The sequence below is a fragment of the Pinus tabuliformis genome, chromosome 5_2 (genome assembly GCF_031772625.1).
Source record: "Pinus tabuliformis cultivar Carrire ecotype Pingquan chromosome 5_2, CPIR1, whole genome shotgun sequence".
Taxonomy (NCBI): Eukaryota; Viridiplantae; Streptophyta; class Pinopsida; order Pinales; family Pinaceae; genus Pinus; species Pinus tabuliformis.
In genome coordinates this window covers 820,605,265-820,677,353 of record NC_142306.1, presented here as the reverse complement: position 1 = coordinate 820,677,353, position 72,089 = coordinate 820,605,265, and positions in this window count along the sequence as shown.

The following is a 72,089-nucleotide window of genomic DNA, read 5'->3' as shown; positions in this document are numbered from 1 at the left end:
TGTGTCCCAAAATTATCTTAATATTTCTAATACACAACATTAACTTAACATTAATTTTTTTTGGAATTTGGAAACTCTATTTTTTGAAGTAAAACTCTATTTTTTTATATTAATTATCCATTGAAAATCACTTAGTATTTTACATTATAATACAAAATATTAAATCAATTCATTATTTAGTAAAATTTAATTTTTAAAAATTTTAAATCAATTAAAATATAATTCCAAATTTAGTGTTTTTTCTCCATAAATCAATTAATATATAATTTCAAATTTAGCTTTTAAGTTGTGTTATAATTTCAAATTTAGCTCTTAAGTTGTGTTCCAAAATTATCCTAATTGTTCTAATACACAACATTTTTAATTACTTAGATACTTTTTATGTTTTAATATTTACTTTTACAATAAACAATGTCAATTAGTTTACAATTAAATTAAATTATAATATATTCAACCTATGTTAAAATATATAACCATAATTTATGTTTCTTTTTTAGTTTATTATATTTAACTATTTTCAATGACTATAAGTTGCTCTCTTCAAGAATATGGAAAAAAATTAGAAGAACAATGGAGATAGTTGCAAAGCAACTAGTCCCTACTTCTTTGAATAATGAGGTGGCCACAAAAGTTGAGTAGAAAGGGTTTTATACCATATGTGATCAATGTGTGATTTTTCATGTGAATAAAAGTTTGATAATTAACCAACCATTACTACCTTATATGTTTGAGATACTTTTCTTTGGTGTTGCTAAGTGTTTATCTCAAATATGTATGCAATGATTATGACTGTGATAATACCTACCTTGTCCAATTGCATCAAAGCTAGTCTTATTTGCTTTGGCATGCAAGTTGACTAGAAACGGTTATAGATCATAAACAAATAATGTGTAGATTTTCATGTTCATAATAGTGTGAAGCAACCATTTTCCATCTTATATGTCATTAGTGGAATTCAATTATCCAAGTTCTATGAAAATCACTTACAAATTCTCTAAAGTTGTTGAATTTGAGCTTTCATAAAGATACATAATACTATAAGATAGCCAAAATAATTCGACTAGAAACCCTACTTTATTATTTCTAAATAATTGAACTCAATAATTTTTATGCATTACTTTCTAAAGTGAGATCGCTCCATTTTGTTTACATGTTATGGAAATGCTAAACTAGCTCCAGTTTTGTTTACATGTTAGGGAAATGCCACATGGAAATAGGAGTTTGGTAACTTAACACATGTATTTGCTCAATTCTCTTTGTGCGATGAAGTTGGAGACACTAAAGGAGGGAGAAGCACCAAAAGTGTGAAGGTGGTAGAAGCACTAATGATTCACATATTGGGATTCCTCAATACTATTTTGATTGTGAGGCAGAGCACACTATTTTCATGATCACTAAAGAGATTCAAATTTATTAGTATCAAAACTATATTCATGACCATTGAAGAGCATGAGATTTGCATCAACCCATAAATTTTCTACTAAGACTCAAGGTTTCATTCATAGGGTTTATCATTCTTGTAATGAGTTCAAATAATATTCCTTCTAATTTTTGAAATTGTGAGCCTATGGAGTTTTCATTTCAGTTATCACCTAAGTTGTATGAGAAATATATTTTCTAGGGAAAATTCAATTGGTAGTTATATATAGCTATGAGCCTAATGAGTTGTACATGTTTCGAGAATGTAAATCTAAAGGGGAATCTCTAGGTTTACAATAGGATACAGTGATGGACTATAAGATGCACACTAACGTCATTGACAAGGTACATTCTAACACTAACCTTAACGAACTTGGGGATGAAATTAAGTCATTTATTGTGAAGTTAGATTGTAAGGTAAAGGAACCAAGACCTCAATTTGATTTTGTCTTTTTATAGAATTAGAACTAGTTTAAGTTTTTTTTTTTTTTTACATTTTTATATGTGGACAGGTTTGGAGAGTTTTAAGTTCAGTTTTCTTAAAATAAATACAAAAAGGGGAATTTAATTTTATTTGTATTAAGTTTCATTATAGATAATTTTTATAATGTTATTCACACACTACAATACAATATATTTGACGTACTTAAATATTCACTATTTTAAGGTGAATGCTTCCATTGATAAGAAAGCTCATAAAACTGCTTCAACAAGAGTCAATGAAGTGTCTATGGGAAAATGAGAAAGGGCCGGGGTGAGGCAGGGAGGGGGGCAATATAGAGGGAAGAAGAGAGAGCGAGAGATAGGAAAATGTGAATGGAAATAGAGATATAGAGAGGGTTGGGTATAAATCAGTCATAATGGTATACACAATAATTCCATTCTATCAAATTATACATTACTAAGGTTTTCAAATCCACCAAAGTAGGGTATTTAAATGGCACAAAACTAGGGTATCCACATTCCACTTCAATATACATCAACAAACATTGCTAACTTGCAATATAAGGTCGATATGATGAGTTTACTTACAATGTCTAATTATGTAGTCAAATTTAAACTCAGTATGTTGGAGTTTCCACATTCTACATTGCTACGATTTTCAAATTCTACAAAGCTAGGGTTTTCATATTGCATTAAACTATGGATTTCAAATTACATAATAAGATTTCCTAAGAATGCACATGTGCTTCTGATCCATGCCAAGCTAGTGGCCTCGTTGGCGTCGTGGTTGGTAGCCTAGGCCTTTCCAATCCTAAATGTGTATGAACACATATGCATTATAAGGAACAAGCCCACATGTTTGCATTCTGATACAGGCGTTGTCCTTGATGGCAACTCACTAAGATGAAAGATCACAGTACAACAGGTTAACAACAAAGAATTACAGATCAAACTACACAGAATGAAGAAAGAGAGTTATATGCACGTTCACCTTGACCAAGCTGCATATACACACAGGTTCACTAACCACAAGTAGCGTATACGTAGACACACACTTTCACAGAAGGAAAAGTGCTTATACCTTGGAAAACTTAGTTTTTGGTCCGAGATATTTGGTCCATGGTATTCATCCAAGGTATCTGGTCCGAGGTATTGACCCTAGGTATTTGGTCCAAGGTATTGGTCCTAAGTGGTTTTGGTCCATACTATTGAGAAAGGCCTAAAACTAAAAAAGGAGGAGAATATCATTAGGCTAGGTGTGCAAGTATCGAATATCTGATGAAGTGTGAGATCTAGTATGCAGGTTATTGGCTTATGGTGTTGTACTTGATCTGAACCAAGGATGAACCTTAGCGGTTGATGAAGGATAAGATTTAATGATGGATCATGATCTTAAGGCTTGAAATGAATTATCATTATGTGGTTTGATCATGTATAGTCTAGATCTGAATACTGATGCATGTGTTATTCTGTAAATATTATGATCTCGGTATAACTGAAGTCTGGAATAGCTGCAGAATTATGAACTAATATTTGTAGATGTATATGCTGGTTGGCTTTGAGAAAAGCATGTATACACACAGGTTCAACACATGGAAGTAGCGTATACCTTATAAAATGTATTTGATGATTGAATTGCAGTTATGATGTTGTCGATGGATCCAGTTCGAAAATTTATGAAACGTGGTCCTTGGAGGAAGAAAGAAGGTCATATCCTTTTGTAGGTCACTGCCTATGTACTAGTAAACATATCGGCTAGTACAAGAGTTAGGGGGTTGTAGCTCCCTTCCAGTAGAAGCTGGAGAAGAGAGAAGGTTGTAACCTTCTGTAGGTATAAGCCTATGTACTGGTATTAGTATGCACCAGTACAAGATTGTAAACAGATTTTCTTATTATTAAAAGAAGACAATGATGACAACAACAGTATTATTTCCAACAATTGGTATCAGAGCAGGTCCTTCAAAAGAAGCGTGATCACTTGAAGGGAGATCCATCATCATGAGTAATCAAGAAAGCATGGGATCCATCAGACCGCCAATCTTTGATGGGAGCAAATTCTTTTATTGGAAGATAAGAACCACAACCTATCTACAATCACTTGGAATGGATGTCTGGGAATTTGTGGAAGGAGGATATACATTTCCATTAGCAATTCGTACAGATACGGCAGTTAAAAAGCAATATGAAACCAATGTCAGGGCTGTCAATACATTATTTGGAAGTTTGCCACAATCAGAGTTTGTCAAAGTTATGCAGCTCAAATCATCCAAAGAAATATGGGACAAAATCCTTCTAAGCTACGAAGGAGACTCTCCGGTAAAATGTGCTAAATTGCAAACTCTCAGAATTCAATATGAAACTCTTAAGATGCACAATGATGAAAGTATAGCTAGTTACTTCTTACGTATAGATGAGGTTGTTAATTGTATGAAGAATCTGGGTGAATCAAAAGTATTTTCCATAGAAGAAAAATGGGATCTACAGACTATCACTATGACACAGCTTCATGGAATCTTAATCGCCTTTGAGATGAGAAAAGGAGGGCCATCAGATGTGAGAGAAGCCACATTTAAAGCTTTAGCAGAAGGAAAGGAAGAACTCAATGAATCAGGACATATTTCAGAAGAAGAAGATGAAGTAAACTTTGTTAAGAAGCTTCAATAGGGTTCTGGAAGATTTAGAGGTAAACTACCCTTCAAATGTTTTGCCTGTGGTAGAGTCGGTCATTATGCTACCAAATGTCCTCATAAAGATAAATATGATAAAGGGAAGGAATATGCAAAATGGAATAGAAAACAAAGTGTAGGTAAAAAGAGCTACTATACTCATGAAGATAGCGATGGTCTATCAAATAGTGATGAAGATGAAAATAATAATGACTATAGACTTCTAATGGCTTATGACGATGATAATTTTTGGGATGCTTTAGAAGAAGATGACATTCATGAAGAAATCTCTAAACTCAAAATATGTTTAGAAGAAAAGAATATGATTATAGATACCTTGACATGCCAACTTACTGAAAGAGAAAAACACAATGAAAAACTAGAATGTGAAATTGTGGGTCTAAGAAAGGATCTTGAGAAAACAAAATCTCTCAATATTAGATTTGCTAAAGGATCAAAAACCTTAAATGAAATTATCAAAGTGCAATGTTCACCTCTGATAAAGACAAGTCTTGGATATACTGAAGAAGCATCTCAATCACAGAAGTCGTCAACCTCCACTACAAGCTATCTTGATGCAGCAAAGAAGAATGAAAAATATGACAATTGTCAGCAAAGGCATAAAGCAGATCACCAGGTAAATCAGGCTCAATTTGCTTCAAGGATGAACAGAAGCCACAACCAACCTTAGGTAAATCATACTCAATTTGCTTCAAAGATGAATATCAATAGAAACTACAATCACCAAGTCAATATATTAAATAATCGCAAGAACTTCTTTAATGGCCAATGTTTCTCATGCCATAATTTTGGACACCAAGTTGCTCAATGTGTTGCTTACAAAACCATCATGACTAGAGAAGCACGAAATAAAAGGAATGTGACAGGGATCAAGAAAAGTTCCTATAATAACTTTTCTCTTCTTGAAAATGAAATAGAATGTTCAATCTGTAACAACTTTGGCCATGAAGAATTTGAATGTAGGAGAAAATTTTGGCAAACATCTCAAAAAGAGCAAACTCCATTAAATCCCAAGATATGGAGAAGGAAAGAACCTCAAACAGAAAGATGTGGTATAGCCTTGTATGCAGAAGGATAAGAAAATCAGTGGTACATCGACAATGGATGCTCAAAACACATGATAGGTGACAAAGAAAAACTTCACTCATATAATTCCTTAGAAAAGGAAAAGAATGTCTCATTTGGAAACGACACTCCTACTGTTATAAGGTAAAGGCTCTGTTTTCTTGAAAGAAAAGGTTAAATATGGGAATGTTATGTATGTAGATGGTTTAAAGCATAACCTGTTGAGTGTCATTCAAATGTGTGATTAAGGAAATGAAGTGGTGTTTCGATCAAACGGATGTGTTGTTCATGAGCTTGATACAGGAGAAACCGTGATCAAAGGTACAAGAACTCCAAACAACTTATACATACTCAAGGGAGGACAACAACAGTGTTATCTAAGCAAAAATGATGAACACTGGCTATGGCATAGAAGATTGGGACATCTAAGCTTTTCTCAAATAAGAAAATCATGCAGATTCTAGGTTGTTCGTGATCTTCCAGATATCAGCATTCCTGAAAATACAATATGCAAACAATGTGAATTCAGTAAGCAAAATAGATCTCACTTCATTGAAAAAGAAGGTTCAGCTAGTAAAGCCTCTTGAACTTGTTCATACTGATTTATGTGGATCATCAAGGAAAAAGTCAACTCGTGGAGAAAAAATACTTTATTTTGTTCATTCATGATTTTTCTAGAATGTGATGGATAGGTCTTCTAAAGCATAAAGATGAATCATTTGAAAAGATCAAAGCGTTCAAAGCTTTGGTTGAAAATGAATCAAATCACAAAATAAAATTCCTCAGATCTGATCGAGGAGGGGAATTTACCTCGGATGAATTCTTTGACTTTTGTGAACAACATGGAATAAAAAGGCAGTTCTCCACCGCAAGGACTCCTCAGCAAAATGGAGTGGTAGAAAGAATGAATAGAACTGTTCAACAAAAGGCTCGAGCTATGCTAGATGAATCTGGAACTCCTACAACCTTTTGGGTGAAGTTGCACTCGCCACCGTAACTATTCTCAACCAAGCAAACGTTCGGGTAAACAACACTCAAACTCCACATGAACTTTGGTATGGTAAGACTCCTACGGTAAAATACTTTAAAGTCTTTGGAAGCAAATGTTATATTAAAAGGACTGATGAAAAACTTGGTAAGTTTGAGCCCAGAGCAGATGAAGGTATTCTTCTTGGTTACTCTTCCTGAAGTAAAGGATATAAATGTTATAATAAAAGACTTGGGAAAATTGTTGAAAGTATTGATGTTGTAGTTGATGAACCATGCAAAAAATGCAGAACAGATAAAAACTGAAGATTATGAAAATGAAGAAGATGGGGATTAATTTCCCACATCAAATCACAATGATTCTAAAGAAGAAACCAATGAAATACCAGAAGAAGAGATAATAGTAGAAGAAAAGACTTCGTCCAGGTATGTTCAGAAAAATAATCCAGAAACTCAAATTTTAGGGGAAAAAGTGGCAAGTGTACAAACAAGAAGAACTATTACAGAAACCTCAAGCTATCTAGCATTACTATCATCCACTGAACCTCAAAATGTAAATGAAGCATGCAAAGATGAATGTTGGGTCAAGGCCATGAATGAAGAACTTGAGAAAATTGAAAAGAATAATACTTGGGAATTAGTTCCTAGTCCTCATGAAAAGAATATCATAGGAACTAAATGGATATTCAAAAACAAGCTGAATGAAAATGGAGAAGTTATTAAAAATAAGGCCAGACTTGTTTGTAAAGGACATGCTCAACAAGAAGGTATAGATTTTGAAGAAACTTTTGCACCTGTTGCTAGACTTGAAGCCATAAGAATGTTTCTTTCTCTTTCTAGTTTTCAAAAGTTCAAAGTATACCAAATGGATGTAAAATATTCCTTCCTTAATGGAGACTTTGAAGAAGAACTCTATATTGAACAACAGAAGGATTCATTCTTGGAAATGATGCAAAACTTGTATGCAGACTCAGAAGGGATCTCTATGGTCTAAAACAGGCTCCAAGGGCCTGGTATGACCGTCTTGACAAATATCTCCACCAACAGGGTTTTTTCAAAGGGGTTAGAAGATAGAAATCTATATACAAAGATTGACACTGATAAATTGCTAATAATTGTTGGTTATGTTGATGATATCATTTTTGGTAGCAATGAAGAATCAATGAGTTAGAATTTTCTTCAGTAATGCAGCAAGAATTTGAAATGTCCTTGCCTGGTGAGCTTACCTATTTTCTTGGTCTACAAGTTCAACAAAATAAAGATGGTATTTTTCTTTCAAAAACCAAATATCTCAAACAGATCTTGAAAATGTATGGCATGGAAGATTCTAAACCAGTATGTACCCCAATGGTAGCAGGATGCAATCTCAGCTCAAATGATGAATCAGCAGCAGTACATCAACCAACTTATAGATCCATGATTGGCAGTCTGCTTTATCTAACAGGTACCCGACCTGACATCATGCATGCAGTAGGAATAGTTGGAAGATTCCAAGCAAATCCAAAGGAATCACACCTTCAGGCAATCAAAAGGATTTTCAAATATCTTCAAGGAACACAGAACTTTGGTTTATGGTATCCTAGAGATACAGATCTTACTCTTCATGCATATACAGATGCAGATTGGGCAAGAAGTGTTGATGACAAAAAAAGCACTAGTGGTGGTGCATTCTATATGGGTTCTAGGTTAGTGTCTTGGTTCATAAAGAAATAAAGTTCAATTGCATTATCTATAGCTGAAGCAGAATATGTGGTTGTTGCATCTTGTTGCACACAACTACTTTGGATGATGCAAACCTTGCAAGACATTCAGATCACATGTACTCCACCCATCTCCATTCTATGTGATAATACAAGTGCCATCAGTATTTCAAAGAATCCAGTCATGCACTCCAAGACCAAGCACATATCCATCAAATATCATTTTCTATGTGAACAAGTGCTTGAACAAAAGGTCACATTGGAGCATGTTCCCTCCAAATAACAGGTTGCTGATATATTCATTAAACCACTGCCCAGAGAGACATTTGAATATCTCAGACAAAAGCTGGGAGTAGTTGATGCATCATCTTGCTGTTAAATCCTATTTTTTAGAAAAAAAGTTGTTATACGTGAGTTTCATGAAGTGTAGTCGTGTACATATGTGGGTTTCTGTGGACACAGTCGCATATATGTTGGTCTGAGGAAAAGCAGTAGGCCAGACTCATGAACAAGGGCTCTAATATGGTTCAGTCAATTATGTACTCTATTTGATGACGGTTACAATCTGCTGATAACATGTGGAAATATGTTGGTCCTCATAAAGTTGTTGATAACTTGATGTATATTTGATTGATGATGATGCCTTGATATTTCTTACTGATATATGCAATAATCAGATTTGACAGTGAACATCTGGAACAGGTTTAGGGGGAGCATATGCTTCTAATAATGCATTGTTGGCATTATCTTAGAAGACCTTGGTACAAATCCTCATAATTGTTTTGATTTAGGTGACTTTTTTGATGATGGAAATATACAGGTTGTTGATCCTGATGTTGCTGATGGTGCAGATCATATATGGTGTATGATAGTTGCTGATAACTATCATGGTCTTATTTAGATCGGTTGTCCTTATTATAAATGTCATGCATATCACTTAATGTAAAGGTCATGAAAATACCTAATTTGTAACCCCACTATGCATGGGATGGATGATGTAATATTTCTTGTTTTTGTCATGTATAAACAATTGGTATATCCCCACTTGGTTGGGAGATGGATGTATGTATGAGTCATTTGGGATAGGAAGATCATTGGTGATGTATAGAGTCATGTTATTCTTTTAGAAAATCTTTTTGCAGACTTTTCTTGTGCTCAGGGGAAGCATGGACTTAATCATGGGAGCTCAATCAGTGTGTTTCAGCATATCAAAGAATTCAACATGTACTCAAGGGGAGCATGACCAGCACAATGTATGTCAAAGGGGGAGCATGACCCTTTTCCCTTGATGTCAAAGGGGGAGAGTGACTTGGTGTTGTTGTTGCCATCAAGTCCAAAGGGGGAGATTGTTGGCATTATGATACAGGTGTTGTTCTTGATGGCAACTCACTCAGATGAAAGATCACAATACAACAGGTTAACAATAAAGAATTATAGATCAAACTACACAGAATGAATAAAGAGAGCTATACGCACGTTCACCTTGACCAATCTGTGTATACACACAAGTTCACTGACCATAAATAGCATATACGTACACACGCACTTTCACATAAGGAAAAATGCATATACCTTGGAAAACTAAGTTTTTGGTCCGAGATATTTGGTCCAAGGTATCTGGTCCGAGGGTATTGACCCTACGTATTTGGTCCAAGGTATTGATCCTAAGTGGTTTTGGTCCATGGTATTGAGAAAGGCCTAATACTAAAAAAGGAGGAGAAGATCATTAGGCCAGGTGTGCAAGTATCAAATATATGATGAAGTGTGAGATCTAGTATGTAGGTTATTAGCTTATGGTGTTGTGCTTGATTTGAACCAAGGATGAACCTTAGCGGTTGATGAAGGATAAGATCTAATGATGGATCAGGATCTTAAGGCTTGAAATGAATTATCATTATATGGTTTTATCATGTATAGTCTAGATCTGAATACTGACGCATGTGTTATTCTGTAAATATTATGATCTGGGTATAACTGAAGTCTGTAATAGCTACAGAATTATGAATTAATATTTGCAGATGTATACGCTGGTTGGCTTTGAGAAAAGCGCGTATACACGTAGGTTCGACACATGGAAGTAGTGTATACCTTATAAAATGTATTTGATGATTGAATTGCAGTTATGATGTTGTTGATGGATCCAGTCTGAAAATTTATGAAACTTGGTCCTTGGAGGAAGAAAGAAGGTCATAGCCTTCTGTAGGTCGCCGCCTACGTACTAGTAAACATATTGGCTAGTACAAGAGTTATGGGGTTGTAGGTCCCTTCCAGTGGAAGTTGGAGAACGAGAGAAGGTTGTAACCTTCTGCAGGTAAAAGCCTGCGTACTGGCATAAGTCTGCACCAGTACAAGATAGTAAACAAATTTTCTTATTATTAAAAGAAGACAAAGATGACAACAATAATGTTATTTCCAACACCACATTCCTATGGGAAAGTGTTCCTGATGGCCCCATTACCACTTTTGGGGCCATCATTTTCATGCAAGGTCCATTAGTTGATTCACTTGTTTTGTCAATTATGCATAATCCTTCTGAAAGTCTCATTCTAGAATTTCTTGCAACATTCCTTCATGTACTTCATGCTAGGTGTTTGCTCATTTTTTTTTTTTTTATCGATAATACTACTCTAGGAAATTATATTATGTACATAGAGAAATTACATGCAGTGAAACAAGTTTTCCAGGCCAGCGATGGCACTATGACATTACAGCCAACAGAGGCGTGCATTGAGCGCTGGATACCCCAAAACCTCAACAAAAAGCCCTTGTTTTAACATAGACAGTGCCCACGCAGGGGCTGAGACACTGAAACACTACCCACGCAGGGGCTGAGATCCAAAAACACTACCCACGCAGGGGCGACCCTGTAAGTTACCAGACTTCCATAATAAACTTGATGATGAAATTTAAAACAGAGCAGGATCAAAATTGAAAACAGAGCAGGACCATACATAATCAGCGTCCAGAACGAGACCAAGCTAACATGCGACCAAGACATAAGACCAAGTGACCAAGACAGAAGACCAAACATGATCAGACAACCAAGACCGGGTGCATCAAAAAAGGACCTGAAGGGCAGGCAGATGATAGAGTTATTCGTCTGGCTCCAAGTCGGCCAGGTCCATCTCCACGATTGGGTAGCCTTCAAAGGTGTCATCCTGGTCCTTGTTCGCGCCCGCTTTGGACGATGACGCCTCCTGCGTCTGAGTCTGGATAGGCGCCTTCCCTCTTGCATCTTCTGCTTGAGCCACGCCTTGGTCCAGCGGATTCGCGGGAGGCAATTCCTGATTGCTTGCCCCCTCGAGGTCCAGCTCTGCCTCTCTGACAAAGAGGATGGAAACATGGGCATTGAAGTTGCCCAACTTGAATACCGCAGTGCCGATTGCTGGGATTTCAGGCTGCCTTGGCGGTCTCTCATTCGGGTCGGAGGTATCCACGAATTGAGATACTTGCAGGTGGGGGATTCCAGCCCGACGTAAACTACAACAGCAACAGCACTGGTGATACCCTTCTGCCACTGCTTGAGGGCGAGAAGGTGCCCCACGACCAGGCCCACTTCGACATGGCTGTCTTTCTCTAGTTCTTGCCATATGAACAGAGAAGCTGCCCAGAATGTCCGCTCTACAAAACAAATGCCAAATCTCCAGAAGCGTCCAAGTGCAGAGAATGTTCTCACTCGTCTGCAGAACCAGAACTCGCCAAGAATGTCGCTGCAACATTCTTGCTCCATCCTTAACCTCCGCGGCCTTCCCTCGGAACCAGAGCGCCATGAATGCGCTTCTCCCTCGCCGTCAGCCAGCATTAATGCGCATTAAGGTGTTTTGGAGCGGAGGCTTATGGTATTAAAGCCTTCGTCCTCTTCACGTGGCATCGTCCTCTTGGCATGTGGCTCCATGCCATTTACCACCTCTTCACCCGCATCCGGGGGCTAGGTGTTTGCTCATTAGTCAACATAGTTTATTTCCTTTCCCACACATAAATTATGTGATTCCACAACTGCTTGCCACATGATTTTTCATTTATAAGATATCGCTAGAGTGCTAAGTTAAATTTCATCATGACTATTCCCTAATTCCAAAAGCTTGCATCACATTTTGCTCGATTTCTTACACTTGTTTGAGAAACTTCCACATATTCAATTTATGTATCTATTTATTACCCTGTTATGTTCATGTCATCATTCTAGATTGGTTGTGATTATGAGTATCACAATAGGCTATCATCATTCATTTCTTAGAGCCCTCATTTATTTATACTTATTTTTCTATCTTCTGATAGGTTTCTTATCATTTGAGGGGTAAGCTTCTTCCAATTTTGATTTCGTCACATGTACTCAGGGAATTGTTATATTATTCTCATTTATAATTTCTCCTAATCTAGATTGGATTATTATATTATTTGTCTTCTATCTCAATGTGTTAAGAGTGGAAAAATTAGAGGAATCAACTTGCAAGTTCATTTTTATTAATAGATCCCAGTTTGAAAAATTGGGGTCTCTAACATTGCCGATCCATTTTGAGGCATTAAATTTTTTTTTTTTTTGGGTCAAAAAGCTCTTACTTGAGTGAGACCCTCTGGTGCTCAAAGTTCATATGCAAAATATATGCCTCCTTCAAGTTGATCTATTATACTAACCACCATGGTACAAATGGATGTCACATCATCCCTAATTACTCATGCATATGGGGCTAGCCATGTGCTGACTATCAAAAAGTCTCTAGAAGGTCCAAAATTTTAACTCTAGTTGAGGTTTGAGGGATTCAAACCTTACATCTAGTTAGCTATTAGGTTACGTTAAATACTAAGCCACTAGGAGAAGTAGGGGTTCCATTAGATGCTATTGTATTTTTTTCCATACTTGAGCTAAGCAATTGAGAGTGGGAAGTTAGAGAGAAAAATAAAAGGGGTTAATATTTTGTACCAACTTTATAATTCATACGTCTTAGGTAACTCAATAGAGAACATCTCTTTCTTTGTTTGTATATGTTTTTCCATAGAGATAATAAAGAGCAAAACAACCTCACCTTCTACCTAAGTTTTCTCTTGTAAGGGTTTCCTAGGGAAATTTTTGTGCCTATTTTGGTTGTTGTGTGTATTTATTTTCATTCTATATTGCTCATGTTTTAGCTAATTTATTTGTAAGAATACACACAATAAATAAAGAATTTGAGATTTAAAAGGAATTAAATTCAAAGTAAAGATTTTAATATTTGATAAGATCTATTGTGATGTCATGCTCCAATGGAATAGACACAAGAATTTACTAATCATCTCCATATCTTTCCTAAATGTTTGATGTCTTCTTTACATCCACACATCACATTGATCAATTTAGCATATTATGTGATTGTATGTTACTTCATATCCCATGGTCTTTTCTTAATGTCCATAGTTAGAATTTTATCGCCATTCTTCCCATCTTTAAGATGCAATGTCCTCAAAGAAAGACAATCCAATAACCATTAATTAGGAGTTATGCTCAACAATAATCTTGAATCCATTTTACATTTGAGCCCATCATTCATGGAATTGAATTTGCAAATTATGCCATGATCTCTAAGTTCTTACTTTCTTTGACCTTATCAAAAGATCTTAGCATAAGGACAAGTGTAAAAGACAAATATTACATAAATTAATTACTATTTATTGGTCATATCTATATTCCCTTGCCCTTGTAGCACTAAATAAGGTTTCAAATTCCTTTATCCTCCCTTTCTTAATTATATAACTTCATCATATCTAAAATGTAATAAGAGACCTTTATATTCACATAAAGTTACTCATATTCATGAAGTCATATGATTTTACAATTATGATTTTTTTTTATTTTTTATTTTTCTTTAAGTTATACACATTTATTAATAACCAAATTATCCTCATCATAAATCACTCCACACATTAAAATTAACATCTATACAAATTTATCAATCACAATAAAATTAAATATAAAAGTATTTACTAAAAATTTCATATGAAAACATTAACCCCTTACACATCTTCTTTTTTTAAACTTGTTATAAACTAGCAATGGCACTAGATGTTGCAAAGAAAGGCCGCATTAGTGTAGGAAAGAGTAGCATTAAATTGTTACTCTTCCATGATGACATTGAAAGTGTCACCAGATGTTGCCAAAGAGTGTAAGTAGAATTTTGGATCTTAGTTAAAGAGGGAGGTCTAAAAAATTGCATCATTGACATGAAAGGAGTATCAAACTCTCTCTTTTTGGTTATTTAGGGTAGTTTCCAAATAATGCATTGCAGATATAACAAATATCTCTATCCTTAGTAATTATTGACTAGATCCTTAGTAATTATTGACTGGAAGATGCTAATTTTGTCTTTTGGTTAAACATCCATATGTATTTGCACTGGTAACACTTGTGTTTGAAGTATTTCCCTACTTGAATGGTTAGAATTTATCCACACCCTATTCGAATATGCCAACTTTATTTGGGATTCAAGATTTCTTGGAATTGATATAGCTCTCTTGGGTTTCATTCAGATCCATTTACATTGTTCCCCTAATTAAAACTCTAGCAAACATTTGTATATGAAGGGTTGGATCCCATAAGTTGTTTAAAATTGGGGTAGCCCAAAGGTGGTTTAGCCCAGAGAGCCTCATTCCAGTAAGATATTTAAACTTTGAGCTCAGGTGGCTAGAATGTTAGTTGATAACAACACGGGTTGAACAAAAAATTCTCTAATATGTGAGACTCGAGAAGGGTTGGATCCCATAAGTTGTTTAAAATTGGGGTAGCCCAAAGGTAGCCCGGAGAGCCTTATTCCAGTAAGATATTTAAACTTTGAGCTCGGGTGGCTAGAATTTTAATTTACAACAACACGGGTTGACGGAGAAATTCTCTAATACCCGGGACTCTTAGCGCGTAGGTTTGGTGGGGCCCATAAGGGAGTGAGTGCATTGTGGGGCTAGCTGCCTAAAGTTTAATTGAATGAAGAGCATGAATAGCACATGGGTTATTTTATTAAAATATTATGCATTCAAGTATTTTAATTAATTTAGTATAGAAAAAAATATTAATATATAAATTCAAAGTTGTTTATGTCCATATTTATAAAATAATATTATATTATATTTTTATATAAAATAGATAGTAAAATTGTAAAATGAACTTAAAAAATATATGCATAAAATTATAGATGTCGATATTTGTGAAATAGTAAAATTTGAAATTTACTTATATAAAAGGGAAAATAAGAACAGAACGTAAATATATAAATTCAAAATTGTATATATAAATAGCTTTTCTATTTTATATTTTGTTAAATAGTAAATATTGAAACCTAACTCTAATTCATTTTTATTAAACATAAACGTCTTCAAAAGTAATATGCAAAATAAAATCAATTAAAAATATTAAATATAAATGGCTATATATTTTAATAGTAATTAAGAAATATAATTGTGAAATCTATTTTTATTAAACAAAAAATATTGAAAATATTGAAAATATGAAATAGAATATAAAATTAATTAAAAATTTGTGTATCTATTAAATTATACATGTCCATGACTGTGAAATAGTAAATTTTGAAGCTTGATTTTAAACTTTATATTTTCACTAAACATAAATTTTAGAACGTAAAATGGGAAAGAACAACATAGCATAATAATATAAAGGTATAAATTACACATGCAAACCATTATAAATATACATGGTTTTGAAAGAGTAGAAAAACATTAAAAATTTTAATGTAAATTGGAAAATAACAACACGTCATAAATATATAAATTCCAAGTTGTAATTATAACGCAAATTAACTTTTGAAATATAATATTAATTGTCTTTATTAGAGATACACATTTTAAAATATGAAGTGTATCTTAAAATTAATGGATGTACATTAAATTATCCATGTTCATTGTGAAACAACAAATTTTGAAATGTAATTGTAAAATTTATTTTTATTAAGCATAGATTTTTTAAAATGTCAATTAAAAAATAACAACAAAATATCAATTTATTTTAAAATATGAAGTGCATCTTAAAATTAATTAGAAAAAAAATGGATATGCATCAAATTATCCATGTTCATTGTGAGGCAACAAATTTTGAAATGTAATTGTAAAATTTATTTTTATTAAACATAGAAATTTTAAAATGTCAAGTGCAAATAACAACAAAGCATCAATTAATAAATTAGAAGTAGTATATTTAGTTGAAATAGAGATATCCATCTTTGAAAAATAATAAATATTGAAATATAATTCTAAAATTTATCTTTGTTGAACATTAAATTTTTAAAACCTAAGGTAGATTAAATTTTGATTTGAAAAACTGATTGTGCATTTAATTAGAGATATCTGTTTAAAAAGGAAATTTTAAAATAAAATTCTAAAATTCTTTAGTTGCAAAAATAACAACACCATATAAATATATAAACATAAAATTGTACATACAACTCAAATTATAATGTCCATAATGGTGAAACAATGAACTTTGAAAACTCAAATTATAATGTCCATAATGGTGAAACAATGAACTTTGAAATGTGTTTGTGAAATAGTAAGTTTTGAAATGTAATTCTAAAACTTATTTTTGTTAAATTTTTAAAATATAAAATGTGAAGTAGAAAAAAAATTGAAGATAACAAATCTAATTTAAAAAATTGATTAAATATGCAATTAAACAGTAAGTTTTGAAATGCAATTCTAAGATTCATCATTTTAAAATGTAGTGTGAAAAATAACAAAATATACATATATAAACTCAAAGTTGGACACATAACTCAAATTATGGACATCAATATTGTGAGTGAGTGAATTTTGAAATATATTTGTTAAATAATAATTTTTGAAATGCAATTCTAAAATTTGTCTTGTCAACACAAAAAAATTCAAAATATGAATTAGAGTAAAAAATAATAAATTGAAATAAATAATGAATATAATTAAAAAATAAATTGTACATTCAATTATAGATGTCAAGAAAACCTTGAAATATAATTATTTATTAAATATATTTTTTTTAATTTAATATGGAAATTTTTTTTATTAATATACAAATTGAAAATTATTTATCCCATATTTATGAAATTATAAATATTGAAAATATGTGTTTCTATAAAATTCCCGTAATAAATTCTTAAATTCTTAAGACTACCTTCTAGAATAAACAATTAATCCCATATCAATGTTTCAACTCATTAAATTGTAATTGTTTGTGGAAAGACACAACATTAAATTTCCATCAATTCCATTACAACAACACGAACATCAAGAACCATCCGGAACCAATCAGCCATGCTGTAAAAATTGGAAACCCCATTCTGTAAAATACAATACAAGAAGCCTCTTCTATTATACGAAAGAGGCTGTACGAAAGCTTCTGCGCTGCAACGTGGCAAACCACGTGGTGGGGAAGAGCCGGGGAACCGACGACAGGGAACAGTTCGAGGTCGCTGTACGAAAGCTTCTGCGCTGCAACGTGGCAAATCACCAGGTCGCTGTACGAAAGCTTCTGCGCTGCAACGTGGCAAACCACGTGGAGGGGAAGAGCCGGGGAACCGACGACAGGGAACAGTTCGAGGTCGCTGTACGAAAGCTTCTGCGCTGCAACGTGGCAAACCACGCTGTGGGGAAGAGCCGGGGAACCGACGACAGGGAACAGTTCGAGGTCGTTGTACGAAAGCTTCTGCGCTGCAACGTGGCAAATCACCAGGTCGCTGTACGAAAGCTTTTGCGCTGCAACGTGGCAAACCACGTGGTGGGGAAGAGCCGGGGAACCGACGACAGGGAACAGTTCGAGGTCTGGCGGGGCGAAGATGGTTACGTTCTTGCAGTGCGCGATGTCGAACCCCGCCGAAAGGGTTAACCAGCCATATAGTGGGTATTTAATGCCCTCAGAGCAGCACGCGACTTAACGCAATAACACGAGAGTGGGCAAATTCGGCATTAAATAATATTTACCCGCTCCCGTGTTATGGGCTAAGTGGCGTGCTGCTCTGAGGGCATTAAATACCCAATATATGGCTAGTTAGCTCCAGCCAAACCCCGCGGCGTCTGTTTTATACTAATACCGGTCCAATCAATTTAATAGTCTAAATGGCTCAAGTTATTTTACCAACACCCAAATCAAATTATTTTAATAGTTTAACATCCAAATCAGTGACATATGAAAGTATATGTGCCAAAATAAATTCATAGATGTTTGAATTCATTTCAATCTTTATTTTATTTTTTATTTTTTTCCGAAGGTGGCAAAACCTATCAAACTCAGGTGTCAAACCAACAGTGAGGACATCCATCTCTGGCTGCTATCCGCGAATGTTGGTGTGACTCATCACTGTTATCAAGGAAAACCACGCCACCTGTAATAACCCGCTGGTGGTCCGTAAGGGAGCAGGCTCCGTAAGGGAGCAGGCTTTCACTCCTGCCAGATGCCTCTGGGTCTTGGGCCGTTAACCTGTTTCCTTACGTCGGAGGAAGACGAGCTCTTAGCCAAGCAGAAGCAGTTTTACGACATACTCCAGGTCGACAATCTTTATTTTAAATGGTCAAATATATAATTTTCCATTTTAAAAAATATTAAAATATTTAAATTCATTTCAATTTTTATTTCAAATTATCGAATTATCAAATATGTAATTTTTATTTTAAAAATGATTAAAACCATTACACTAATTATATTTAAATAAATTTCATATAAAAATATTATTAATTATTAAAATCACCACTAAATTATATGTTATCAAATATGTAATTTTTTATTTTAAAAATGATTAAAACCATTACACTAATTATATTTAAATAAATTTCATATAAAAATATTATTAATTATTAAAATCACCACTAAATTATATCCTAATTGTAAAAAATATTAACAATTAAAATTAAAATAAATCTAATAAAAATTATTATTTAATTATTAAAAATTAAATAAATGACAAATAAATTTTTAGCTTATTTCAGCGTTGTACCCTACCCACGAGCCATCGTAGCCGGCTAAATCCAGGCCTTGAGTCCGCAATTAACGGGGCGAGGACAAAGGACAGATATTAAAGAATAGAGAGTTTTTGGTTTGTAAAAAAATTTGGCAATAAATAATTGCCATAATAACGCTAACGTCTGTCTATATAAACGGGACAGAGACCATGGGCCTGAGCTGCCATGTCAGCAGTTTCAGCGAATCTGCAACTGGTATAAAGGTTTTTGCCTTAGTTTAATGACTCTTTAGAAAATCTAGTAAGGTTTTTTGTAAATCTGAGTTATAGTGGATAAATTTCAAAATTTTAAGTGTCCCAGATATTTTTGATGGTGCTGAATCTATTTCCACTATAAAAATAAGATTCAAGCACTGTTTCTGCAAAGTTTTTGCCTTAGTTTAATGACTGTTTAGAGAATCTAGTAAGGATTTTTGTAAATCCGAGTTATAGTGGATAAATTTCAAAATTTTAAGTGCCCCAGATATTTTTGATGGTGCTGAATCCATTTCCACTATAAAAATAAGATTCAAGCACTGCTTCTGCAAAAAAATTTGATTTTTTTTTGCTTAAAATCTTGCCATTTATAACCATCCAAACGATTCCTCCACCTCCATAAATAACTCTTTTTTTTAACCTTAAAATAATATAGTATCCTGATTAACATGTTTCTCCATAACTCAACTTCTTGTAATGCCAGCTGCTTCACTACCCTTAACCATTAAAGTGCATATTCAGAAATAATTTCTTCTTGAATTTCGGTATGTGCATCACCCAACAAATCTTCTGAAAGTGCTGCACCCTCCAAATGGTTCGATCCACATTCACCTACGGCTTCATTAAAATGATCAGTTTCTTTGTCATACGGTAAAACATTTATTTTTGTTGATAAAATTGACCCGTAAAAAACATAGTTACCAAGTTCAGTGGTATGGCCAGGAAAATTAAAAAATAAGAGGTTTTGGCTGTAAATTTCGAAATTTTAATTTGGTATGGTCTTTTACCTATATTTATAGAAAAATAAAAAATAAATCGTTTTATTTAGTATTAGGGTTTTTGCATTGCATTAATTTTTTTATATTAAAAAAATTAGGTTAAAATATTAAAATTAATTTGTTAATTTTTTAATATAAAATTTAATATTTGAAAATATAAATTTCTATATTATTTAATTTATTTAATTTGATAAAAAGTTTTTTTTGTTACTATATATTATTACACATATATTTTTTTATATTAAAAAAAATTACATTTATAATTTTTTATATTAAAAAAAATTACATTTATAATTTAATTTGGTAAATATTTTTGTTAATAAAAAATTTAATATTTAAAAATATAAAATATAAAATTTTAAATTAAAAAATATATTACACAATGAAAAATTACAGATGTAAAAATAATTTTTTTTATATTAAAATATAGTAGAAAATAATAAGTCTATACTTGTTAAAAATAATAAATTCCTATAACAAAGAATAATAAATTCTTAATTATAAAATATATAATTTTTAATCTTTTCTATTTGAATTTCATTTAGTGATTTTTTTTTAAATTTGGTAAGTATGTTGGGAACACTCCAATGCTCTTCCTCACCAGTAACCAAATCGAAACCGTGAACCAAAGTTTGGGTGTGCTTCTCCCTTTTTCTCTGTTTTGAATTGAGTAGAATGTGCGCCCTTCAACTGGACGAACAAAATCTACACTATAAACAACTCTTTCAAACCCTATTTTATGATGTCTCCATATATGTAACTATTTATTTACTGCATTTTTTTGACAAACTGAATACTAAATTTTATATAAATAGTAATTCAGTTTTAAATACATGAAAGAAAGTATAGAACAAAATATAGAAGCTTCTAAATGTAAGAATAGTCAAACCACAGAATACTAAGGAATTCACTATTATTCATGACAGTTAAAACCATAGAAAACAGTGGGTTATAGTTTACCCTCTCATTCGGTTCCATGACCTTAAAAGAGAATTTGCCACACCAATTATTACACAGAAAAAGAGTGTAAATTACTCACTTATCTCTATGAATCGATCCAAAGTTAGGATTAAAATCCGAGCTGGTTCTTGGTTTGGAGTGGAGTGGAGCACCTTCGACGAGGGTGAAGAGGTGATCTACCGGCTTCCTTCATCTGGGGTTTTTTGCTGCCTTGTTTCGACCTATCTGCATTGTCAAGTTTCTTCCGGCGGATGTGCGAATGGCAGCCGATTAAGTTTTGAGTGATAATTCGGGTACCGTTCTTTCCATGTTTTTGGCTATGTTTATCGTATTAGTCTATTTAGCAGCATGTTTCGGCATTTATATCTTTTATATGTTTTTTTTGTGCTCCGCTCATCTCAATATGCTCCTATATAGATGCCCAAAGTTTTATGTGTGACTCTCATTTTTCATGTAAAATCTGTACAAATCTGTCTTTCTCGAGTCTGGTCACCATTTTTTATGGGAACCACAAACTACTCTGTACTCTACAGGTTATGTTGCATATATTGCCTCTATATATATATATATCGCTTTTTCTTCTCAAAATAAAAAAGACAAGTTAAAAATACCATAATAGAACCATCTTCTGTTAAATATATGAAAAAGAATCCTTCTCCAATCAGCAGAAAACAAACCTGTTCCAGAACAAAACATTTCATAACCTACATAAAGGAATCGACGATAGGATTTTCATAGCCACCCGAAACTTAAATATAGAGCGGAAGATAATTGGGTAATTTCGCTTAAACACACTGTCAAAGTAGGAGGCGGTGCAACCAGAAATCGAGTAAACCTAATATCATGCTTAAGAGCATTCGGCAAATACAACACTTCGAAATAAGAACTTGAAGTTTCAAGATTTAAATACGAAAATTGTGCATTATAGAACAGAGTCGATTTGTATAAAAACCCAAAACTCAATATACAGTATTGGCCTATGGTAATGAAGTATTAAACTCTTCAGAACTAAATCCATAAGAGGGTTACCCTCTGATATACAACAATTTCCGCTCAAAAATTACAAGAAAATGAGTCCATGGCTCTAAGCCTGAGACTATTAAACACGAGAAACCCTCAGACCATCAGAACCAACAGACCTCAGACATACCACTTTGGAAGACTATCTTTTTAGAGGTCTAATAGTGTCAAGATTGCTCTCAGAGATGGTAAAATCAATCAGAAAAATTTTGCTAGTATTTTTTTTTTTTGGGGTGAATTCATCAGTTTGACAATATTTATTGTACTCAGAATTTCTCACTGCTGTTTAATAATAAAAACCATTAGCTGTTGCACTAGTTTTCCTTTTTCTAAGGACTTTTGTCCAAAAAGAACGATATTATATCTGTGTGTGTGCTAGTATTTTCTGAGTTTCTAGTTATCTTCCGCTCTATATATATATATATATATATATATTTGTTGTGAATATTGAAGTGTGATTATTTTGTTATTGTCATAGCAATAAACTGCATAACTAATTTACATTGAGAAGAATTAATTCCAGATGTTGCAATCAAATTTCAGAAGTGGATGTTTCACACACCTATCTTCACACATATTCGATTAATTATTTTTTTCTTTCCTTTTTAATATTAAGAGGAGTTAAGTAATTATAAAGAGGAGAATACACCCATGGAATATATATACTTTAAAAAGTGTGTAGAAAGAAGGTGACTAATAACAATGCATCCCACTACTACGGTTTAAAAAAGAACAACAACATTTACAAAATACACAGTTTTCCTTTTGTTCGACGTTTCTTTCTCTTGCTTCGTGGGTATGCTAGTTATTATTTTTTTTAAATTTTAAAGTTTTTCAAATTTGAATATTTAATATTTTATTATGTTAAAAATGATTTTATGGGAAAATATTTTCAAATTTGGAAATCATTTTTCATGCACTTGTATCAATTTGGTCCTACCATGTCATCCTTCTTAGTATTGTAGTATTTTGTTAATTTCTTTCACCAATATATTTTGCTTAGATGCTTCCTTTAATGCACACTAGGTGTGAAAATAGTTCAATCGATGGATCACTTAGAGTAACATCATCTCCTAAATCCCAAGTTTCCTATTGAGAAAATAGGGCATAGAGTTCAAGCTTTTACAATTCGATCTCACTCTTGAAACCCTAACATGTTTGTAGCCATTAATAGAGTTTCTTTCTTGTAATTCAACATGTTCATATAATTTAAAAGATCCTCACATTTCCATCCCATTATTCACCTTCAAACATATCCTTAATTAACAGTTTGCAAATCCTCAAACCATTAGATGCCTTCGTCCACTCGATTATTCTCTATCATCCATGGATTTGCTTGATGTTTTCTCTACCTTTGATGATTATATGCTTTTGTCCTAGCGATTAGTTAGCTTATCATATGTGTGGATACTTGCCATGTGTAATAATCAATCCTTCACATATCCACATTGCCTTTTGTACCTCCATAATTGAACATCAACCTTCTTGAAAGGTGCACTAGTGTGGTCATTGTGATTAATTACATGATCGCAAATAAATATAATATGAAATTTGATACAAAAGGTGAACTTATTTTCTTAGAAATTTGTCGTTTTAAACTAGTTGAATATGTTGGAAATTATTTTACAACACCATACTACCATGAGGCTATGCTTATATATCAAGTATTGAATGCTAGAATCTATCATTATATAACAATGATCCCAACTTAAACATTATCAGTGCAAGTTATGTGAGGTCACTAAAGGTCTTGGCTACAAATCATAATTAATACATTCATGTTATGTAGACAATAAAGCTTAATATCTTATAGCTCCATCATCTCCATTTCCTTTCACTACCACCTAACATTATCACTTCTTCACTTAATGGTCAGGCCTTCAATCACTAGTCCTTTTATCACTAAGAAACACTTTCCATGTCTTATCAAGACCCTAAATCAAAACATACAAACTATTTACATCAATCCATGCTATTAGTAATCAACACACAAATATTCAACAGATTAGCATATAATTTTAAGAAAACATGAGAAGAGAAGACTTACCTGTAAAGCGAAGATATCCCTTACTAGATATTTTAGAGTTGTCATCCTACTCGGATCCCGCTGACCGCAACAATGTTTTGAGGATGAATCTCCACCCAACTGTAGGCTCATCTCCATAGAATATTTTCGCAAGATAACTTTGGATTGTCTCATGGCCCATTTTAGACAATCCACAGTTACCCGACATCTTGTTTCCTTCCAGCTGCAAGTACCACCCTTAATGCATATAAGAGGAGGAGGCATCGTCCAGTAGGATTTCGAGTTGATGGAAGCCCCATTATTTAACATAAATTTTGACTGCGGGAATGCTAGATGTGTTGGGCATAGGCCTAAAATATTTGGAGTGCTACTGTTGAAGGAGAACCCATGTTTTGAAAAGGATGAGAATCTAGGGTGTGTAATAACTCTGTGTAAGACACCACGTTAATTGTTGAGCAATGCTTGTGTGTGTCAGGGAGGCTGAATTGCACACGAGTTATCATTTTTTTGTTGAACGTCTAGTGCTCCAACGAAGTATAGTGTAAGGCAAAATTCTCTTGCAATCCAATATCACCCTATCACATGTTGTTGTTTCTACTCCGTTTGTAATTGACTTGTCGCAATACGAGAGCATCTCAGACTCCTCATGAGATTGACTGTACGAATCCCCCCATCTACTAACTGCAACAAGTGCTTGATAAAATGTCAGCTAGAATCCTATATGTGTGATTCAACATGATCTCCCCTACACATAATATAGGTGTGCAATGATGAACATGATCTATGTCACAATGTGAAAGGGACTTCGAAACGACAACCTCAGTTACCATGGCATCGTACATTAGAACACCTGAGATTCATGACCCAACGGATCATCGTGAGTTGTAGAAGTTGGGTCGTGATTCGATGTCGAGTTTTATTTTAGACTCCCTCTTAGATATGGACGAGATGATTGGGTAATGTGTATAGGTATCCATGGAATTTCTCATATTGGGCCCTGCTAGGCTTTGCCACGTAGAACCATGAGAGAAGCTCCAATTCGTAGGACTTTCTTCATTACAAAAACCATTGGCACTAATGAGCCCTCATCATAGCAGAGTCTAAGCTCTAGGTCACATTAATGGCCAGGCCTGCATTTGCGGGAGACAACAAGGAGAAGCTCGTAGAACAGATTAGGGAAACTATACTAGTGATGGAGAAAGCTACAATAATATTAATCAAAGTTAATTTGGTAACATAATATTTTTTGGTTGGCAATAGAATTGAAGTTTGGACTTTATATAGTGGGTCATTGTTTAATTTGGGTCTGCTTTTTTATGGTTTGATATATAAAGCTATCATGATTTTATTGTAATCATATGAAAGACCAATTAATGAACATAAAAAAATCCTTCAGGCTTATGGTTCTCAATGTTCTTTTGTGCCGAGAGAACACACCATTGACTTGTTTATGTGACTTTTTTAGAAGCTGATGGGTCTTGTTGTGCTTCGGGCTTCAAGAGCATCAATTACAGGTTATGTTATGAGATCCATGTGTGTAGAAATGTTAGTTGCATAATTAATTGTTGGATATAGTCCAGTATCGAGATTGTCCTTCGGGAGATTGAGAAGCATCAATTATGCAAAGTTCATCAAAGATGGTTAGAGATGCTTATGTCTTAAATGAGTTGAATATGATGCTCAAATATTTTGGTGATGAAAAGAGCATTGTCTGGAAGACTTCAGAGTGGAAATAAGTGTTGAGGAAGACTAGTCAGACAGATGTGACATGTGAATGTAGTTTGCCATTTTTTGCATTAATCTTTGTAATGATGTAGATGTAAGCATTAAAGGGGGCACTTGGAATAATGCTTACATTAGAATGTAGGCAGATTTTGTTTGTTAGTGGTTAGAGTCTGGTGAGAGATTTTGTCAACAATATTCTTGTGTCTTAGAAACTGTTCAATCTAATGACCACTATTTATGCTCCATAAATTTTCTTGATCAACACTATCATAATAGAATATATTTATACATCTCCTGTCACATACCCCGGTAACCTCGCATGTAAAAGTAGGGAGTTAGAATTTTTTTTATGCAATTACCACAAGTAATTAATCAATTCACAACTCCACAAATCATCATTAACCATTAGATATACTATTCATTAGTACATCAAGTAAATTTCCATCAAAGACAGTAAATTTCATAACCATTGCATAACCTTTACCCATCATCGTAATAACATAAACTGTCTCATGAATCCATGCATCCATTTCTTGATATCCTTAACCATGTTAGATATTCATGTACTAAGACATTATGGTTGTCACATCAAATCAAGAACCATCATCATTAAGGACCCATCATTATCAATGGACACATAAGGCAATCACATCAATCACACCATAGAACACGGATATACCATGGAAACCCCGTAGGGTGAAAACCAGCAAACGTTTAATCTTATTATTAAACGCTCGTGAGGGTTTTCACCCCTCACTCAATGGCTCATAAGGGATTCCATCCCTTAACCATTGTTATTAAAATCTTTACAATGAATTATCATTAAGCTGTCACATAACTAGCTAAAGCTAATACAATTTACATGTAATCTTTTATTTACATACCGCCACATGCAACATTCCTTGTGGCATAATTGTTCTAGCATTGGACAATACTGCAGCTTGACTTCATCTGCATGGACGAATAATCCTTTTTCCTGCCATAATGTTAAACATCACTTTCCTTGGCACCATCTGCCATCGTTTCCTGTCAATGCAGTCATCAACAATCTTGGCAACAAGATTAGTTACAATATTATTCCAACAATAATCAACATCTAAAGAGATCTTTTAACATCTACTCATATGCATGAGCACGCATAACATACTAGCTAACTAGCATATATATACCCAAATAATATTGTTTGACCTCCACAATGTTTATTAATGCATAACTCTCTTTAAGAGTTCTAACTCGTTAACTCATGTAAAACCGAGGAAAAGAATCAACCAGATTCCTATTTTCCAAGATAAGTCTCCGTAAAGAGCAGCAAAAGAGTGAATAACCTGGTCGTTCTTGTATATTAAACTGCATTCTACAACCATGTCTGAAATTAATACCTGAACACGGGTATTCCCATGGTCTTGCAAACAGAACCATAACAACATAAATACATGGTCTTGCAAACGGATCTATAACAACATAAATACATGGTCTTGCAACCAGATCTATAACAACATAAATACATGAACAACTACATGCATGTGTTTTCGGGCTAAGCTTCTGTTACTTTTCCGAAGCACCTCCTTACAGGAGTAGCCATAGATCAGATTAAAAGGGCAGGGAATCAGCTTCAGATTTAACCGTAGCCGGAGAAGACCTTTGCTCAAGTAAACAAGCATAAGCAAATAATTTCAAACTTTAAATATGATAACCATAATGATAATCTATCACCGCATGCTTTACCGTATGTTTTCTTCACCACGAAAATACATCAAATAGTCATTTCTAACGGCATGCATCAACAAGTTTTCTACTAAGAAAACAAATAATTAAACATCCGTTTACTGCACATAACCAAAGAATAATTCACGTGGTCAACTTATCTGTCTTTCCTTCGACATCTTCGTCGCCATAGCGCATGCTGAGATCCTTCCTAGGAATCCTCGGAAGTGTTCGCTCGGCAGGTCCCATGGAGACTCTGCCCCACCTGCATTCAAAACGAATCCAGACATTGCCTATATAGGGCTTTCCAGAACTCCCTGAACTAGAATGGTGTATATCAAGTGGACATCCCGCATATTCGCATGTTAAAAGCATATATGGTCGTCTCTATGTCGTGGTTTATCCCGCCCCTCACCAATTTGAAGATTAAGATAGAATGGATAATCACCCCTCCCGCTAGTGACTTTCCACTGGATTGCATTTTTGCTACCTGTAGGGCCACATTTCTGCCGATTCTCGGCCTAGTGGGTTCGTGCCTTGAAGGCTCCCGATTCAAGCGGTGTTTTTTCATTTTGAAGAATGGGCATCGAGTTTATCTATTTCTCGAAGAAAACTGTGTGCACTTTTAGTGTATTCACATCCTTTAAATTTGCTGTAAAGAAGATTGCAATCCTTCCCCAGTGACTGTCATTTTCCTGCGGCGACTCCCTTCACCGTCTACAAGCATTGCACCACTCGACCGACGTACGCAATCATCATAGCTGAGGGAAGACGAGAACACCTGAACGGCATGCAGGGTCGCATTCTAGTAGAGCAGGTATCGAAGGTCTCATTTGCAGATGACCTACTACTGATATACCTCTGCTACCTCGACTATGACTCGCGATCGGTTTCTCACCAACAGAAAAAGAGACATAGACATCACATACGGAATGAAAGTGGAAGGTCCTTTGTTCAGGAATAACCTCAACAACCCCCCTTCTACGTGCATCGTTTCCGTCTTTTGTTCCAAATACCAAGAATGAATCCAAGAATCCGTTCCGAATCCAAGAATCAGTTCCAATTTCCAAGCCGCCCTTAGCGCCATCCTCTGCCATTCTTTAATTGATAGCTTTATGGATAATAAGAATTAGTTTTTGAAACTAATTCGTGATCTTTTTTAAAAAGAATTACTATTCCATAACTGAATAACTTACGCCAAGCTATTACCATAGGGTTGTTACATACTCCCCCCCTTAACAGGAACACCGTCCTCGGTGTTCATCTTTCATTGGAACTTTAAACTTTACTCATGGTATTACCATCTAAACCACACAAAATGTAATCCTTTCTCTTTGAAATCAACGATTTCATTCCAAGAAAAGACGACAAACAAAATATTAATGATATAGTCATAAGAAATATCATTAGTTATAAGCATCAATAGTCGTAAGCATTCGTAATTGCAAAAATATGCAACTTCTAATCGCCACCACTTGGCCCTTATTCATTCATAATAAACAATTCTCTATGTCAACTTACCATTACTTACCATCTATTCTTGGAAATCATGAATACTTTCATGTAAGCCTTTTAATAGTGGTTGGACAATTCTTCAATCCTCCATGGTAAGTAATTCCTGTAATATATGACTAACAAATTCAATCACATTAGTCACTATTTTGTGAGTCAATGGAATACTTTTGACTATCAATCAATTGTGCAATGCTAAATGATTTCTAAATCACAGTACTTTTACAAGTACTTAAAGAGCACTAACACTAATCAACAAATGATAAATCACTGCTCACGTGCATGCTGAATGAATTCTTACGAAAGACATCCGCAAAGTACTTCTAAAAGTACCAAAAGAGCACCTAGCTCTCTAATCATCAAAACAGTCAATCACTGCATCAAGCAAAAACTATCTTAGCTCCCACTAAGATGTTCACAAAATTAATAATACCATAAAGGAATTAAAATTTCCAATTACTCCTTATTGAGCACTAAGCTCATTTCTTGTTAAATGTACATAACATATTTTACACAACTATATGTAAAATTCATTTTTAACATAACATACAGTTGATTAGTTAATTCCTTTAGCCATGAGACCACAATGGACTAAAGAATTCCCAACCCATGGGAACTGGTTTCCACAACCAAATCGAGTCATTTTCACATCCAGACAGTTTCTTTTATAGAGACCTTACCAGGTCTAACATGGGATTCCACTGGCCAACCAGCTCAAGAATTCCAGGAAGAGTAAATCTGGGCAGACAAGTACCATCAACCCCTCCGGGCAGGTAACTGCCATCAACCCAAGGCATTCAAGCCTTTCACAATCCGGGCAGACAAGTACCATCAACCCCTCTGGGCAGGTAACTGTCATCAACCCAAGGCATTCAAGCCTTTCACAATCCGGGCAGACAAGTACCATCAACCCCTCCGGGCAGGTAACTGTCATCAACCCAACTATCCGCAACTGTCTGGCATGTTAAATTTCTCTTTTATTACTCTTTCTCAAAGTAATTTACACAATGAACCATATGAACATTATCATTAGCACAACAAACATGCATGTATACCATGCATTTACACTTAACCCCCAACATGGGTCCACAACATCAAGATTGATGGGAAACATATCCATCATACACGTTGTATGCATGCAAATTTTCCAAATAACATAATTCATGCATATCATATAACATCATTCTTTCTCATTTATAATTGCATTTCACATTGCAGCAATTTATGTGATGAGTTTTCTTGTTGCCGTTAAGCTACCACTACTTAATCCCATCAGCAACGGTAGTTATAAATATGCATCAGATAACACGTATTCAATTCCCAAGAATGTGCATGCATACAATATTGTCATGTATAAGAGCATATGCAAATACTCATTAATGTATAAATGTCAATAACAGTTGAGTTAATACTCTCAGCATTCCCAATTTTGCCATAGTCTGTTGTTCCAATTCAAATCATCATTAATGGAGTATTATCTCACGTTTACTATGGCTAGCTTGGGTCATGCATTGTTAATGTAATTAAACATAATCTCTCTAACATACAAAGATCATAACTCTGTATCATAATGACTAATCTTTGTGCATACCATTGCTTATCATATAAGCCTTCTTTAATGTATGCAACACATATTCCCTTCACTAGAATACTACCATCATTTCATACAACAACTACATACCTCTTTCTTAAAGGAAGTCATTTTAACCTCATTCTTCCATCTTCCTATATGAGGGTTTCTCGAGATTCCCTTTCAAGGAATCATTAAAGATATGCATCTTTACGCATAAAAATCAAGATTCAAAAAACAAGGTTTACTTATCCTTTATGCATCAAAATCAAGCAATCAACACCACTCATCCAACAAGACAATCTCTCCAAGAGATTATTATTTTCAAGAAAGCTAACATGACCACTTTCTCTAAGTACACACAGACTCATACTACCCTTATGTGCATGCAACATGTGTTTTCTCCTACACAATTATTTTTACTTCAATGCACATAGTTCTTTTCATGAAACAAGTAAGGATTTTGGTTCTTGTATGAACACTATTCTAATGTGTCTTTAAAGGAAAGAACCTCTATTTCCATTTTCAAGAACTCTCATAAAATCCTTTATCTTCATACATGAAGTATGCACACTCTTTTAGAGTAAAACTATATTTATGTATATATATAATATACTCTTTCTCAAAAAAAGTTAGAAATGAATATCTATGTGCCTAGAAGCACATCTTTAGCTATCTTTATTATGCATGTAATGCATAATCATTTCACTAGAGCTTAGAACTAACTAGAATCATAATGCAATTAGCATATATATATATATATATATATATATATATATATATATATATATATATATATATATATATATATATATATTTTCCAAGAAGCTTTTATCAATAAGGATACATATTTTAATTCAAGAAAACTTGGCCACCTTCCATGCTATGTCCTCAGGACATTTATATACCTCATCCTCTTTTCTCAAGAAGATACTTTGGCTATATTTAGCAAGGATTTTGTAGACAAGAGACAAGCATTTCACACACAAGACTCACGTGGAGTCTTTCTAATAGGAACTACCTATTTACTTTACCAATAAAACATACAAAATAATCAATCTTTAACTGCATGCCTTAACACATTTTCTTTACCAAGAAAATCTATAAAAGAACCATTCTTTTATTGCATGCATTCAAATACTTTCTCTACTTAAGAAATCATATAAAACATTCATACGTGTTCTTCAAGAAAGTGAGCAAGATACTTATCTTATCCTTGGTTCAACATGCATAACTAACAAATTAAACCACCCTTACCGGAAGCAATTGCTCTACTTATGCAATTAGAAGCATAATCTCCTAAGTGTCACACACGCACCAGAGTTACCACTTGATGCTAGATGCAACAACTATCATAACAGTACTATGTGTCCCTTTCATAATAATGACTTCAAGGAGACATTATGAAAATCATTAACATCAACACACTGTAGTTATCATTTTCCAACTCCTTAAGCATGGTCAACGGAATACTCTCGAGCGCTATCTAGCCATCCCGAGACTTAGAGTCTTCTGCAAGATTCTGATACTCAAAACTTGCTCTATCTGGTCATCACCAGACTTAGCGATTCTTTTTCCCATCTCCGTCTGTCCCTACAGCACGGTCTTCTTCCTTCTCCTTGCTTCCATTTCCTTTGGAAGCATCTATAGTTGGGGAAGGTAGTTAGGGTTTACTGACAATTGTATTAAAACAGGTAGTCTATTTATGTATAATTATCACATGTAATTATACCATGAATGGGTCCTAGAAATGTTACCCACTGAACATGCCTCTACCCTTAACTTCACACTGGAATGCAACATGCATAAAAAATCCATCATTCCCATAGTAGAGATAAATTCAACCATCATTAAATCGAGGCTCCAATGGCTTTTATCTCCCAACAAGTAATGATTAACATAAACACATATCATGCTAATGGATTTCACTTAATTAGAGGGTAATCATCATTAAATCTATTAAGACATAAGCATATACTATTCATCATGCATTCTCATGGTGAATAAAATTAAGAACTCTTCTCATAAACAACTGGAACTATAGCACAAAGAGAGTCACATTCCATGCATGTGACATCAATCAACCTTCACTTGTTTTCGAATTGTAATAATCTTAAGTCCAATTCAATTAATGCATATAAGTTCTATGGGTTAGTCATACAACACTAACCAATCTCAACTACCAATCGTCTTCATGCATCCATGACAAGACTGAATCAAAAGTTAGTTATGACAATCAAGTCTCGCTACTTGACTCATTGTTTACTTTCAAGTCTAAGGGGGTTCTTCTTATGTCCTTTTAAAACAATTTGTTATCCTATTCAAGGATATTCCCCCTAATTTATATTCATGCATTGGCTCATTAAGTTTTTGTTCATTGTAACTTCAATCTTGTTTAATGAATGTATCATTGTTATTACCATATTTGCAAATCAAACTTGGTAGTTGATTGTCACTTCCCTCAATGAGTGTTCAATATTGTTCATGAATGTAATGAGTACTCAATATTGTTCTTAGGTGTGACAAAAGTTTCATTGTCTTTTATCCTCATCAGGAATTTAACGTTATGAACGTAGTTATGCAACAACTTTATTACTTGCTACTCAAAGCAGTTATAAACATGAATCACACCTATCATGCCAAAAGTAGTGTACTACATAAATGAATATGTGAACGATTAAACTCATACCTGAGTTAATGCCTACTGATGGCGTACCTCCATATCCTTTCCGCTTACCAATTCCCAAAGGCGCCAGTACTGCAACCTTTGGCTCTGATACCACTTGTCACATACCCCGGTAACCTCGCATGTAAAAGTAGGGAGTTAGAATTTTTTTTATGCAATTACCACAAGTAATTAATCAATTCACAACTCCACAAATCATCATTAACCATTAGATATACTATTCATTAGTACATCAAGTAAATTGCCATCAAAGACAGTAAATTTCATAACCATTGCATAACCTTTACCCATCATCGTAATAACATAAACTGTCTCATGAATCCATGCATCCATTTCTTGATATCCTTAACCATGTTAGATATTCATGTACTAAGACATTATGGTTGTCACATCAAATAAAGAACCATCATCATTAAGGACCCATCATTATCAATGGACACATAAGGCAATCACATCAATCACACCATAGAACACGGATATACCCTGGAAACCCCGTAGGGTGAAAACCAGCAAACGTTTAATCTTATTATTAAACGCCCGTGAGGGTTTTCACCCCTCACTCAATGGCTCATAAGGGATTCCATCCCTTAATCATTGTTATTAAAATCTTTACAATGAATTATCATTAAGCTGTCACATAACTAGCTAAAGCTAATACAATTTACATGTAATCTTTTATTTACATACCGCCACATGCAACATTCCTTGTGGCATAATTGTTCTAGCATTGGAAAATACTGCAGCTTGACTTCATCTGCATGGACGAATAATCCTTTTTCCTGCCATAATGTTAAACATCACTTTCCTTGGCACCATCTGCCATTGTTTCCTGTCAATGCAGTCATCAACAATCTTGGCAACAAGATTAGTTACAATATTATTCCAACAATAATCAACATCTAAAGAGATCTTTTAACATCTACTCATATGCATGAGCACGCATAACATACTAGCTAACTAGCATATATATACCCAAATAATACTGTTTGACCTCCACAATGTTTATTAATGCATAACTCTCTTTAAGAGTTCTAACTCGTTAACTCATGTAAAACCGAGGAAAAGAATCAACCAGATTCCTATTTTCCAAGATAAGTCTCCGTAAAGAGCAGCAAAAGAGTGAATAACCTGGTCGTTCTTGTATATTAAACTGCATTCTACAACCACGTCTGAAATTAATACCTGAACACGGGTATTCCCATGGTCTTGCAAACAGAACCATAACAACATAAATACATGGTCTTGCAAACGGATCTATAACAACATAAATACATGGTCTTGCAACCAGATCTATAACAACATAAATACATGAACAACTACATGCATGTGTTTTCGGGCTAAGCTTCTGTTACTTTTCCGAAGCACCTCCTTACAGGAGTAGCCATAGATCAGATTAAAAGGGCAGGGAATCAGCTTCAGATTTAACCGTAGCCGGAGAAGACCTTTGCTCAAGTAAACAAGCATAAGCAAATAATTTCAAACTTTAAATATGATAACCATAATGATAATCTCTCACCGCATGCTTTACCGTATGTTTTCTTCACCACGAAAATACATCAAATAGTCATTTCTAACGGCATGCATCAACAAGTTTTCTACTAAGAAAACAAATAATTAAACATCCGTTTACTGCACATAACCAAAGAATAATTCACGTGGTCAACTTATCTGTCTTTCCTTCGACATCTTCGTCGCCATAGCGCATGCTGAGATCCTTCCTAGGAATCCTCGGAAGTGTTCGCTCGGCAGGTCCCATGGAGACTCTGCCCCACCTGCATTCAAAACGAATCCAGACATTGCCTATATAGGGCTTTCCAGAACTCCCTGAACTAGAATGGTGTATATCAAGTGGGCATCCCGCATATTCGCATGTTAAAAGCATATATGGTCGTCTCTATGTCGTGGTTTATCCCGCCCCTCACCAATTTGAAGATTAAGATAGAATGGATAATCACCCCTCCCGCTAGTGACTTTCCACTGGATTGCATTTTCGCTACCTGTAGGGCCGCATTTCTGCCGATTCTCGGCCTAGTGGGTTCGTGCCTCGAAGGCTCCCGATTCAAGTGGTGTTTTTTCATTTTGAAGAATGGGCATCGAGTTTATCTATTTCTCGAAGAAAACTGTGCGCACTTTTAGTGTATTCACATCCTTTAAATTTGCTGTAAAGAAGATTGCAATCCTTCCCCAGTGACTGTCATTTTCCTGCGGCGACTCCCTTCACCGTCTACAAGCATTGCACCACTCGACCGACGTACGCAATCATCATAGCTGAGGGAAGACGAGAACACCTGAACGGCATGCAGGGTCGCATTCTAGTAGAGCAGGTATCGAAGGTCTCATTTGCAGATGACCTACTACTGATATACCTCTGCTACCTCGACTATGACTCGCGATCGGTTTCTCACCAACAGAAAAAGAGACATAGACATCACATACGGAATGAAAGTGGAAGGTCCTTTGTTCAGGAATAACCTCAACAACCCCCCTTCTACGTGCATCGTTTCCGCCTTTTGTTCCAAATACCAAGAATGAATCCAAGAATCCGTTCCGAATCCAAGAATCAGTTCCAATTTCCAAGCCGCCATTAGCGCCATCCTCTGCCATTCTTTAATTGATAGCTTTATGGATAATAAGAATTAGTTTTTGAAACTAATTCGTGATCTTTTTTTAAAAAGAATTACTATTCCATAACTGAATAACTTACGCCAAGCTATTACCATAGGGTTGTTACATCTCCTATATATTAGTTATTAATATTGTGCAATTAGTAAACATAAAATAAATATATATCATATGCTATGTTAATTATAATAGTTATATATTATATTATTATACGTGCCACATGCATGGTATTAGGCATTCAATTTTTCTTTGAATACATACCAAAAAATTCTATGTCTTATCCATAGTTTAATGTTAGGAATTCAATTTTGTTATTTTTTATTATTATTTAAATTTTTTTTATTTGTAAAGTGATTGGTTGAGATATTATTATGGGAAATTTAGTAACTTCCATTTCTATTAGTTACTAATTTTTTATTTTTAGTTTTATTTCCCTTTTATTTAAGTTTTTTTTTACTATTTCCATTTTACTTAATTATAGTTTTTTTGTCCATATTTTCAATTTAAGATGACTTATTATTATATTAAAATTTATATGGATAAATTTAATTATTAAAAATTATATATATTAATAAAAAATAGAACACACACATAAAATAAATATATATATTAAAGTGTATATACATGTTAATATAAACAATATTAGTTAATCATATTTCTTAATTTTTGGTGATGACATTTAACAATACAATATTTTATTAGTTGTTTTATTTTTGTAATGAAATCTTTGTCTTTATTATTTTTTAGTTTAATTAAGTTATATTTAAACTAAGCTGCATGTACTACTATGTAGCCCTTGTTATATTTATATTATATTTATTAATTGTTAAAAAATCTTCCTAAAATTTAAAAGTTTTAATTAGAGAAAATTAATTGAAACAATCTTTAACTTTTCTATGAGTTATAAGTTTTTTTTTCTTACCTTCCCTATTTCATATTATTATCTTTTAATTTTGATTTTTCTAATTTTTGTCTTTTCATTTGTTTTATTTATTTTCAATTTAATTTTACAAAGAAATTTTAATCATTTTTACCAATATATATGTTAGAGAAATAAAATAAAAAAATACTTCGGCCTGGAGTATGCCGTAAAACTGCTTCTGCTTGGCTAAGAGCTCGTCTTCCTCGGACGAGTATGCCGTAAAACTGCTTCTGCTTGGCTAAGAGCTCGTCTTCCTCGGACGTAAGGAAACAGGTTAACGGCCCAAGACCCAGAGGCATCCGGCAGGAGTGAAAGCCTGCTCCCTTACGGACCACCAGCGAGTTATTACAGGTGGCGTGGTTTTCCTTGATAACGGTGATGAGTCAAACCGACATTCGCGGATAGCAGCCAGAGATGGTTGTCCTCACTGTTGGTTTGACACCTGAGTTTGATAGGTTTTGCCACCTTCGAAAAAAATAAAAATAAAAATACTTTGGTAAATAATTATATTCGCATATTTACTTTATAAAGAAATCCATTTTACGATAAAATGCACTAACGAAAAAAAATAATAAAAGGAAAAAAAAATAATTTATAAAATCATTTGCAGAAGGGAATTATGAAATCCGTAATGCTTCGATGATAAACGGATTTCTATAATTCTTTAAACAAACAATAATAATTATTTTATTTCTTAATTTATTATTATTATTATTTAAGCCTTACTTGAAAATTTATAAACTCGATTGGGTTGGCATACAAATTATGACACTAATGTCCAATCAATCGGGAGAATAAGTATTATTTTCCACGAGGATTATTAATATTTGACTCATGTATCATATGTATGGAGATCTTAATTAAATTAATGCTAAGTGTATAGTGTATTATTAAAAAATAATAACATATTAATTATTTTAAATATAAAAAGTTTAATGTTAATATGATATTTCAAAATTATTATTTTATTTTATTTTTTATTTCATTTTCTGAATTGCATGTGAATTATTATTATTATTTTATTATTTTACCGTGTAAAACGTACCAAAGTAATATTTGAAATAGTGAAATGGATAGAAATAATGACTTTGTTATAATTAATTAACGAAGTCAAAGTACCTTTTTATTTTCTTCCCCTCATGTCACAACTAATGCACCTGCCTCTTGGCATTCCACGGGAACGATGTATATGGCCATTTTGCTTTGCACAAGTGAAAACAAATGTGAACTTCTTCCAAAGGTGAGTTGAGAGCTTTAAATTAATTTATACATAACATGTTTCCATTTCATTTCAACCTAACCTTTAAGTCTTATCTTTTCACAATGTCAAACATGGTGCCATCACTTCACAATTTTTACACCATGTTACAAGAGATATTATGATCAGAAGTAAAATCTTCAACAACCTTAGTCAGTGTCAATATTACTTCTATTCCCATATTAAATGTTAAGAAAGGGATAACAATAAATATAATGAAAATGTCTGGACAAGAGTGATTTCCAATGAGTAACTTATGAATCATATACAAGGAAGGAACTGGACATAATTTTTTACCACTTAATTACTATCTTAATTTTTTATCATTTAATTATTATTTTTATTAATAAAAAGTAATATATTAAATTTATTTTTAATTAGGTTGAAGGCTTTCTTTAAAGTGTAGTTTAAGGAGGTGGTGCAATTCGATTACAATTGTTAAGCTTCAAGGTTTTGGGTGCTCTAGGGTTTTTGATGATGCTAAATCTATTTTCACTATAAAAAATGATTCAACCACTCCCACAATCAGATTTTTTGAAAAAAAAAGGTTTTCTACCAGAATTGGTTGTCCAAATGAAATTGTTTTTTAAAATAAAGATTTTCTAGCTATTTTTGTGGTATGTCAACATAGAATGAATAACTAACACTTGTTAAATCGATGTAAAAAAATCTAGAAGTTAGCCGAGGCAGAGGAGTTGCCCGGAAAGTTATAGAAATTCTGGTTATATTTACAGAAAATCCGGCAAGGATTTTTGTAAATCCAAATTATAGTTGTTAAACTTCAAAATTTTAAGTGTTCTAGACTTTTTTGATGGTGCTGAATCCATTTCCACCATCAAAAACACGATTCAAACACTGTCTCTACAAAATTTTTTGAAACTTTTTTGCCCAGATTCCGACAGCCTCGTTATTAAACCACTTAATTACTATAATAAGTACTAGCCAGCAAAACCACTTAATTATACCAAAGGGTTATTAAACGGGAAAGCCTTTCGATCATTTTTGTTTGCCAACAACCAATCAATATATACCATTTATCCATTCATAACATTCGTATTATGGCACCTGTCCTCACATCGTTGCCCCCTTCCGACAATGGAATGCTCTCCATGCTCGTATCTGGCCTCAATCTTTTCTGCTTTTCCCTCGAAACGTTCGTTACATCCTCAATTTTCCATGCAATAACCAAAACTCGGTGCACCCAGAGTGTTTTTAAGGGTTTCAACGCAAGTCTGACAGAGCTTCGGCTTAATTTTAATTGTAAAACCTTCCAGAAGAAGACACAAGATCGATTTGAGGGCCCGACATTCATTGCGACCAAAATTGAATTGTTCTGCTAGAAATAAATCTATTTCAAGAAAGCAGAACAAGACAAGGTTGTGGGGTCAGATCTCTGAGTTGTGATCAACAAACTATGGCCACTCTTAGATATTTTCAAAGGTATTGGGGTTTCAAATTTAACCAGAAATACTATAATTCTAAATAGCATACACACACCTTTTTTTTTTGTTTTTTTGGTTGTGTGTGGAAGATGAGAGCATGGAGATGAATGCCACCAAATGGTCAACGAGAAATGTACACAAAAACAATAGACATTGGGAAGGGAATTTCAATCCATGTCTGTATTAGCGTTAGTGTATACTTATAGATGAGATATGTGGTTAGAACGTTTGTACCAGCTTTCAACCACATATTTACTTTACACATTTACATGATTACAGCTACGTTCAAAGACCCTTACAATATCTACCCCTGAATGCCTAGGATGCATCAATGTCTTGGACCATTACTTGATTTAGAAGTACTTTATTTATTTTACAAGTACTTTATTTATTTTACAGTACACATTTACATGATGACAGCTAGGTCTAAAGACCCTTACAATATCTGCCCCCTGAATACCTAGATGCATCAATGTCTTGGACCATTACTTGATCCCTGAATGCCTAGATGCATCAATGTCTTGCACCATTACTTGATGTAGAAATATTTTTATTGTACATCAACCATACGTAGTAGACTGTAACTTCTTCATCTCTGATAATTGCTTCTTGCAAATTTTGGCTGTTCATCTTTTCTGCAGTCTTCTCAATTAAATGAACTGCTACTCCAACCAGGAACTGTCAACCACTCCTGTCCAGTCCGAAGTGTCCTTTTCACTCTCTCTACGAACGAGTCCAAAGCCAGATTGTCATTCTTGGGAGTCATTTATCAAACATAAGATAAGTGGAGCATCTGAATAAGGGTTATCCTACATTTCACTCTTACCACAATCCAAGAATAATTCTACAAATTTATACCAGGGGGTTTAATCCGTTCATTCTTTTGATGTTGTCATCATTTTGAACATTTAGCTCTATGTGTGTTCCGCTTGTATGATTTCCTGTTTCTGAATTTTCTGTTGCTGCAAATGCATTTGTCGAAAATTTTCTGTCACTGGGATGCTTGATTAATTCTGCTGCCAAATTATATAGTCTGGATGTACTACATGCTCCGCTGCTGCAAATTGTTGTATAAAAAATTAACTATATAGATTGCTTACCATGCCATGCCCGTGGCTAGTCGTCTAATGGAGCACCTAACACTATCTCGAAAATTGTGAATACCATTACCTTTGTCATCATTATCTCAACACTAAAAATTACAAACAGTCTATACCAATTCAGAAATTTGGAATTTATTGAGTAGAGAGGCTCATTCTATAACCAGTGTGAGGGGATGTGTAAGTTTGTCTATCTATCTGTGCCCCCTAAAAAATAAAAATAAAAATTTATGTTGTAAATAGAAAAATAATATCAACTATAAATTAAAAAAATGAATATATTGTAAAGAAATTAGAAGTAAAAAATGTGTGAATCAGATGTTTAGACCTTGTACTTTTCAAAAAAATTTTAAAAAGAGATTTAAATAAACTATTCTAAAATCTATATTAACTAATTTATATCAATATTAAGTTCATAAATATTTATATATATAAAAAAATAAAAATTTATGATTCTTATTTGGTTCTATATATATTCTATTTAATATTCAAAAATACAATTTAAACAATAAAAAATATTACATTATATTTTGCATTCTAATTACACAAAAAATTTAATATTTATTCCATACTTAATATGAATCTATACATCTATTCTGATCCTAGTTTAAGTGATACTAATTTGTGATCCTAGTTTAAGTGATACTAATTTGTCTTAACCCTGAGATGATGTAGTGTTGAGAGTAACATGTTTCTCCGTGATTGAACGTGTTGCAATGGCCGCTGCTTCACTGCCATTAGCCATTAAAGTGCAAATTCAGAAGTAATTTCTTCTTGAACTTCGGTCCATGAATCACCCAAACGATCTTCTGGAAGAGCTGCACTGTCCAATTGGTTTGAAACTTTGATGCACTTTCACCTGCGACTTCATTGAAATTATTAGTTTCTTTGTCAGCTGGCAAAGCATTTTTTTTTGTTTTTTGTTTTATAAAAATGACCTGTAAAAAGAAGTGCCTTTGTTGTTGCTTATGAAGGGTTAGTTCCAAGGTTTTGTCTTGTCAAAAATCAAACTGTGTGTCTGGTTTTTTAACGTGGGCTCTATAACCCTTCTCACAGTCTCTAGGAATAATAACATATAATTTTTTTCGCACAACATGCATACCAGCTGCTTGGAAAATTGTTGTCGCCTATGAAGGGTTAGTTCCAAGGGTTTGTCTTGTCAAAAATCAAACTGTGTGTCTGGTCTTTTAACGTGGGCTCTATAACCCTTCTCAAAGTCTCTAGGAATAACAACATATAATTTTTAATTTTTTTTCGCATGGAAAATTGTTGTTGCCTATGAAGGGTTAGTTCCAAGGTTTTGTCTTGTCAAAAATCAAACTGTGTGTCTGGTTTTTTTAACGTGGGCTCTATAACCCTTCTCAAAGTCTCTAGGAATAACACATATAATTTTTTTCGCACAACATGCATACCAGCGGCTTGGAAAATTGTCATACTGGTATAGAAAGTGCATGATGCATTGTCGACCATGAGCATCCAAGTCAATTAAACGAATATGAGTTGCAAAGCCAACTAATCAAATTAATTAATTGATTAGTCTTAATCAAATTAACATTAATAAGTTTTTATTACTAAATAAATTAAAAAGACTAGAAAACTTCAACATAATTATTCATAAAATATGACAGCCATAAAATAGTTAATTAAAATATAATAATCATAACACTATTAACAATAATTATAAGATAAAAATAAAACATATCATTATTCGATATTTTAATATTCAAGGAAAATTGGTGATTCATTTTATACCTATCATAAACTGTATATATAACACTTAAAAAGATAACATCCAACCATTAGTATATGATGGTATTGAACACACGGAATATGAAAACTTACATGATGGTATTTAACACAGGGAATATGAAAACTGGTAACTTGAAAAACAAATCAAATTCACAATTTTGCCATATCTAAAATTATTATGAAAGAGATGAAGAGGCAGACCATGGCAAAGGCTTAAATAGAGAGCAATGTAGAGACATAATTGCAAGTCAAAAAAACAACTATATTTGAACAATAATATTCAAATTATGATATCAACTTATTAATATATTAAAAACAAATATTATTAAGTAACGTTTATATTAAATGGCTAGTTTTTGAAAAATAATATTTAAATAATGATATTACTTTATTATTTATTTAATTTTTATTTTTATTTTTAGTAAAATAAATGTGACTAAATAATTTATAATTAAATTATATAATTTTTTAAGAATTATTAAGCATTATTATTAAATTAAATAAATGCTGTTAAATTCTCTAATAACACTTAGATAATGTGTTATTTAAAAAAAAAGTCTTTCTATTATCTTTTGTCATTTATCTACATCCAATGATTCACAATTATCATAACATATCTTGTAAAGAGTATTTCATCATATTTCATCTAATGTGAATTGAAAGAATAAGTGTAAACGAACATTTTTCCATCCACTCTCTTGCACAGGGGCTACCTCATCTTCCCTTATCTTCTTGTATCGCATATTTAGTCTAATGCAGATGGGTTAAAACTAGATCTACTATGTAAGTTGGAACTCTTCAGCCTAAAAAAACCAGGTTTAACTATTGTCCTCTTTGGCCCTCTTATATAATTTATAATTTTATTTATTGTAGATGTTGTGTACACCAAAATATTGTATGCTCTATTGAAACCATAGTAATTTCCAATAATAACATATCAAGAAAAATTCGATTTCTTGTGAATTTTGATACGCATAAATAGTTTTCAAAAACCATTTTTGGCTTCCCCAAAGTGCATTTAAGACAGAAAAGTAGCATGATGTACTATTACGCAAATGTATTTAAGACAGAAAAGTAGCAGGATGTACTATTCTTTAAGGGGTGTCTAGGCCTTAGTTGTCTATCAGGTGCCAACAAGAAAGTGCCACACATATGATACTAAACCTGCCACCTATTGACTCCACAAGCGACAAACCATTAAGCAGGCTCGTGGAAGAATTATTGACACTGGCAATTATTATTAATGGATATTTTTCTTTGATGCCTTCTACAACTAGCAATGAAGCATTAGAAAAATATAAATGGCAGTCAGTCAACTTATATTAGGTTTCTGGTTATCACATTGCGAAGGTTTAAATCTCTTAAAATTTGTTGGGCTAAAAAGTGTTTTTTAATTCAGAAAGGTAGAAATGGTATTAGAAAAATATAAATGGCAGTCAGTCAACTTATATTTTCACATTCCGAAAGTTTATATGTCTTGAAATTTTATATCTCTTAAAATTTGTTGTGCTAAAAAAGTGTTTTTTAATTCGGAAAAGGTAGAAATGGTAGAAATGTTGTAATGTAAAGTTTTATTTAATATTTTAATTCAGTTAAAAATAAAATAAACATAAAATTAATTTTAAAAATTAATTAAAAAAAAAAAAAAAAAAAAATTAAATTAATAATTATAATTATAATTAATTAATTATGTCATATATCCCGGTGACCTCATGTAAAAGTAGGGAGTTAGAATTTTTTATACAAATTAATTATCCAATTCACAACTTCACAATTCTTCATTAACCATTAGATATAATGTACATTAGTACATTAAGTAAATTGCAATAAAACACAGTAAGTTGCTTAACTATTAACCACCACTGTGGTAGTGTAATAACATAAACTGTCTCATGAATCCTTGCATCCATTTCATGATTTCCTTAATCATATTAGTTAATCACATACTTGGACATTATGATTATGCCATCAAATAAAAAACCATCAACATCAAGGATTCATCGTCATCAAACTGACACAAAAGACAATGACACCATTGAACACCAATATACCCTAGAAACCCCGTAGGGTGAAAACCAGCAAACGTTTAATCTTATTATTAAATGCTCGTGAGGGTTTTCACCCCTCACTCAATGGCTTATAAGGGATTCCATCCCTTAACCATTGTTATAAAATCATTACAATGAATTATCATTAAGTCGTCACATAACTAGCTAAAAGCTAATACAGTTTCCATGAAACCCTTTACTTACATACCACCACATGCAACATTCCTTGTGGCATGATTGTTCTAGCAATGTACGATCCCGCAACTTGTACTCATCTGCATGGACCGTTAATCCTTTTCCTGCCACAACATTAAACATCACTTTTCTTTGGCTCCATTCACCATCGTTTCCTGTCAATGTTATTATCAACCAGCTTTGACAACAAGATTAGATACCATATTAATCAATCAATAATCAACCTCTAAAAGAGATCTTTTAACATCTACTCATATGCATGAGCAAGCATGACATACTATTTAACTAGTACATATACTCAAGTAAATATTGTTTTACCTTCACAATGTTTATTCACACTAATGCATAATTCTCTTTAAGAGATCTAACCCATTAGTTCTACTAACATGTATAACACATTTGTTATATCTTCGTACATGTAACAAACTATTGTTTCTATGCTTAAGCACATATGTTCTTTCCACATAGTTATTTTTCAAGAACTCAACATAGTTTCTCTATCATACAAAGAACATAACTCTTATATCACAATGACTATTCTTTGTGCATACATTAGCTTATCATAATAGCACTTCTTTAACGTATGCAACACATATTCTCTTCACTAGAATACTACCATCATTTCATGTAACAAATCACATACTTCTTTCTTAAGGAAGTCATTATAACCCTATTTCCCTATCTTCCTATATGAGGGTTTCTCAAGCTTCCCTTTCAAGAGATTATTAAAGATATCCATCTTTATGCATAAAAATCAAGATACAAAACAAGGTTTACTTACCCTTTATGCATCAAAATCAAGAAATCAACACAACTTATCTAACAAGACAATCTCTTCAAGAGATTATTATTTTCAAGAAAATTAACATGATCACTTTCTCTATGTACACACAGACTCATATTTCCAAAGTCACAATAACTACCCTTATGTGCATGCAACATGTGTTTTTTTCCTAACACAATTATTTTTACTTCAATGCACATAGTCTTTTCATGAAACAAGTAGGGTTTCTTGATATGATATGAACACTATTCATACGTCTTTTAAGGAAAGAACCTCTATTTTTGTTTCCAAGAAAATTCTCATAAAATCCTTTATCTTCATACATGCAGTATGCACTCTTTTTCCGAAAAGAAACTATAGAAATGCATATCTATGTGCCTAGAAACACATCATTAGCTATTTTATCATGCATGTAATGCATAACCATTCCACAAGAAACTTCGAAATTAGCTAGCATCACAAGCATTTAAGCATATATCCTTTTTCAAGAAAATAACAAGTGCCTCGGCATTTGACACAAGGAAAATCTTTCAAAAAGATACCCAAATAAAACACATATATTTTTCCTTCTAGAAAGAGAGCAAGGTACTTATCTTTTTCATGGCAGCCTCCACACCGCATGATCTCGATGTCAAAACCGCTCTTCGATCTTTCTCTCCATTCTGCTACACCATCACAGAGCTCGACGAGGGCCTCACAGATGAGTAGTCATGTATAGAGGGTCAAAAACGATGGTTGAAGTGCAAAGAATTGCCATAAGTACTAATTGTTTCCTCCTTAGGCTTCGTCTTGATATTCCCCTTGAAGATTTATTCCATGCACCACAGCTGGTAAATATTTATGACTGTCTTTAGGTGGACGTTGCGCATGCACTGGCTCTTGCCCCTGCTCGTCTTGCACAGTCTCATTCCCGTTACAAGGCATTCCTCCGCTGAGAACCTCCGCGACCAAGGCGGCTTGACGCTCTCCAAAGGTTGACCATGGAGCAGACATTCTTCCTTTAGACTGCACTTTGGCAGAGCACGGTGGTGTTTCGAACCTGGGGCATTGCTGCAACATTAAGTGCTACTGCCAAAACCAGTCGCAGAGCATGAGAGCAGCAGAATTATCAACAATCTCATGCCAAGGTAAGCATGAGTTGTTATTTTCCACTCCAAGTTCTTCTCGAAGCAGACTAATCGCATCCATGGGAAGCTCGTATAGACTTGCAGGCTTCACACCCGCAGATGCAGCATAAAGGGGAGCAGCATGATTATAACCATTATAATCGAGGCTATTGCTCAGTCCCCTCCCTTGATCCTCCAACCCTCCCATTCCCATGCACAAGTCCATGGAAAATTCAAGAGTAAGAACAGCAATTGGTCCACGTTGTCCTCAGCTAAGCTCCCAGCCAAAACACCAGATCATTTTCGATATCAAGAAAACCTCTCCAAAGCCAGTACATTCCTTCGCAACCTGCATGCCATTACCGGGCATTTGAGAGCTGTGTGGTTGCGACCACCCGAAGACAGAGATGGACCACCCCGAATTGATTCCCCCAACTAACTCCCCTATCCATTCGTTCAGTTTCACAACTACCAAGAATTAGTTAATAACTAATTCGTAACTTGTGATTTTACATTGGGTTATTTACGAGAGGGATATTACAAATTACTAGATTAACCTAAAGCTATCTTAATTCTAGATCTACAAGTGTCGAGAGAGATAAAATTTCTTAAGATACAAATATCTTTTAGAGTGAAAAAAGATTTAATCCCTCTCAATGCTTGGTAAATCCAAAATCTAGATTATTAATATACTATTTTCCTTAAAACACCTTACTAAGTTATACAAAATCTCCAAACTTATGAATTTATATATTGTATTCCATATAAATTAACGATTTAGATTTATTGTTATTATTTTGTAATAGTTAAATTATTTTTTCATAATTATTATTTACTTTAATTATAAATATAAATATAAATATAATAATTATTTATTTAAAAAAATATCAAATTTAAAATATAAGAATTCAAATAAAATTTAAAAAACCACATACATATATATATTTTAAAATTTCAAACTAAATTTAGAAAACTTCATTATATATAATCTTTAAAAAACAGAGTATTTCAAAAATGATAGATGTTTAAAAAATATCAAATGGAAATCCATAAATATTTCATCACTCAAATTATTATAATATTATATATAATTATATATATATATAACTTTGCTATGTTCAAAGATTTTAATAATATTAATTAATAGAAATATGTTAATTACTTTTGAGAGTTTTAAATACTATATATATAATAATTAGAAAAAAGAAAGTTAATTCGTTAAAAACCTTTATTTACCTAAAATGATATGTGAACTATAACGTTGATATTGGTTAATACAAAACTTTTCACACTTAATTTTAATTTAATATATTTGTTTAATAATTAATGTTTGGTTAATGATAAATTTTTACATTTCATTATTAATAGCGAAATTTAGAAAATATAAAAATCAATAATTTAACATTTTTTATATAAAAAATATAGAGCATTTGCAATTATATTTTTTTGTGGTATGTGAATAAAAGTTGCTTTAGAAATTTGAAAGTGTAATATATGATCAAATTAATTAAGGATGACATTATTTATGATGTAACACCTGCACCTACGTTATATTTATGGGTTTTGTATTTATGAAAGTTTATTCTTTATCAATTCTAACTTCAAGTTTTGGTCCTCAAAGTTGGTTGTAGGGGAGGAGAGGGGACTAACTAAGAATTTCACAAATAAGGAATGTGATCATAGATCTTCTCTTCACAAGTGTCACTTTAGAAGAGTATTGAAATTGTTATGATTTTGATTTACTTTTATCTAAAAATAACGCTATATTTTTGTCTGTGTATGCCATTATTTTCTTAGTTTCCAGTTATATTCCGTAATTATTTTTTTTTTCATTTTGTGAATATTGCAGTGTGATTAATTTGTTGTTGCCATAGCAATAAACTACATAATTATTTTAGAATTAGAAGAATTAATTTCAGTTGCTGCAATAGAATTTCAGTAGTGAAATTTTCACATCGTACGAGAGCAAATTTGATCAGGTAGGGAAGCTAAAAGCAAAAGAAGAAAATTCATTGTTCAGAGGGAGAAATATGACAAATTTTTTGGGGCTGTGCAGTGCCTAACCAAGCAGTGTAGATTGTTAGGTAGTTTGATTTTTCAGTGCAAGGTTGCAGAAAAATTCGCCTTGCCAGATTGAGTGATTCTAGCGAGCAGAGGGAGCACCAGTTGCTTATATTTTTACTGAAAAATTCCTTGTTTGGGAATAGAATCATTTTACAACATTTTTGCTAGAGGAAAATCAGTGTCGAATGGAAGAGAAAGTGCACTCAGAGAGGAAATTTCTCTCAAAGGGCTTCTAGGTTAGAAATCCAAATTTCCAGTTGAAGCCGATAGTAGCTGCAAGCATATTTTATCACTCTAGAAGGGAGTGTGAATAGAAAAATCAACAACCAAGCAGGAGAAAGAGGGAGATTTCTATTCTAGTTTCAGAGATGACCACAAATAGGCTTAGAGATTAGGATAGGTTGGAAGGAGCTTCCAACTATGTCATTTGGAAGGCGAGGATATCTTTCCCGTTAGATGAGCATGGCGTGACAATCTTTGCAGAGAGCATTGTGGCAGTACCGACCGTTGTAGATCAACTGAAGGAGTGCAGGAAAAAGATGGCCAAGGCGAAGTAGATGATCCTAGATGGAGTCTAGGACCATATAGTCTTGCATATATCTAACAAGAAATTTTCCATGGAGATGTGGGATGCTCTCATAGGGTTGTTTCAAAATCATTTTGAGCAACAGAAGATGTTCCTGAAAGAGAAGCTGAGAAACATCAGGATGTATAAGGGTGAAAGCATTGATCCCTTTCTCACAAGAATACATGAAATGTAGGATAAGCTTGCAGCCATTGGGGAGGAGCCTCAAGACATAGATCTTGTGTGTTTGGCACTGAACAATGTCTGAGAGGATTGGGAGATATTCGTCCAAGGTATCTTGGGACGAGATACTATAGCTAGGTGGGATAGGATGTGGTCATACCTGTAGAAGGAGGAGATGAGGCGAGCACTTGTGAAGACCTACATCAATAGAAGAAGCAGTAAGGGTTTGAAGGGTGAGAAGGAGGAAGAGAATGTGGCCCTTGCATCAAAGGGTCCCAGTCAGGTACAGGGGGAGAAGAAGTAAAAGAAGGACCTATCTAAGGTCAAGTGCGTTAGATGTGATGATTTTGGCCACTGCAGTACTCAATGTCCTCGAAGGAGGAAGGAAAAGTAGGGAAAGCAAGACTAGGCAATAACATCCATAGAGATAGACAAATTTTCCTCCATGTTGGGGGAAGATTTTGCCATGTTTGCAACTATACATCTAGGAGTGAGGTGGGGTGATATGGAGCTACAGTCCCAGAGTTGTGTAGAGGTTGGATAGGGTCCATTGAGGTGTCCTCCTCATGGATCATTACCTTGATACAGGGGCCCACAATATTCAGTAGCAGGATGGATCAGTATCAATGATGCATTTAGATTCCAGAGTGACAGTTGTAGAATAGTTATAGTTACGTTTTGGGGAGCAAAAAGCAGTGTTGAAAGTAGAGCAAGTGGCTCACTAGCAGATTCGATAGCAACGTAGATTCCTTATTGGATAGTGTAAAGGCTAGTAGCATTCAAATCATCAGGAGACAAATGCAACACATAGACATAATTGATTTAGTATTTCAGATGCTTCTCAGTTTTAGTAGTTGTAGTAGAAACAACAAAATTTGAGAGGAAATTTTAGTGTAGATGCTGAGTTGGAAACAACATAACAGTGACAATGGAAACACAGATGCAACATTAGAGTTGCACCCTAGTTGGTGGGAAGTGGCAGGAAGTCACAGTGGTTAGACATCAGCAACGTTTATGAATGATGATGCAGAGACAAGGTGTTGTAGCAGTACGACACTAGAACACCTTCCTTGCTAAGATGGAGTGTTAGTTTTTGTAGCATCGAATGACGTTCTATATTGACAGTTGTCAGAGAGGCTAAGAAGCACTAGGGTTCCAGAACCCAGAAAAACGTTCCAGTAAATCCACCTAGAAATGCCTTAATTAAGTTAATTAATCAGTAATTAAATTTTTCTTAAGTCTAACTTAGGTAAAATGATTAATTAACAACAATTAAATGAGGGGGGTGATATTTCTCTAGAACCACACACAGATTCACTAGGAAATAATATCAACCATTGATTAAGTTTTAATATTGGGGTTGGAGTCCCAACTAGAGATTATAAGAAGAATTGGATGGTTAGATGGAAGAACACACTTGAGATCAATTTCCTTGGGCAACTTGATTTTTCCAAAGAGAAGCAACATTTTGTGAGAAGAGTTCGAGCCAAAGAAGGGAAGCAGAGATAGAGAGGGGTAGAGATAGTGAGTTTGGAGAAATTTTTTCCAGTTCCGAAGAGTCAGAAAGAGGAGGATGAAAATTTTCTCCAAGAGGTTGCACAGAGGCAATGTAGAGCCTCAAGTGTGTAGTTTGATTCAGCTGAAGGGAAAAACGTCTTCAGTTCTAGAGGTCAAGAAGATTTTCCAGAGGGAAAGAGAAGCATTTTCCCAGTCAACAATAGATAGGATGGATAGATTGTCAGTTGTTTCAGGCATTGTGTTAGGTAGGTAACACAAGGGTGACAGAGCCTGCACAGTCCACTTGGATGGCTATCTTTCTAGAGGTCTAATAGTGTCAAGATTTCTTAGAGAGAGGGTAAAATCCCTCAGAAGATCTTTGCCAATATTTCTCATGGGTAGATTCACGAGTTTGATGATATTTATTGTACTCATAATTTCTCACTGCTGCTTAATAATAAAAACCTTTAGATGTTGCACTAGTTTTCTCACATTGGGTTTTTCTAGGGACTTTTGTCCTAAAAGAATGATGTTATATATTTGTGTGTGTGCCAATATTTTCTCCGTTTCTAGTTATCTTCTGCAATATTTTTTATTTTTATTTTGGGAATATTGTAGTGTGATTGATTTTTTATTGTCATAGCAATAGATTGCATAATTAATTTATAGTTAGAAGAATTAATTCCAGTTGTTGCAATAGAATTTTAGTAGTGAAATTTTCACAAACCTCTCTTCACACATATACTATGACTTATTTTTTTCTTTCTTTTTAATATTAAGAGGAGTTAAGAAATTATAAAGAGGAAACTACAACCATGGAATACATAGACTTTATAAAAGGTATAGAAAGAAGGTGACTAATAACAATGCATCCCACTATGGTTAAAAAAAAAACAACAAAAACATTCACAACATACACACTTTTCGTTTTGTTCGACGTTTCTTCCTCTTGCTTCGTGTGTATGCTACTTATTATTATTTTTGAATTTTGTATTTTCTTAGAATTTGAATATTTAATATTTTATTATGTTAAAAACATTTTTATGGGAAAATATTTGTCTAAGACTTTGCCCAACATTTTCAAATTTGGGAATCATTTTTCATGCACTTATATCTATTTTCTTATACCATGTCATCCTCCTTAGTATTATAGTATTTGTTAATTTCTTTCACAAATATATTTTGCATACATGCTTCATTTAATGTACAATAAGTGTGCAAAGAGTTCAATCGATGGATCACTTAGAGTAACATCATCTCCCAAATCCCAAGTTTCCTATTGAGAAAATAGTGTATAGAGTTCAAGCTTTTACAATTCAATCTCACCCTTGACACCTTGACATGTTTGTAGCCATTAATAAATTTGATTTCTTGTAATTCAACATGTTCATATAATTTACAAGATCGTCACATTGCCATCCCACTATTCACCTTCAAACATATACTTAATTAGCTAATAGTTTTCAAATCCTCAAACCATGATATGCCTTCGTCCACTCGGTAATTCTTTATCATCCATGGATTTGATTGATGTTTTCTCTACCTTTGATGATTATATACTTTTGTCCTAGTGATTCGTTAACCGTCATATGTGTGGATGTTTTCCATGTGTAATAATCGATCCTTCACATATCCACATTGCCTTTTCTCCCTCCACAATTGAACATCAAACTTCTTGAAAGGTGCACTAGTGTGGTCATTGTCATTATTTACATGATCCAAAATAAATATAATATGAAATTTGATACAAAATGTGAATTTGCTTTCTTAGAAATTTGTTGTTTTAAACTAGTTGAATATGTTGGAAATTACGTTACAACACCATACTACCTGTTGTTCCTATTTCTTGTAGGCAGTCCTTGGCTACAAAAACTATGCCAGGAAACCAACTCAACCAACCTTTAGGTTCAAGCTGACCCTTGAACCAGAGCGGGCTCCCTTAGTTGTTACGAGGCTTTGTTTAACGTTGTTCACCTGTCACTTAACAACAACCTTTGAAGCATAATGGCCATATTTGTGGTTTTAATTGGGGGGGTTGGCGATCAATGACAATCCTTATCTATGATTAAAGGCCTCTCTCAGAGGGTCCCTTCAGAACATGTCAGCGTCCAACCTGACAGAATGACTTAGCTTTTCAAGGACTATGATAGAAGAATGTAAGGAGATTCCTAATAATTAAGCAGTCAATCTGACTACTTAACAACTAGGGAAATTTGGATGCATGTAGAAGATTTCTACAGCCCAACAAAACACATTGCAGAGTATTCAAGAAGGCCAAACTGAAACCAATTCTAAGAGGAGCTATTTTGAACGGATAGTCCAATAAGCTAATCTCTTTTAATGGCTATCAAAAGGCATAAAGAAAAAACCAATCAAAGAGGAGTTATCTTAGACAAATAGTCCAATAAGCTAATCTCTTTCTAAAGGTTATGATTTTACAGGGGATTTAAGAATAGATTGATACTCAATCTACACTTACCCAGACCTTCCTATAAATTCTTTGAACATGTGTAGGAATAAGATATGAAACACTAGAAAAACATACTAGAAATCACAAAATTATGTCAAACTAGAGCCGGAAAGCTTTTATTATAAATCTTATAATAGAAGCTATTACAAAGTGAAGAGCCTTGGCATCAAAAGCCCACACTGTTTATTACAAATGAAATAATATATATAGACAAGATCTCTCCTAACTGTTATAATAATTATGAAATACAATCTTGAATAGTATACTAAAAATAAAACACTTTCTCTAAATTGTTTGCTAGAAACTTTGAACTGCTTGAAAGTATCTTGCCTTGAGATCTGGAATGGGTTGAATGACTACTGAAAATCTACAACATAATCCTCAATCTACTGATCCTCTGCTGCTAGGTGTTTTAGACTGATCTTCATTCCCTTGAGGTCTGGAAAAAGGTTGAAACCTTTTTCCCATAATCTGCTAACTGTCCCTTTAAACCTGATTGGTCTGCCATCTTTGAATTCTATTTTTGTCATTTTCTGATTTTCATCATCCTTTATTTTGTCACAAATATTTGAGGAATATAAAATTTTCAAATATTTGATTAAACTCTTAAATGAATTTCAGGATTTAGAATTTCAATATATATATTTAAATGATTTGATAAACCATCTACCAAATCCGTGTATTGTTTTCCCTTTCCATGGATTCACAAAACCATGTGTAGTTTTTAAAATCCATGGCTTGTTTCTCTTTTTCACCTTTCTCTGTAAATTCATTTCATGCATGTAAATTCCTTTTACCCTTGTAGAATACTTGGATGGTTTTGCAAAACCATGTCTTGATTTGTGTGGTTGGAAGAGTATTTTCACTTTTTTACTTTCACCCGCAACATGATTTTACACCTATAAATTGATTATGATTTCACCATGCTCGTAAATTCATTTCACCATGTTTCTCTTACCTTAATCTCCTATGGTGAAATGCATTTACATGAATGCTATCTTTGCTCACTTGTACAATAATTTCATATGAATTTACATGAATGCTATCTTTGCTCACTTGTACAATAATTTCATATGAAATTTTCCCTTTTATTTTCTCTGATAAATTCATGGCATTTGTGAATTTTATTTCATGTGTCGCTGTAAAACCATTTTACACTTATTTCATTTTACCAACTTGGTCTTACATCTATGAATCTCCTCTAAAATGTAGTTTCACCTTATCTTTGCTTTCGGCCTCCCATCCACATAGAAATTATTTCATAATCGTACAAATTCCATTCCCACCACATTTATAAGTCAAAACAAATAAAGTTCATGGTTTTCAGAGGGGGGTAGTGGTAAGTGGTTTTAGGCTTTAGGGGTCCGAAATTACAAGGGAGTGACACATAGTAAAAATGAGCAGCCATTCAAACAACTTTTAAGATACCCCCTTAATTAAAGGTTGCAAGAGCTAGGGGGGTCCGAAAAGTATTTTTAACATGTGCCCATATCTTGAGGCATGGGAAAAAAGTGGGGTTTTAAAAGTATGAGTGTGGGGTGGGCCATAACTTTATCTTTTGACTTGGTTTGAATTTAGGATCAAATTTTTATAACATAATTTTAATTTAAAGTAAATATTTTCATAAAAATATATAATTATATTTTTATAAAAATAATATATTTTAAATTAAAATTAATATATATAAAAGAATAAACCATTCAAAAGCATAATAATTATATCTCTCAGCATTTAGCCCAAAAGGAAAGTGGCAATTTCTCACTGAAATTTTTTAAATTTTTAGTGTGCCAAAATATGTTACAATATCAGATCCAATGGGGACTGCTTCCCCCTGTGGGATGTAGAGAATTAGTAGACCAAATGCCTTATGTGTTGGGCATGAAGTCATACCATAAAATCATTGATCACTGATCTGCCATCATGTAATGTATAGCCAATCCCCATCATCCAGCTACTGCATATTAAACCTACAATTGTGAATGACAACTTATATTTCTTGCACTAATCCAGAGACTTATTCATTCTGAAATCTGAAAATTGAAAACTTCCAAAGTGAAACAACTGACACTGTAAGTGGAAATAAGCACAAGAGTGCCTAATTCATGGGCTATGGAGTCAATCATTTAATCCCTTGGAAGTCATTACACTCAACCAAACCAAACTTAATACTGCAATCTTGAAATATAACTGAAACAATTGTAGATTTACTGCACCCTGAATATGAAAGTAGCTAATCAATCCCACACCTCTATCTAACTGAACTGGAAAATCTTACACTGTTAGGTGTAATCTGCTTTCCATTGTAACCAAGTGCAGAGTGGATTTATTGACAAACTATGTTACCAGTAGCTGAAAATATGAAGAATATATACAATATGAACATAAAATCCCATCGAAAACTTATACTCACAGGTGTACTTTAAGAGCTGCATCCTCTACAGACATTTCAGATTTCTTACCATGGCTGAGGGAAAGACATATACAGCTGATTGCAAGTATCAATGAACCTTTCATAGCAGTAAAGACAGTTGAAATTTCGAAACAGTGGGATTGATTACCTAGTGGAATCGCCATATGACAAAGTGGAGTTGCGAGGTGAAAGAAATGCAACCAATAATAAATGCCTACTCCTTGTTCACCAACAAGGAATAGATCTAATCTTTACCGTTCCTGGAGAAAGATTACTTTTATCCCCGGCAACGACACTAGTTGTTGTTCCTGTTTCCCGTAGGTAGTCCTTCGCTGCAAAAACTACGCTAGGAAACCAACTCAACCAGCCTTTAGGTTCAAGCTGGCCCGTGAACTAGATGGGGGCTCCCTCAGTTGTTACGAGGCTTTTTTTAATGCTGTTCACCTATCACTCAACATCAACCTTTGAAGCACAATGACCATATTTATGGTTTTAATTGGGAGTGGTTGGCAATCAATGACAATCCCTATATATGATTAAAGGCCTTTTTCATAGGGTCCCTTCAGAATGTGTCAGCTTCCAGCCTGACAGAATGACTTAGCTTTTCAAGGATTAAGATAGAAGAATGTAAGGAGATTCCTAATAATTAAGCAGTTACACTGACTATTTAACAACTAGGGAAATTTGGACGCATGTAGAAGATTTCTATAGCCTAACAAAAAACATTGTAGAGTATTCAAGAAGGCCAAACTGAAACCAATTCTAAGAGGAGCTATTTTGAACAAATAGTCCAATAAGCTAGTCTCTTTTAATGGCTATCAGAAAGAATAAAGAAAAAACCAGTCAAAGAGGAGTTATCTTGGAAAAACAGTCCAAAGCTAATCTCTTTCTAAAGGTTATGATTTTACAGGGGATTTAAGAATGGATTGATACTCAATCTACACTTACCTAGACCTTCCTATAAATTCTTTGAACATATGTAGAAATAAGATATGAAACACTAGAAAAACATACTAGAAATCACAAAATTATGTCACACTGGAGCCGGAAGGCTTTCATTAGAAATCCCATAATAGAAGCTATTACAAAGTGAAGAGCCTTGGCATCAAAATCCCACACTGTTATTACAAATGAAATATATATATAGACAAGATCTCTCCTAACTGTTACAATAATTATGGAATACAATTCTGAATAGTATACTAAAAATAAAACACTTTCTCTAAATTATCTGCTGGAAACTTTGAACTGCTTGCAAGTATCTTTCCTTGAGATCTGGAATGGGTTTAATGACTGCTAAAAATTTGCAACATAATCCTCAATCTATTGATCCTCTGCTGCTAGGTGTTTTAGACTGATATTCATTCCCTTGACGTCTAGAAAAAGGTTGAAACCTTTTCCCATAATCTACTAATTGTCCCTTTAAACCTGATTGGTTTTCCATTTTCTGATTTTCATCATCCTTTATTTTGTCACAAATATTTGAGGAATATAAAATTTTCAAATACAAATGATTTGATAAACCATCTACCAAATCTGTGTATTGTTTTCCTTTTCCATGGATTCACAAAACCGTGTGTAGTTTTTAAAATCCATGGCTTGTTTCTCTTTTTCACCTTTCACTTTTGGAAGAGTATTTTCACTTTACTCTTTTACTTTCACCTGAAACATGATTTTACACCTGTAAATTGATTTCACCATGCCTGTAAATGATTTCACCATGGATATAAATTGATTTCACCATGTTTCTTTTACCTTAATCTCCTATAGTGAAATTCATTTACATGAATGCTATCTTTGCTCACTTGTGCATTAATTTCATATGAAATTTTCCCTTTTATTTTCTCTGATAAATTCATGGCATCCGTGAATTTTATTTCATGTGTTGCTGTAAAACCATTTTACACTTATTTCATTTTACCAACTTGGTCTTCCATCTATGAATCTCCTGTAAAATGTAGTTTCACCTTATCTTTGCATTCACCTCCCATCTACATAGCAATTATTTCATAATCATATCAAATTCCTTTCCCACCACATTTATAAAAGTCAAAACAAATAAATTTCATGGTTTTCGGAGGGGGGTAGTGGTAAGTGGTTTTAGGCTTTGGGGGTCTGAAACTACAAGGGAGTGACATGTAGTAAAAATGGGCGACCATTGAAACAGCTTTTCAGACCCCCCTTAATTAAAGGTCGGAAGAGCGGGGTCCCAAAAGTATTTTTAACCCTTGGATTAATGCGCCCATATCTCGAGGCATGGGAAAAAAGAAAGGTTTTAAATGTATGAGTGTCGGAACCCTTGGATTAATGCGCCCATATCTCGAGGCATGGGAAAAAAGAAAGGTTTTAAATGTATGAGTGTCGGGTGGGCCATAAGTTTACATTTTGAATTGGTTTGAATTTAGGATTGAATTTTTATAACATAATTTTAATTTAAAGTAAATATTTCCATAAAAATATATAATTATATTTTTATAAAAATAATATATTTTAAGGAATTTAGACTTCTGTGATCCATAACATTGTTAAGATAATCTTCGGCAAAATCACATAACCAGACTTTTGTCGACGCGTTTCGAACCAACCAGTGTGGTTCATCGTCAGGACAAGTTGAAGATCTAAACAGGCTTAGCTCGATTAAATAGAGTGTGCAGAGACTCCAACAGCTATAAGGTAACGGCTAATTTGACTTAATGAACCTGGTCAAACTACTCAAATATTTAATTAATGTTTAAAGAAATAGATAAAATAGGTAAATAAGGAGTTTATTTGTTAATTTAAGGATAATATTAATATTTTAATTATAATGGTCATTATCTAATATATATTCAATGATTTAATATTATTCAATTATTATTTAATTAAATTCGATATATTAATAATATTATTTCGAATATTAAGAGGATCTATTAATTATAATGGTCCTTATATATATGTTTTTAATTGATTTATTATTATTTAATTATATTACTAACTAATTATTATTAATAATTTAATAATACTAATAAAATATATATATATAATTGAATTCATTTGTTAGTTTAATATTATTTCAATTATCATGGTCATTATATAGTATATATTAAATGATTTACTATTATTCAATTGCTATCTAATTATTGTGTATTAATTCACTACCATTTTTTATATAATTTAGTTACATTGGATAATTATGTAATAATTACTTAATGGTCCATTGGTAAGTTAGTTATTATAATGGTCATTAAACTTATAATATATGATTATCGAATAATCAATAACTCCTAAATTAACAAATTGTTAAAACATTATTCTTCCTAGAGTTTTGTTATCCTAGGAAATGCCATAATTAAGGGCAAGGTCCAAGTTAATTCATAATAGTATTATTCCTTTAATGGTCAACTAATCCATATCAGTTCAATATTTTTTTTTATTCAAAAATATTAGAGGTAACTTAGCCCTTAGGTAAATTATTACTTATAGGGTTGAATGATTATTCTTAAGAATATAACTAAAATCATTGGTCAATCATAACTTATCCTTAAAATCTAAGGTAAGGTTCTATTAATAGTCGATATTTATTCAAATATTATTTATCTAAAAGATATTAAAGTCAATTCGGCTATAAGGTCAACAAATTTATAAGGATTAAAAAAGGGGGGGGGGGGGGGGTCGTATTAGACAATAGTTAAAGGGAAACTCAATTAATCAAAGAATCAATTATCAAGGTATAATTACTAAATTTAAGAAAATAGAAATGCCTAATAGTATCATAAAAAGGTTAAGGTTAATACACTTATAAGCCCGAGATTGATTCCACACTAATCAAAACTCCAGAATAATCAGACAAAACTGTTAAAAGAAAATCAAGGAAAGGGGAAGATAGAAACCTAAAACCAAAAGACAGGGGAATGAGGAGGCTAGGAAGATAAGGCTGGGACCCAGCAACTGCTGATCTTCCATCCATCATCCCTATGATGGATGGAAGATCAGCAGTTGCTGGGTCCCAGCCTTATCTTCCTAGCCTCCTCATTCCCCTGTCTTTTGGTTTTAGGTTTCTATCTTCCCCTTTCCTTGATTTTCTTTTAACAGTTTTGTCTGATTATTCTGGAGTTTTGATTAGTGTGGAATCAATCTCGGGCTTATAAGTGTATTAACCTTAACCTTTTTATGATACTATTAGGCATTTCTATTTTCTTAAATTTAGTAATTATACCTTGATAATTGATTCTTTGATTAATTGAGTTTCCCTTTAACTATTGTCTAATACGACCCCCCCCCCCCCCCTTTTTTAATCCTTATAAATTTGTTGACCTTATAGCCGAATTGACTTTAATATCTTTTAGATAAATAATATTTGAATAAATATCGACTATTAATAGAACCTTACCTTAGATTTTAAGGATAAGTTATGATTGACCAATGATTTTAGTTATATTCTTAAGAATAATCATTCAACCCTATAAGTAATAATTTACCTAAGGGCTAAGTTACCTCTAATATTTTTGAATAAAAAAATATTGAACTGATATGGATTAGTTGACCATTAAAGGAATAATACTATTATGAATTAACTTGGACCTTACCCTTAATTATGGCATTTCCTAGGATAACAAAACTCTAGGAAGAATAATGTTTTAACAATTTGTTAATTTAGGAGTTATTGATTATTCGATAAGCATATATTATAAGTTTAATACTATTATATTTTGAATAATAAATAACTAACTTACCAATGGACCATTAAGAAATTATTACATAATTATCCAATGTAACTAAATTATATAAAAAATGGTAGTGAATTAATACACAATAATTAGATAGCAATTGAATAATAGTAAATCATTTAATATATACTATATAATGACCATGATAATTGAAATAATATTAAACTAACAAATGAATTCAATTATATATATATATTTTATTAGTATTATTAAATTATTAATAATAATTAGTTAGTAATATAATTAAATAATAATAAATCAATTAAAAACATATATATAAGGACCATTATAATTAATAGATCCTCTTAATATTCGAAATAATATTATTAATATATCGAATTTAATTAAATAATAATTGAATAATATTAAATCATTGAATATATATTAGATAATGACCATTATAATTAAAATATTAATATTATCCTTAAATTAACAAATAAACTCCTTATTTACCTATTTTATCTATTTCTTTAAACATTAATTAAATATTTGAGTAGTTTGACCAGGTTCATTAAGTCAAATTAGCCGTTACCTTATAGCTGTTGGAGTCTCTGCACACTCTATTTAATCGAGCTAAGCCTGTTTAGATCTTCAACTTGTCCTGACGATGAACCACACTGGTTGGTTCGAAACGTGTCGACAAAAGTCTGGTTATGTGATTTTGCCGAAGATTATCTTAACAATATATTTTAAATTAAAATTAATATATATAAAAGAGTAAACCATTCAAAAGCATAATAATTATATCTCTCACCATTTAGCCCAGAAGGAAAGAGGCAATTTCTCACTGAAATTTTTTAAATTTTTAGTGTGCCAAAATCTGTTACAACACTACCATGAGGCTATGCTTATATATCGAGTATTGAATGCTATGATATATCATTATATAACAACGATCCCAACTTAAACATTATCACTACAAGTTGTGTGAGGTCATAGAGGTCTTGATTATAAACCATAATTAATACATTCATGTTCTGTAGACAATAAAGATTCATATATTATAACTCCATCATCTCCATTTCATTTCACTACCACCTAACATTATCACTTCTTCACTTAATGGTCATGCCTTCAATCACCAATCCTTTTATCACTAAGACACAATTTCCATGTCTTATAATGACCCAAAATCAAAACATACAAACTATTTATATCAATCCATGCTATTAATCAACACACAAATATTCAATTGATTAGCGTATAATTTTACAAAAACATGAGAAGAGAAGACGTACCTGTGAAGCGAAGATATCCCTTACTGGAGATTTTAGAGTTGTCGTGCTACTCGGATCCCACTAACTGCCACAATGTTTTCAGGAAGAATCTCCACCCAACCATAGGCTCAACTACATATAATCTTTTCGCAGGATAACTGTGGATGGTCATGTGGCCCATTCTAGACAATCCACATTTATTCGACATCTTATTTCCTTCCAGCTGCAAGTACCACCCTTAATGCAGATAAGAGGAGGGGGCATCGTCTAGTAAGATTTCGAGGTGACGAAAGCCCAATTTTGACCACAGGAACAATAAAGGTGTTGGGCACAAGCATAAAATATTTGGAGTGTCGTCGTCGAAGGAAAACCCATGTTTTGAAAAGGATGAGAATCTGGGGTGTCTAAGAATTCTGAATAAGAAAGCATGTTAATTGTTGAATAATGCTTGTGTTTATCAAGGAGGTTGAATCACACACGAGTTGTCATTTTTTTGTTGAATGTCTAGTGCTCCAACGAAGTATAGTGCAAGGAAATGATCTGGATTTAAACAGGAACGCAACAAATTATAGAGATAACCATAAACACAGAGATGCAGTGGAAATAATACTTCATTTCATTAATGTAAAATACTGAAATATGCTTACAAACAGAGTTGGAAATAAACCAGCTAGGGCGATGGTAGCTTATCTCTAAGAAGAGATGTGGTAGCTACATGCTTTTGAACTGTGTTACAATGAGGCTTGAAGGCCTATTTATTGTTGAGAAACAATGGAGAACCCTTCACATCCCAAAACCTAACCCTAGAAGATGAAACACCAAATTGTGGGCCCCGTTTGGTTAAATTGGTACATCAACTTCTCGGGGTCATAACTTTGGCATACGATCTCTGTTTGATGCATACAATAGCTCTTTAGAAAGATCTATCCAAGCACTATCACTTTGGGAAGGGAAACATCGATCCAAGGAACCATGTTGCCACCAGATTTCCCAAAAAACGTTGTTTAGGGCCTCAAAATGGCTCCAGAAGTTCAAGACCCGAAAAAATGCTAAAAATAGTAAACTGTGCTACAATTTAGGAAACTGGAAAAACTGAAAGAGACAATTGTGGAGGTCCAAATGGGATAGGTGGGTGGCCACCAACATCCACTGGATCATTCCTCCCCCCTTAGGAAGCAATGGTCCCCATTGCGTTGAGTTCCTCCTTGAGATGAGAAAGCTTCAGCTGAGCTGGCTCTCTGGTGAGCTGTTCTACAATCTCTGATGTGTCCAAAAATGGTGGGAAGCATGGTTGACGATAGTCCACATTGAACACTCGGTGCAAGCGAAGGAATGGAGGAATGCTATGCTTCAAAGCATTGTTGCCTGTAGCCTTGGTACTAGTGTAAGGACCATGTCGGAGTGGTCTGAGTTTCTGATGGGTTCTGATAAGGCGTTCTCTCTGCAGATGTAACCAAACTTTGTCGCCCACCTGAAACTTGTGTGGTACCTCTGTGGGTGAGGAGAAGTTTTTCCTGTGTTCTGTCATGACCGTATCCCTTTGCTGTTGCTGCTGCGTGGAGGAACCCTTCACGGGGGTCATGGATGTGGTTACGATCTTCCCCTTACTTTGGGAGTGAACTAGACAGATGAATTTCCTGGTCTGGGAGATGAGCTTGCTGCCTTTCTTAGCAGTGATAAAAGAGGTGGCAGTAGGTGGGGCTACCTCCGGTATCCTGTATAATGAATCATCCAAAGAAATAATGACAGCGCGAGGCCTTGACTCATACACACCATGTCGCCTCCACAAGTATGGCTGGCCTAATAGTACATCGCAAACATCCAGAGGTGTAACATCACACAATATGTCATCTATGAAGGGCTTGATGCTGTAGGGAAGGCGGCACTGCTGGCGAACTTTGAGATCTCGTCCTTCGTGAAGCCACCCGATACTATACGGTTGCGGGTGTGGTGTAGTCGGTAAGCCCAACCGCTTCACGACCTCTACTGAAACGAGGTTCTTTTGGCTGCCACTATCGACAATGAATTGCAGCGGTGAACCCTTCACCTACATCTGTGAGTGGAAAAGATGCTCCCCCTCCTCTGGGTCTTCGGGTTCATTCTTCTGGATCTTGGCGATGGCAACAATGGCATTGGGATCCGCATCAATGATCTGCTTCCATTTTCCATTCCCCTTGTTGGGTTCTGGCTCAGGGTCGGAACATGCATATGATTCGGAAGCCTTCAACTCAGCAACCAGCGACTGCTTGGTCCGACACTCACTTGTGTTATGAGTGGGACTCTTGTGGAACTCACACCACTTTCCTGTGTCCTTCTTCAGCTTCGTGGTGTTGTTCTTTCTTGCAGCTTCGACGGGTTGTCTTGGGTCACCCCGCCTTGGCTTTGTCCTTTGGGCTTCGTATTTGCAGATCCAAAGTATCGCTTCTTCTGTTTGAACTTTTTCTCGATTTTGACAACGTATTGGTACGTCGTGTCGAGCGAGGAGATGTTTAGGAACTCCATCTCTTCCTAGATGTATCTATGTAGGCAGCCGTGGTATTTAAGTACCAGATGCAGATTAGAATCTTTGATACCCAACTGTGTGCGAAGGGTATGAAAAATGTTTGTGAACTCTGGCACATCTTAGTCCCTTCCCTGTCGCAATGTGGTCCACTTTATGTATTTGTCCTCGTAGGTTTTGACAGGGTAGTATTGCTCCTTGATGGCATCCCCGAATGAATCCCAAGTGGGTGTGACTGAAAATAGTGAGTCTGTGCTTTCCTTCTTCTGCTCGCAGTAGGTTTCCCACCAGTCCTTGACATGGGGGGCTGCTTTGAGAAGAGCGAAAACAATCTTTTCCTGACTCAAAAATTCATGAACAGAAAAATATCCTTCTAGTAGATTTAACCATTTATCTATGACATCTCCATCTATTTGAACCTCGAAGATGGGGATTTCAAAATTAACTTATACTTTAAATGGTGGGGCATTTCCAGAGTAGCTATTGGAAGCCGATGCGTCACCTCTGGGTAGCCGCTGAAGGATCTGCGCAAAGCTATACATCATCGCGTTCCTTTGCCGCTCGAGGGCTTCTTCGAGCAAGATTTTTATAGGATATCCTGCCCCCTCATATTTCTTTTCATCCGCCATGGGAGGCCGTCAGGATTTACGAGGCTGGTCTTGCAAAGGTTCGACTAGTTCAAGCCCTAACTCCTTATATCCCGACCTTGTTGGGGACATGCAAAGAAAAATAGAGAAACAGCAGACTGCTCTGATATCACTGATTTGGATTTAAACAAGAATGAAAAAAATTACAGAGATAACCATAAACACAGAGATGCAACGGAAATAATACTTCATTTCATTAATGTAAAATACTGAAATATGCTTACAAACAGAGTTGGAAATAAACCAGCTAGGGCGATGGTAGCTTATCTCTGAGAAGAGATGTGGCAGCTACATGTCTCTGAACTGTGTTACAATGAGGCTCGAAGGCCTATTTATTGTTGAGAAACAATGGAAAACCCTTCACATCCCAAAACCTAACCCTAGAAGATGAAACGCCAAATTTTGGGCCCCATTTGGGTAAATTGGTACATCAATTTCCCGGGGTCATAACTTTGGCATACGATCTTCGTTTGACGCGTACAATAGCTCGTTAGAAAGATCTATCCGAGCAATATCACTTTGGTAAGAGAAACATCAGTCCATGGACCCATGTTGCCCCCATATTTCCCAAAAAAATCGTTTAAGGCCTCAAAATGGCTCCAGAAGTTCAGGACCCGAAAAACTGCTAAAAATAGTAAACTGTGCTACAATTTAGGAAACTGAAAAAACTGAAAGAGATAGTTCTGGGGGTCCAAATGGGATAGGTGGGTGGCCACCAACATCCACTTGGATTCGGAAAAACACTCTTGCAATCTAGTATCACACCATCACATGTAGTGGTTTCTACTCCATGTGTAATCAACTGGTCACAATACAAGAGCATCTCAGACTCCTCATCAGATCGACTGTACGAATCCCCACATCTACTAACTGCAACAAGTGCTTGATAAAATGTCAACTAGAAACCTATATGTGTGATTTAATGTGATCTCCCCTATGCATAATATAGGTTTGTAATGATGAACATGATCTCTGTCATGATGTGAAGGGGACATTGAAACGACAACCTCAATGACCATGACGTTGTACATTCTGACACTAAAGATTCACGACCCAATGGATCACCGTGAGCAGGAGAAGTTGGCGCCTCATTCAATGTCGAGTTTTATTCTAGACTCCCTCCCAGATATGAATGAGATGATTGGGTAATGCGTAAAGGTATCCTTGGAATTTCTCATATCAGGCCCTGCTGGGCTTTGCCACGCAGAACCGTGAGAGGAGCTTCACGCAGATTCGTGAGAGGAGCTCCAATTCGTAGGAATTTCTTCATTACATAAACCCTTGGTACCAATGGGCCCGTGTCATAGCGGAGTCTAAGCTCTAGGTCACGTTAATGGCTAGGTCTGAATTCATGAGCGCCAACAAGGAGAAGCTCATGGGACAGACCAGGGAAACTATACTAGTGATGGAGAAAGCTACAATAGTATTAATCAAAGTTGATTTGGTAACAGAAGATTTTCTGGTTGGCTGTAGAATTGAAGTTTGGACTTTACATAGTGGGTCAATGTTTAATTTGGGGATGCTTTTTTATGGTTTGATATGTAAAGCTATCAAGATTTTATTGTAATCATATGAAAGATCAGTTAATGAACAGAAAACCATCCTTCAAGTTGATGGTTCTCAGCATTCTTTGATGTCGAGAGAACACACCATTGACTTGTTTATGTGACTTTGTTATAATATGATGGGTCTTGTTGTGCTTCGGGTTTCAAGAGCATCAATTACAGGTTATGTTATGAGATCCATGTGTGTAGAAATGTTAGTTGCATAATTGACTGCTAGATACGGTCCAGTATCGAGATTGTCCTTCGGGAGATCGAGAAGCGTCAATTATACAAAGTTCATCAAAGATGGTTAGAGGTCGTTATTTCTTAAATGAGTTGAATGAGAAGCTTGAAGATTATGGTGGTGAAAAGAGCATTGTCTGGAAGACTTCAGAGTGGAGATAAGTGTCGAGGAAGACGAGTCTGACATATGTGACATGTGAATTATAGTTTGTCATTTTTTGTATTAATCTTTGTAATGATGTAAATGTAAGCATTAAAGGGGGCAATTGGAATAATGCTTACATTAGAATGTATGCATATTTTGTTTGTTAGTGGTTAGAGTCTATTGAGAGATTTTCTCAAAAATATTCTCCTGTCTTAGAAACTATTGGATCTCATGACCACTATTTATGTGCCTTGTAATTTGGCTTTGTGTGGTATATACAAATTGCTTTGATTGAATATTTGTATAATGACTGCTCCACAAATTTTATTGTTCAACGCCATCATAATATAATATATTTATACCATCTCCTATATATTAGTTATTAATATTGTGCAATTAGTAAATGTAAAATAAATATATATCATATGCCATGTTAATAATAATAGTTAATCTAAAACGAGCTCTGGAGCACACTCAACAACCCAGTCCTTGACCTAGTCGCGACTGCTCTTGTAGAACTCTCTCTCTCTCGGCAGCCTCCTACTGTTGAGGCCAACCAGAAAGAGAGTAGAGAAAGCTCTGCGTGGTGAGCCTCTTCATCTGGTAAAAACTCGAGTATTTCAGCATGGACACCGGAGGGGGCCCTCGGCCTCCCCTCCCTCCTGAGATCGCTGCCTTCAAATGATTGGTAGCCTCCTGCGGCAAGAGGAAAGCAAACCCGAATCAACAGAAGTTTGTTAAGAAAGCCGAATCCATCCCCTCTGTAGAACTGCCCGCAGAACACCCGTGCCAAACTACGCTGAACCTAGCAGAACACAGGCTTATTGGTCAATTTATGGGTCTTTGGCCTTCTCCCAAAGCTATTGATGGATGGGTCCAACGAAACTGGAGGCCCCTTGTCTATGAAGGAATCCAAAATCATTTGGTAGGTAGAGGATATTATGTATTTGTCTTTGAATCAGCAGAAGATCGAGACCTTATCTTTCGAAACAGTCCATATTTCATGGGCCCCCAAGGGCTCTATCTGAATAAATGGACACTGGAATTTGATTCTTCCCAGGATACTCCTTCAGCCGTTCCTATCTGGGTAAGGTTACCCCACCTAATTCTTCATTGCTGGAACTCAGAATCTATGGAAACAATTGGGAACAAATTAGGAAAATACATTGATAAGGCTGAAAGGAGAGAAAAATACTCATGTGCCAGAATATGTGTTGAAGTCGATCTCGAGATAGGGTTGCCTAAGGCGATTAAGCTTACCATAGCTGGCTGGTCCCACATTCAGGAACTTGATTATGAATAGCTCCCCTTCAATTGCCGACACTGTCACGACTATGGTCACTTCGCTCGAAATTGCAAGAAGAAAACTGAGGAAGAATCTGAAAAAGAGAAGGGCGATCAGTAGACATAAGCCCGAAAAGAAGGCACATCAAAAGAGACCAACAGAGTGAAAAGGAAAGGAGGGAATCCAGAGAATGGAGGACCCTCCGCTGGGAAGAGTCTACCCGAAGATCAAGCCACAACAAATGCCACCATCTCAACAAATCATTTTTCTGCTCTAAATCCTCCAGAAGACCAAACATAACTTGAAGAGGGAGAGGTGCAACAGTATATGGAACAGATAGTAGACACAAAAATAAAATCAGGATCTCAGGAACAAATTGGAGAAACCACTATAGAAATCCCTTGTGTAGATGCAACCCAGCAGGAAAATCAGGGCCCTCTAGTAGGCGCCATATCTCCACCCTCTTATGTAGAAATGACTAAAAAGAAAAAGTTGATAGACAGCCCTGGTTCTTCCGAAGATGACTCTTTTGAGTGATCCAATAAAAAGGCAGGAAGGAAGTCTTGTAAGGAGATCATAGAAGAAGAGGTGGAGAGATTAAAGATGCAGGGCAGTCAGTCCACAATCGAAATGTCATTAGGTAGAAATATAAGGACCTGACCCACAAAGGGAGGGCCTACTCCTTCCTTCCCTAGTAAATAATGCAGATTGTCTCTTGGAATTGCAGGGATTTGGGGAACCCTCTGAAAGCTGAAGCAGTAAAAGATTTAGCAAGAATGGAACCCTCAGATATCCTCCAGCTCCAAGAGACAAAGATAGAAGAAGATGCTCTTCTATCTTTAAGTCGAACCAAGTGGAAAAAGAACTCAGGAAAAGCGGTTAGCGCCCGAGGTACTTCAGGGGGCCTTGCAACCTTATGGTCGGAGGATATGTTTCAGCTGAAAGGCTCCTTCACAACCCAACACTGGATATATAAAGATCTTCTACACCTCCCAAGTAAGATTTATTTAGCTCTCTTCAATCTATATGTTCCTGTTAATTTTGGAAAAGGATTGTTGGAATACTCTCTGAGACTTCCTAGAAATCTACTCCCCCCCAAACATCATTTTGGTGGGGGACCTAAACATCACACTAGACCCAAACGAGAAAAAAGGTGGAGTATGGGGTAAAGATCCCTTCCATGTCTCGGTGGAGTCTCTGATTCTCACATGGGACCTTCTTGACCTCAAACCTAAGAAAGGTCGTTATACCTGGACCAAAAATAGAGTTGGTAATGCCAACATTGCTGCTCATCTAGACCGGTTTCTAGTTCAAAGTACTTTGATGGAGGGGAAGCATTTAATCTCTTCAAAAATACTGCCCAAAATAACATCTGATCATAACTCCATCTCGCTGCTGCTAGAAAAAGAGGAGGACTTGGCCCTATTCCCTTTAGATTTAGCCCTCTTTGGGTATCGAGAGAGGGATTTATGGACACAGTGGCTCACGTTTGGTTGCAACTAGTTGAAGGATCCCCCAGCTTTGTGTGGGAGCAGAAACTCAAAAACACTAAGTTTTCTCTAAAATCCTGGGAAAAAAAAAACCCCTATCCACTCCAACGAGCAATAGACAAAAGACTGTATAGGCTCTAGCCAAGATTTAGTTAGGCATGGAAGGAACTGAAATCACCAAAGCTCAGCTGCTCATCGAACAGAATGCTCAATTCAACTCTTTTCTTTCCTTTCGACAGGAAGAGGAATACTAGCACGTTAAGTCTCGCAGCCTCTGGCTGCAAGCTGGAGACAGAAACAAAACATTCTTTCACAGACAATGCACAGCTCGTCTCTCTCGGAATCACATTTCCAAAATATCCACCAGTGAGGGGGAAGTTATGAAAGGACAACCGCTCATAAAACAGGTCGTCACATCCCATTTTCAGCATCTGTTCTAGGAGGATGGTTCTTCTGATGAAGACTTGGCTGCTGACATTTTGTCAAATATCCCCTCACTTGTCACTGTAGATATAAACAATGGGTTATTGAAGCCTTTTACTGGAAAAGAGATAGTGGAAGTCATATGGTCAATGGAGCCGAATAAAGCCCCTGGGCCGGTTGGCTTCACCATCCATTTTTACAGAGCTTGTTGGAATATAATAAAACTTGATCTCCTCAGAATGGTAAAAGCCTTCCAAAAGAAAGCCAAAGTGGGAGGGGGCACCAACTCCACCTTCCTTGCCCTAATCCTGAAAGAAGTTAACCCTGAGACTTTCGACAGGTTCCAACCTATCTCTCTCTGCAATGCCTCCTACAATATCCTTGCCAAACTCTTAGCCAATAGACTCAAGCCTCTGTTAGGGAACCTGATCTCCCCTTTGCAGGGTGGGTTTGTCAATGTGATCCAAGTGCAAGAATCCCTCCACTCTAGCCACACTCGGAAGGAAAAAGGCATGCTCATTAAGTTGGATATGTCAAATGCTTTTGATTGGGTTAAACTTTCATAGACAATGTGATCCAAGTGCAAGAATCCCTCCACTCTAGCCACACTCGGAAGGAAAAAGGCATGCTCATTAAGTTGGATATGTCAAATGCTTTTGATTGGGTTAAACTTTCATTCCTCTATAAAATCCTTCTCTCCTTCAATTTTAGTGCTGAGTTTGTCAACTTGATAAAAGCTTACACTCACAGACCTTGGATAGCACCCCTAGTCAATGGCAGACCTGTTGAATTTTTCCAAGCTTCAAGAGGGCTTCGCCAAGGGTGCCCATTGTCACCCTTTCTCTATATCTTGTTGGCAGAATCTCGAAGCAGAAAACTAATAGCAGAAATGGAAGTAGGCTCTATTCCAGGCATCAAGGCACCAAGAGGAGTGGATCCAATAAATCAGGCCCTATTTGCGGATGACTCTCTCCTCTTGGGAGGGGCCTCGATTAATATAGTAAAGGCTTTCAAAGAAATTCTCCAACACTACTGCTTAATCTCAGGAGCCTTGATCAACAAAAGAAAAAGCGATGTCTATAGCTGGAATGTAGATCATCCAACTATCCTTCGAATTGCCTGCTCATTGGGATTCCTTGGGTATGACAAATGGGAAAAGATCAAATACCTAGGCCTTCCCTTAACCTTGGGACAAAGCCCTCCCTCCCTATGGACTGAAGTAATTAGAAAGATAAAAGAAAAAATATCATATTGGGGAGGCCAATGGCTAACAAAGGCTGGGAAGATGGTTTTGATAAAGGCATTCCTCTTCGCCCTCCCCATCTTCCAGTCTTCCCTCCTGCTAGCACCCAAGTCTACCACGGAACATATTTCCAAGCTCCTTCAAGACTTTCTTTGGAACGGAGGCAAGGGCAACCAGAGCAAGTTTCATTTGGTAAGATGGGATATCCTAAAAAGACCACTCTAGCAAGGTGGGTTACAGATATGGGATCCAAGCCTGGAAAATCTGGCTCTTGGTGGAAAAATCATATGGAACCTGTATGCAGATAAAAATCATCCTGTCAGCAAGATCCTCTGGAAGAAATACCTAAAGGGAGGCTCCCTAAGAAACCTCACAACAACGTCTACTGCAACAGAAACAACAATATGGAATTTAGTCAGAAGAAGCATCAACCATTTACAATAGCATTTATACATAATTCCAGGCAATGGACAGAGAACATTGCTATGGAGGATACTATTCAAGGGAATGCCCCTTTGGCCACCCTAAATTCCTGAAATGATATAAAGATCTGGGTAGTGAACAAAGGTCTCCTTTGACTAGCAGACATATGTTCTTGGGACAACAAAGGGAATTGGGCTAGATGGACTTTTCTAGGGTTCCCGACCACCTGGAATCCCAAAAAAACTTGTTGTGTGCAGCACTCTCTGGTCTCGCCCCTGTCCATTGCTCATCCAAAGACAAATGGGGGTGGGGAAGAATCAGAATTTACACAGCAGCTCAAGGATTCTCCTCTTTACAAGTTATGCATG